The sequence below is a fragment of the Enhydra lutris genome, unplaced genomic scaffold (assembly GCF_002288905.1).
Source record: "Enhydra lutris kenyoni isolate GAN:26980312 unplaced genomic scaffold, ASM228890v2 scaffoldscaffold92, whole genome shotgun sequence".
Lineage (NCBI taxonomy): Eukaryota > Metazoa > Chordata > Mammalia > Carnivora > Mustelidae > Enhydra > Enhydra lutris.
The window spans coordinates 426,731-496,039 of NW_019154176.1; the positions used below are offsets into that span (position 1 = coordinate 426,731).

The 69,309-nt window shown below is 51.9% G+C and overlaps 4 protein-coding genes across 5 annotated transcripts; 3 read left to right on the forward strand and 1 right to left on the reverse strand.

Moving 5' to 3' along the window:
* The first annotated feature begins 16,736 nt into the window (after positions 1–16,736).
* Positions 16,737–21,371, forward strand: LOC111162542 (NADH:ubiquinone oxidoreductase subunit B7). The gene is made up of 3 exons (XM_022527032.1): positions 16,737–16,956; positions 20,630–20,798; positions 21,176–21,371. Exons 1-3 carry the CDS (start codon positions 16,845–16,847, stop codon positions 21,306–21,308), a joined length of 414 nt encoding a protein of 137 aa, XP_022382740.1. The 5' UTR covers positions 16,737–16,844; the 3' UTR covers positions 21,309–21,371.
* Positions 18,351–20,622, forward strand: LOC111162541. Its single transcript, XM_022527030.1, has one exon. The coding sequence runs from the start codon at positions 18,795–18,797 to the stop codon at positions 19,695–19,697; it is 903 nt and encodes a 300-aa protein (XP_022382738.1). The 5' UTR covers positions 18,351–18,794; the 3' UTR covers positions 19,698–20,622.
* An 84-nt stretch (positions 21,372–21,455) lies between the features above and the next one.
* LOC111162454 (trans-2,3-enoyl-CoA reductase) lies at positions 21,456–46,256 on the reverse strand. The gene is made up of 13 exons (XM_022526885.1): positions 46,131–46,256; positions 24,461–24,511; positions 23,766–23,817; positions 23,385–23,429; positions 23,189–23,292; positions 22,996–23,111; positions 22,803–22,908; positions 22,628–22,700; positions 22,478–22,521; positions 22,347–22,404; positions 22,174–22,262; positions 21,772–21,817; positions 21,456–21,687 (listed from the first exon to the last, which is right to left on the reverse strand). Exons 1-13 carry the CDS (start codon positions 46,143–46,145, stop codon positions 21,560–21,562), a joined length of 927 nt encoding a protein of 308 aa, XP_022382593.1. The 5' UTR covers positions 46,146–46,256; the 3' UTR covers positions 21,456–21,559.
* A 6,431-nt stretch (positions 46,257–52,687) lies between these two features.
* On the forward strand, positions 52,688–56,489 carry LOC111162437 (DnaJ heat shock protein family (Hsp40) member B1). 2 transcript variants are annotated; one of them, XM_022526853.1, is made up of 3 exons: positions 52,688–53,011; positions 54,180–54,760; positions 55,039–56,489. In XM_022526853.1, the coding sequence occupies exons 1-3, from the start codon at positions 52,801–52,803 to the stop codon at positions 55,267–55,269; spliced, it is 1,023 nt and encodes a 340-aa protein (XP_022382561.1). In that variant the 5' UTR covers positions 52,688–52,800; the 3' UTR covers positions 55,270–56,489. The 2 variants fall into 2 exon arrangements, with proteins under 2 accessions (XP_022382561.1, XP_022382562.1); XM_022526854.1 differs by lacking the exon at positions 52,688–53,011 and adding an exon at positions 53,156–53,167 and having other exon boundaries at positions 54,323–54,760; positions 55,039–55,433.
* The last annotated feature ends 12,820 nt before the right edge of the window (positions 56,490–69,309 follow it).

The following is a 69,309-nucleotide window of genomic DNA, read 5'->3' on the forward strand; positions in this document are numbered from 1 at the left end:
GGACGCCTTCCTCCGCGTTTTGGGTTGATAGGGGAAGGAGCTATGGGAACCTCCTAGTCCAAATTCGACTCAAAAACTCCCTTGGGCTGTCTCCTGGCTAATCTCCGAACCTTGGGGTTAGACCAGGGCTTACAGAGGCGACGTCTTATCTACTATTGTACCGTTGCTTGGCCTAAGTATCAATTGGACAACCAATCGAAATGGCCTCCTGAGGGCACCTTCGACTATCAGGTGCTCATGGGCCTTGACAATCTCTGTAGGCGCCAAGGCAGATGGTCCGAAGCACCTTACATCCAGGCCTTTTGAACTCTAGCTCTAGACCCTCACTTTGTTCCGGTTGCTCAACTTCTCAAGTACTCCTTGCCCGCACCCCCCTTTCGGCCCCTCCGCCGTCCACTCCCAAGAATCTTGATTCCCCTTCCCTCTCCCCTCTCTCCGAACCCCCTGAAAACCTCTCCAGGCCCCCTGTAAGGTCCCCCCAACTGTCCCCCCCCCCTCCCTATGAGCCTACCATCCCCAGTCAACCAGCGCTCCCAGACCTCCCCCCCAAAGCTCTGAGCCGGAAACTCCCCCCCCCCCCCCCCCCCCCCCCCCTCCGCCCCCCGCCCGCCCCCCCCCCCCCCCCACCCCGCGCATATTCTGGCAGCTCCTGAGACTCCTACCTCAGAGCCAGAGCCTTCCCCGCCTTCTAACCCTCCTCCCTCTCCCCCCATCTCCGCTCGGACACGGTCCAGAAATCAGTCTCCAGACCTGGTCTGTCCCCCTGAGGGAGGTTGCAGGGGCTGAAGGGGTTGTTGGAGTCCATGCACCCTTCTCTTTGCAGGATCTCTCCCAAATAGAGAAGCGCTTGGGGTCCTTTTCGGCCAATCCTGATAACTATATCAAAGAATTCCAGTATCTAGCCCAAGCCTATGACCTCGCCTGGCATGATTTACATGTGGTCCAGACCACCACCCTCACCACAGAGGAGAGGGAACGCATCCAGGCTGCTGCCCGGGAGCACGCAGATCAGGTCCATCTCACGGATGCTGCCATGCCAGTTGGAGCCCAGGCGGTCCCAGCTGTAGAACCAGGTTGGGATTATCAGGATGGCCAAGATGGCCTCCCGCACCACGACCACATGGTCCAACGTCTCATAGCTGGCATGCGGGCAGCCTCTAATAAGGCCGTTAATTACGACAAGATTAGGAAGATTGTCCAGGCACCTGACGAAAACCCCGCCATGTTTCTTAACCGATTGTCGGAGGCTTGAACCCAGTACACTCGCTTGGACCCCGCCTCTCCTGCAGGGGCCACAGTACAGACTACTCATTTTATCTCTCAATCAGCACCGGATATATAGAGAAAGTTAAAAAAGGCTGAGGAGGGCCCTCAGACCCCCATTTCTGACTTGGTGAAAATGGCATTTAAGGTCTTTAATTCCCGTGAGGAGGTGGCTGAGCTTAAACGACAAGCCAGACTCCAGAAAAAGGTTCAGTTGCAGACCCAAGCCTTGGTAGCAGCCCTGCGGCCAGCGGGCTCCGGGAGCCAGCAGAGAGGGGCAACCAATCGCACCCCCCCACACCCGGGGCCTGTTTCAAATGGGGGGCCGAGGGACATTGGGCTCACCAGTGCCCCAATCCAAAGCCGCCAACTCGGCCTTGCCCTCAATGCCATTTGATGGGCTACTGGAAATCCGACTGCCCTAACCTTGGGGTATCTTCGGCGCCTCAATGTGGGGGAGCCCCCAAGACAGTAAGTCCAGCCTTTCAGCTGCTCGGATTGGAGGACGACTGACGAAGCCCAGACTAGGCCACCCCTCTCACCCAGGCTGAGCCCAGGGTCATGCTCCAGGTAGCGGGTAAGTCCATCTCCTTTCTGCTGGACACGGGGGCTACCTACTCTGTTCTGCCTTCCTATTAGGGACTTACTCGAACCTCACCAATTACTGTTATGGGGATCGATGGGACCTCCTCCAATCCTAGGGTGACCCTTCCCCTTACCTGTAGCCTGGATGGGTTCCCCTTCTTCCACTCGTTCCTAGTGATTCCTTCCCGCCTGGTCCCTCTACTGGGGAGGGACATTCTCCAGAAACTGAGGGCAACTATCTGCCTCTCCCCTTCCTCCCCTCCCTCCACCTCAAACCGTCTCATCCTACACCCCTCCACTCCCTCGACCCCTGCTCCAGATGACCTACCCACTGTAGATCCTCGGGTGTGGGACACCTCGGAGCCCATCATCGCTTCCCGCCTTACTCCGGTTAAAGTACGGCTTAAGGATAACTCCAGGTTTCCCTCTCGAGCTCAGTTTCCTATTTCCTTAGCCCACTGCTGGGGCCTGAAACCTATCATAGAACGGCTTAAACGTCAGGGACTCCTGATCCCCATCAGTTCCCCCTGTAACACCCCTATCCTCCCAGTACGCAAGCCCTCAGGGGCTTATCGACTGGTACAAGACCTTAGGCTTATCAATCAACGAGGCCGTGGTCCCCCTCCACCCAGTCGTTCCTAACCCCTACACCCTATTGTCTTGCGTTCCCCCAAACAGTACTGGACCTAAAGGATGCCTTTTTCACCGTCCCCTTGCACCCTGATTCCTATTTTCTTTTTGCCTTCACCTGGGAGGATCCTGACACGCACGCTTCTGGACAACTAACTTGGACTTTCCTACCCCAGGGGTTCAGGGACAGCCCCCACATTTTTGGCCAGGCCTTGACTATAGACTTACAGCAGTGCGTCCTTAAGGCCAGTACTCTACTACAATATGTGGATGACCTCCTCCTCTGTAGCCCCTCCCTCTTGGTCTCCCAAGACAACACCTCTGCCCTACTTAACTTCCTGGGGGCCAAGGGATATCGAGTCACCCCTTCTAAGGCCCAATTGTGTGCCCCTTCGGTTACCTATCTGAGCATACTTCTGACTCCCACTTCTAAGTCTCTTACCAGGGACCACATACGACTCCTCCAAGAACTCCAACCTCCCCAAACGGCAGATGAAATACTCTCTTTTCTTGGATTGGTTGGGTTCTTCAGACATTGGGTTCCAAATTTCTCTATCCTGGCCCGTCCTCTGTACCAGGTGACTAAAGAGACCCCCCAGGGTCCCCTAACTGATCCCACTTCGATCTGCCACTCATTCTCTAAACTAAGGGTCCGCCTAACCACCGGGCCAGTCTTAGCCCTACCCGATCTCTCTAAACCACTCCATCTCTACACTGATGAGCGCTCCGGCTCAGCCACTGGCCTCCTAACACAACTGGTGGGGCCTACGCATAAGGCTATAGCCTACCTGTCCAAGCAACTGGATGTCACCGCCCAGGGATGGCAGCCCTGCCTCAGGGCCCTAGCGGCAGCCGCTTCTCTTACAAAGGAGGCCCTCAAACTTACCTTAGGGCAGCCCATCGCGGTCTACTCTCCCCACCGACTCACGGGCCTCCTTAGCCACCGATCCCTGGCCCATCTGACTCCTTCTCGTCTCCAGCTATTCCATCTGCTATTCCTAGAAAACCCACATATCTCTCTCTCTACCTCCCCCCGCTTAAACCCCACAACTTTACTGCCTATACCCTCGCCCACCCCGGAACCCGTTCATTCCTGCCTACAACTTATAGAGGACCTCACTCCTCTCCATCCCGGTCTCTCTGATCAACCACTATCCAACCCTGACCACGTACTCTTCGTGGACGGCAGTTCCCTCCTGGCCTCAGATGGCCAAAGACACGCTGCTTACGCTGTGGTCACCACGGATGCGTTATTAGAGACGGCTCCCCTCCCCATCGGAACCACCTCCCAGAAGGCTGAACTTGTAGCTCTCACCAGGGCATTACACTTGTCGAAGGGACAACGAGTCACCATTTACACTGACTCAAAATATGCCTACCTCATAACTCACACACACTCTACTCTTTGGCAAGAACGGGGGTTCCTAACGACCAAGGGCACCCCTATAGCTAATGGACCCCTCATTGCCAAGTTGCTTGAGGCCCTTAGTCTGCCCGCTGATGAGGGCACCAAATGGCCAAGGATCTGGTCTCCCAAGGTAACAACAGGGCAGACTCAGTGGCCAGACAAATGGCCCTAAATACCCCTGCGTCTCCTATCCTCTTTCTTAACACCCCTCACCAGCCTTCCTACTCTACAAAGGAAACACAAGCCCTCCAGGCGCGGGGAGGAAAGATTGGAGATAAGGGGTGGATCTACATTCAGGACAGGATTGCCCTGCCAGGCAATCTAGTGTGGCACACCTTAATTACTGACATCCACCGATCCCTCCATTTTGGCCCTAAGGCTCTTCATCAATTTCTTCAGCCATTGTTCTATCATCCTTCCTTATCTAAGGTAATCGAAGTTGTCCATAGGGCTTGTAAAACCTGTTCAGCCGTGAATTCACAAGAAGGAATCCGCAGACCAGGGCCTAACCATCAGCTCTGAGGTCATTAGCCAGGGGAAGACTGGCAACTGGACTTCACTCACACGCCTCGCCATAAAACCTTTTGCTACCTATTAACCTTGGTTGATACATTCACAGGCTGGATCGAGGCATACCCCACGGCCGGGGAGACAGCGGACGTGGTGGCTACAATACTCATCGAGCACATCATCCCGAGGTTCAGATTGCCCCGGACCCTCCAGTCAGACAACGGACCCGCCTTCATCTCCAGTGTAACCCAACAGGTAGCTGAGAGCCTCACATAACCTGGAAACTTCACATCCCATACCACCCACAGTCATCGGGTAAGGTAGAAAAGGCCAACGGGCTGCTCAAAGCCCAACTCACCAAACTTACCCTAGAGACCCGCCTTTCCTGGCCCACACTTCTGCCCCTGGCTCTCACCAGACTCCAGGCTACACCCCGAGGGCCTTCGTGCTTAAGCCCATTGGAATTACTCTACAGCCAGCCCTTTCTTATAAATCATAGCCTTCCGGCCATTTCCCCGCCTCTTTTATCCTAGCTACCTTACCTCACTCTCCTCCGAGCTCTCTTAAGGGCCCACCCCGACACTGTCATCCCAGCCCCAAGCGACCATGCTTCCAAAGGGGGTATATGAGATCTATCTCCTGGAGACCAGGTCCTCCTCAAAAGCTTGCGGCCAGGCTCCTTACAAACCCAGCGGACCGGGCCTCATACAGTCGTCCTTACCACCCCAACTGCTGCGAAACTGTTGGGGCACTCTGCATGGGTACATATCAACAATCTCAAACGGGCACCCACAGATACTGATTGGACTTCCCAGATGGCAGGCCCCACCAAACTCCGCTTGGTTAGGGCCCCTTCTCATATTCCTTCTAATCCAGACAAACCAGGCGGACCCATGTGAGTCTAGGTGCATGAGGGGTTCAGATACCTCTCGCTATTTCTCAGCCTTTACTTATATGCCTGCAACCTGCTACTGGGGAAAGAAACCCACAACCTGTATGTATGACCAGAAAACCTATTGGGACTCTGACCTCGTGACAGCCAAACGCGGTATTGCCCCCTGCAACATCTACCCCAGGTCTGGAAAAGTTTGCTGGACCTATCTGGGTCATGTCGGTCTCTCTGACGGGGGTGGGTCCAGGACCAGGCTAGCCGCGAACGCATTAAAACAGCGGTCACGGACCTGACTAAACGACTCCAAAGCCCCAGCGACCCGGTCTATAAGGGCATCAATCTTGGTAGCATCCAAAAAATTCCCTACCACCAAACAACTGACAGTGGCCCTCCTGAACTCTAGTTACAACCTATGGCGAAATGTGTCGAAGAACGGTGACAGTGACTGCTGGATCTGTTTCCCTTTTCCAACACATTCCAACATTGTAGGGTTTACCCCTCCCTATTGACTGGCCACTCCCCAACTCTGCGACCGCAAATAATACGGTCCATATCGGCCCCATCGGGGTAAACATACCTATTATCAATGTGTCCTCCCCCCTTACCACTGCAGCTGCCAACATCACCTACAACCTCCTGTACTGTACTCCCTCGGGAATATATCTCTCGTGCCCTCAGAGAACCTATCGCTGCCTGACCGCTAATGACTCCCTAGGCTGCATATTCATTCTACTATCTCCTTCTACTGAAAGGGTCCAGAGACAAAAGGATGAGACTGATACAAGGCGAAGGTCAAGCAAAGCTTTATTTCGCGCCAAGCATCGAGAATCAAACTGAGCAGCCAGGGCCGTCTCTTGCAAAGAGGTGACCCCTCCCAGTCTCACAGACGAACTTTTATAGAGTAAAGGCCATGTGGTTGAGCCTGGCCACACACAGGTGGCCAATTGAATTACAATTCACCCTATAGTAGTTATTTGAACTAGCCTATCACTCTGGTCAGAATTGGCGCCCAAAAGGCAGGACCCACATTTTTGGGTGGTTAGGGAGGTGCTTTCCTGATTGGATGTCTCCACCTGGCCGAACATGTCCTTGGCAGGTAGGGAGGTAATACGTGCGCTTTCACTGATTGGACATTTCCACCTGGCCGTACACGTCCTTATATCTGGGCTCCGTTATTTTTGCCCAGACTGACATGTCCTGGTATCTGTGCTCCATTATTGGGGCTATTTGGCAGTATTTCACCAATTCTGTTTTTAAGCGCTTTCCTCTTGGGGGGAAGGGGCAGGTTCAATCTAAGTTTACTGCATAAACAACAAAATGGCTCGCTCTGGCTAAGTAGGCCCTTACACTACCACCATCTACTCTGAATCCCAGCTGCAATCTATCCTATTCCCCCAACACCGTGTAGGAAGGGCTGCCTTCCTTCCATTCATAATAGGGGTTAGGAATAGCCACAGGGGTGCCAACCGGAACAGTGAGGATAGGAACTTCCGTAGACTTTTATTACAAACTCTCCCAAGCCCTGAATGATGACATGGAATGGATTGCTGACTCCCTCACAGCACTACAGACGCAAGTTACTAGCCTGGCAGCCTTAGCTCTGCAGAACCGACAGGCCTTAGACCTTCTGACCACCAAAAAAGGGGGGACCTGCCTATACTTAAATGAAGAATGTTGTTACTTTGTTAACCAATCAGGTATAGTTACCTCCAGGATCAAAGAACTCAGGGATCGGATTCAAGCACGGTGGCAAGACACGTCTTTCTGGGGCCTGGACCCCTATACCTGGGTAACCTGGCTGCTCCCTTTGGTGGGACATGTATACATAATCCTCCTTCTAATCTCAGTTGCTCCCTGTCTTTTCTGATGCTTGCAGGGTCGCCTACAAGAACTTGCCCGAGTGTCCATCAATCAACTCCTCCTCCAGCCCTACTCTCGTCTGCCCACTTCCAACTACCCCTATGATGACGCCCGCCCCCCGTCAGCAGGAAGTAGCCAGAACTGAGTCAACGCCCCTGGCACCATTATATAATGCAAAAGGTCAGAATGTTGGGCTGGCAGAAAGAAAGAGCTACTTAAGATGGCGAAAGTTCCCACCACAAAACCTGAGCTTGGACAGGAGAACAAAGACCCAAGCAGGAATCTGAGACCCCCACTCCGGGCTCCAGTGGACCAATTGATGAAGTTCTTGAACCTAGGTGAGGTTCGGTGGGGTGAGGTTCGGAGCCGATGGCTAAGAAAGAATTCTTAAGACGTCTTTGGTGCAAAAATGTGGTTTATTAGAGCACGGGGACAGGACCCGTGGGCAGACGGAGATGCTGCCCCGGGGATGTGAGGAGTGGCTGGTTATATACACAGGAGTCGGGTAGGTGAGGACAAAGGGGTGTTCAGAAGGGCTATTGGGGTAAAGAAGACTGTCAGGATATTGAAGGCCTGGTTACTATCAAGCCAAGGCCGCTTTCCCTCTAATGAGGCACTAACATAAAGACAATTGGGAGTCTCCTGGTGGAATGTCACATTCCTGCTATCAAGCGTCCTTGTTAGTGAGATTTAGGTTTAGAAGAAATTTAACTTTATTTACTTTTCCTTCTACCTCAGCCTCCTTCAGTTTTGTTTATGGTGGGGAGGGTGACATTAAGGCTTGAGGAACTGAGTTATGTGCCTCTGGAAATTGGGCTATTGATAAGGTAACTTCTTTGTTGTAAATCTCTAGGACATTTGTAAACCAAGGGAGACTCTGTCTTGCAGGATTGTGATCTCTGCAAGTTAACTATTTGTTTGTCGTTTATGGCAGTCAGGGGTGCCTGAGGAATGTGACACATATTACCGAGGGGAGCGGGTGGAGAGGGGGTGCAAGGTGCCAGCTTTTGCTTTGTCCTCAGCCAGCCTCCTGCTCCCTCATCATTCCCCCCTGAACAATTTTGACCCTTAAATCTTTAAGGTAGTTGAAGGTGGAAGGTGTCATCTTCTGTAACTTCTTCCTGCTGAATAGGGGCGTAGAGCTGTCCCTACCTACTCAGGTCAGTATTGATCAGTTGAGGAACGTATAGGGGAGTTACGAAAGGCAGAGGCAGCTGAATCCAGTGCTGACAGTGAAGGAGTATCTGCACGTGGTAAGGATCATCTGTCGTGGTGAAGTCATTGCAGCAATGGAGTCTCGGCACCAAGTAGAGAAACACTGAACAAAGCAACATATTAAGATTAATAAGGCAATAAAAATGAGAAGCCTGAAAAGAAGATTTTTAATTGTTGGCCATAGTCCTCCCTCAAACCAGGAAGCTAACCAATCACTGAGTGAGAGAGAAGGATCTTATAGAGCCTTAATCTGGGTATTCATATCTTTTATTAGTCCTGTGACATTTTTGTGATAGTCTGGGATGTACACGCAACATTCTGTTTTGATAATTGCACATGTGTCACCCTGTGCTGTTGTCAGGACATCTAAGGCCATCCTATTTTGTAGGACTGCCTTGTGTATTTGTGAGACTTCGGTATTAAGTAGGGAGATGGTATTTAGTGAATCATTGAGTGCCTTTGTAGTATATTTATTAAGGGCTTCTACATGCCACATGACATCCTCTAGTCCTACAGATGGAACAAAAATGGATGTTAAGTGATCATACCATTTAAAAACAGATCGTGTCCATCTTTGCTTTAAATTGGGGAGATTAGCTGGAGTGGTGATGATTTTAGTAATGCACCCATGAATCCAGGCAAATCCTAAAGTACAGCAACCTATCCACCCTAGAGGAAGGCAGGGCCACAGGTTAAGTTCCATATATCCAGTAGGTTCCATTTGGAGCTGACCATCTAATGCCAGGTCACCTTGCCCAATCAGTAGCAAATCAGTCAGTAGCCTGGAGTACTATTATATGGGAACACATTTCTAATGATAGCCATCCTAGATGTCATGTGTTATTTGCCCAAGTATCATATGTATGATTTCTTTGTTCCCAGCAGAAAACTGCCTTTTGACTGAGCTGTCCAATGGTGGGTGTGAGCCACAAATATGTATCCCAGATTTGATATATGCCATCCTCAGCATAGCGATAAGGAGGGTTTTGTAACTTAGGCCCATATTTGATTGAGGAGTTATGGCTTGACAGCAATGCCCTTTTCTTCCAAATAGCTCCATGGGCATGTAGTACCAGGAAGGCATTTTTGGAGTCAGTGTTAATGTTTATTTTTAAGCTTTGGCAATTGCACAGTGCTAGTGAGCACTATGGCATCCCTAGCTTTTCTTATTCTTTTTATGAAAACTATTGTCATCAGTAAACCAACAGCCATTCGTATTTTTAACAGGGGCATCTTAAATCTGGCCAACTAGAGTAAGCAAGATCAATAACCTCTGAACAGTTTTGCTCTATAGAGAAAGAAGTACAGTGGTCAGGTTCAGGCATACGGGTAACTAGGTTTAAAGTTTGACAAGTTTTAAGTATTATTTCTGGCATATCTGTAAGTATAGCCCAGTATTTAATAAGTCAGCCTCCACCATCCATTGGTGGCCTTTGGCTTCTAAGACAAATCTGGACCTGATGTGAAGTCATTACAGTCAGGGACTGTTCCACAGTGAGTTTTGAGGCTCTTTTTATGAGGAGGGCTGTTCTATGCTTAGCTAAAGCATCCGTTTGCAATTGCACCTCAACAGAGGTGGCTTCTAGCATAAACATGACTAAGGGATGAAACCATTAAGTAGCCCTTTGAGTGGTCCAGCCTTAACAATATCCTGAATACAAAGTATCACTGGCAAGTGGGAGAAAACTTGTCAAGAGGTAAGGGGAGTCCCCCATGCATCATCCAATCCACTCATAAAGAAAGTGGGGTCATCCATTATCTCCACAAGTCCATAGTTAATCCTATGGAGTGCGGTATGCTGGCTTTTAGGCAATTTCATTATCCCAGCAACACACAAGGTGTTAATTAAGTTACACAATTGTAGGGGAATCAATCCCATTTTCCAGTTGTTTAATCATGTGCCATGGGGTCTTGTTATTATCCCCTCAGAATAAAAAGACACGAAGATCGTCTAAATGAGCTATTGTGCAACTTTTTTGAAGTTTATCTCAAATTTTCTAGCTTAGGTAAACAAATATTTAAAGACAATCAAATCTAGAATTTAACATCCATAAAGGTGTTACTGAACATAATTTTTCTGTCTAAAATAACCCTCATTTCCAGAGATAGCCAAATCAGGACTAACTCATTTGAAAAACAAGTCCAGTTTTAACAAACTTGGCCTAATTATTTACATAAGCTCAGCAAGAATAGTGAGTGTGATCATATAGATCTTTTAGAATCTGCTTTGCTGGAACTTTTTATAAGGAATCTCTAGGTTGAACTTTTAGTAGCCTCTCTGGGCCAGAAGCCAAGCCACGTACTTGCCCTCAGACATGCCTGCAGTACCTGTCGACTTGGGCGAATTCTTCTTTCTGAGGCTCTGCACCTACCAAGGAGTGACATTCTACTCACCTGGTGAGGTTGCTGGGAACTCTGTAAGCATGGTATCAGGCCAACTGTTCCAAAGGGCTTTATGGCTCCAGGTTTCATAAAGTCAACCTTAGTTCCTTTAAACTGTCTGGTCATATCTGAGTCTTTTCAAATATGACATCCCAGTCAAAGCCTTAGTAAAATAACCCATGTTTCCAATGCTGTCCTGTTACAAGGAGAACAGATTCTTATTGAACTTATGCAAATGACTGATTGCCATGGAAGAAAGAATGCTGACTGAGACCTTTGGTTTCAGAGGGTTCAGATAGAGAGAAAAGTTGAATGCCTTGATTCGTTTGCAAATAAATATTTTTCCATTTCTGTAAGTCACAGATATCTTAAGAAAAAAGTTTTCTTGGTCTGAAGGAGCAAACATTAAAGAACCAGTAATATTTAAAATAAGATGAAACATTAAGAGACACAACACTATAATCTTTCAGTTCATTTAGTCCCATGTTACTAATTCTGGTTTAGTTTGAATGCAGCTTTTACTTCTGGAAATTCTTACCCATTTCCGTTCCAGGATTTTAATATATCAAAGACCTGTATTTGTCCTGAAAGTCTCTTATGTCTCATATGAAGTTCTTTTAAACAATTAAAACAATTACAAATGACAAAAACTCACAATAGATATGGTTAAATTACCAGGTGATGACCTTATCAAAACATTAAAACTTTAGGAAATGCATAGAATCTTTAGAGTAGTTATAGCATTTTCCCAAATGTAAACCAAGGTTTATCATTGGTTTAAATCTTGTCAACAATTGCTAAAACCTTAGAAAGTTTTAAAACATATGCTTAAATATAATTAGGGATGTTAAACACCTGATAAAACAAAACATAGGAACTGAATTTTCTGGGCAGGCAAAGAGAAAACCATTTACACTTTTTTTTTTAATAAAGATTTTATTTATTTATTTGTTAGAGAGAGAGAGAGAGCATGAGCACAGGCAGACAGAGTGGCAGGCAGAGGCAGAGGGAGAAGCAGGCTCCCCGCCGAGCAAGGAGACCCATGTGGGACTCGATCCCAGGACGCTGGGATCATGACCTGAGCTGAAGGCGGCAGCCGCTTAACCAACTGAGCCACCCAGGTGTCCCCCATTTACACTTTTTAACAGATCAATTAACCTAAGAAAACTTTGCCCTTTTAAACAGAGAGAAAACCAGCTTTTTTATACCAGTGTCTTTTCCTTTTTTTTTTTTTTTAATTCTTAAGTATGCAGTCTTAAAATATGAGTTTTCTGGGTTTCCCTCCCATCGTGAATGATGTCGCAGACAAAGGGAGGGGGATCTTTCAGATCCTGTCCTGCTCACGTCCCTCACGGGACCTTAGGAGAGTCTTAGCTAAGGTCTGTCCGTATAAACCCTGGACCAGGCTACTCCGTGGAGTAGATGACCGTTATGCCATATGACGCCCCGCGAGACTCAGGGTGCAGCCCACTCAGACTCCGTAGCCAAAGCGGTGGAGCCATACAGACACATTCACACAGTCAGGCACTCTTCAGATTCAAACAGGTTGGACACCCTCCCCTTTTTGGGTATCCCTGGCTAATGGGAGGTGATCAGTCTCCCCTTTCACTCTTTACAAATAAGAGTGAGTTTCTGTGGTTACAGGCAATGGAGGATGGTAACAGGGTGTTTCCGCAGTCCCTCAAGGTTGGGCTGCTTTCTTAATCTCTCAAAGCCAAATGGCCCTTGGAAGTATAATCTATGTGGAAGCAGGTCAGAAGAGTGCTAAATCACGTTGGGGGCTGTTTTTCTTTCTTTCTTAGTCCGTCCTGACCATATCTAAAATTACTTTTCTGAAGATTTCCCTTCACAAACCTTCTACAACTTTCCTTTGCATTCAGGTTTTCTCCCAAGCCATTTCCTTTCAAACAACTATTTCATTTAGGACAAAATTACCTTCTCTTACCTTCAACAAAATGTACTCCCATTCCTTAAATCTTTATTACATATCTTTTACTTTTTTTACATACAGAGTTGTTTCCCTTATTTCTATCAGTCTTAGTTACACTTAGCAGAATTTTGTACTCTTAGAAACACCTTAACCTCTAGTCAGTTATTAACCAATTGTGAACTGTTACAACAGAATTCTTTAGATGGCAAATTTATGAATCAGTTAAGCACAAAACATGTTTACCAACAGATTTCAAAAGCACAAACCTAGTTCCAGCAACCAGCCCTCTAGCATTTTATCCTGTTTGGTTTAAAGTTTCAGGTTAGCGAAGACTTGGAAAGCTACTTCAGTAATTACCCATTAAAACTTTGAGACAGACAATTAACCATCAGTTTAGTCATTTCTTTGCTAACAAATTTTAACAAATAACACGAGCTTATTTGACCTTCAGTAAACTTTGATAGAATAAAAGCTTTACATTTACTGCTGTAACTTCAAAGACACGTCTATCTTAATTAAGCCAACAAACTTAACTTAGTTCCAATACTGACTTACATTCCACCTGGGCCCACTCCACTTTGAATGTTTACCTGAGACACGGGTGGGAGGATCTGGAGTGGGGGGTGTTAGGTCCAGGGGCTGCTCTTCTTGCTCCTTGACAGGGAAGAGAGAATGAGCCGTGGTGCATGGTCTAGAGGCCGGTCATGCAGGCTGCACGCATGTTGGTGCAGAAACAGGAGAAGGGGGAGACAGAAGAAACAAAGTGCCACCAGGAGGCAGAGAAAGGATTCCTGGTTTTAGAGCTCATCAGCCCCAACAGAGGAGCAGATGCCATGCTTCCCCACCGGCAAGGGGGGAGGGGTTAAGCAGTCCACGTTGGGCCAGAGAAGACAGGGAAACTTCCCCGAAACAAAGAGAGTTTCGGCAGCTGCCTGGGAATATTCCTTGGGGTCTCTGTCTCGAGTTAGACTAGCCCCAGTTGGCTCCAGTTATATCCATTAACACGGGAAGTGAGTGAGGGAGAAGCCCCACATCTATCAGGAGGAACAGAGAGACATAAGGTCAGCGTCCCCTTTGCTAGGGATGGTCCAGCAACCTGGGTTTACTAGAAGAAGACTTATTTATGTAATTATCATCCAGTATGTCAGGAGGAAGTTTACTATCTGACTCATTCAGGCAAACACATTCTGCAAAGCCCCTTAGTTTGGGGTCCTGGTGTAGAGCAATGAAGGCCTAGGTATGAGCAATGAAGGTATCCTAGGTCCATTCGCCCTGTTTCCTGCAGAGGAGATCTAACTGATGGATCCCACTAAGGCCATGCAGTGTTACAGAACCTCAGTCCTTTCCTAAGTTTTGCAATCCAAATTATTTCCAGTGGGTTAAAAGACACCCCAAGGTAGAGTCCTTGGGAACTGAAGAAGCCTACTGAGGCCATGCTCCCAGAAAAGTAAAGAAGGTCCATTACCAAATCCCCCCCCCCGACTCCTGGGTGGCATCCCACGCAGGATATGTCAGAGGTTCCTGTGTGTCAAAAGTGACCGGAGGCGTCCCTCACACAAGCCATCGCTATTGATCACCATCCTGCCTTCCCCGAGAAGGCATTCCTGCCATAAAAGGCCCTGGAGGGGTGCCAGTGTCCCTCCCCTTCCCCATCGCATCCTAGGCTGCTGATGGGTGCCTGGTGAATGGACCAAAACACTGTGCCATGCCATGCCATCTTCTTTCCTGAAGACTGCATACTGTTTTGCCATTTTAACCCATGGAAATATTAGAAAAGTTTGGCAAGGGGAAATTACCCAATTTCGTACCTTTAAGTAGTCTGTAGAAGACACTGACAAGAAACAGTAAAGACTGAAATCCATCATGGTCTAAGTGACATTCCAACACATGTGGTCCTTGTAGCCAACTTCCCTAGGAAACATTCCCCGGCTGTGTTTTAATTCAATCGGATACTGGTTTCGGCCGGCTCCCAGTGGAGGTCTCTCGGCCAAAAGTGGCTAGACCAGGGATGTGGAGGGGATCACACTAGATCAATCAGGAGGAAACCTCACACGGGAGTCTTAAGATTGGCAGCTGTCCTGGTGACTCAGGTGGCTGTCCCGTGCCCAAGACAGACAACTTTATATAAGAACAGGAATACAGAGAGGGCATCAAGTTTCTGGGTCTTATTGCCATTCCGGCCAGGGTACTAACTTACAGCCAAAAGGCAGATGCTCTCCTCCCCGTAGAGTAGCCACGGGCTAGAGGATTACAGCCTGAGCAATTGACATGCAAGTGTTCCAATAAGACCATACTCCTTGAAAATCCTCTGAAATGAGACTAAAGGAAAAGGAGAAAGTACTCACCAATTTTGCACTGAAGCTCAGAGTCCAAATGTAAAGACTCACAGTCCCTTCGTGGTCGCCAAATGATGAAATTCTTGAACCTAGGTGAGGTTCGGTGGGGTGAGGTTCGGAGCCGACGGCTAAGAAAGAATTCTTAAGACGTCTTTGGTGCAAAAATGTGGTTTATTAGAGCACGGGGACAGGACCCGTGAGCAGACAGAGATGCTGCCCCGGGGATGTGAGGAGTGGCTGGTTATATACACAGGAGTCGGGTAGGTGAGGACAAAGGGGTGTTCAGAAGGGCTATTGGGGTAAAGAAGACTGTCAGGATATTGAAGGCCTGGTTACTATCAAGCCAAGGCCGCTTTCCCTCTAATGAGGCATTAACATAAAGACAATTGGGAGTCTCCTGGTGGAATGTCACATTCCTGCTACCAAGCGTCCTTGTTAGTGAGATTTAGGTTTAGAAGAAATTTAACTTTATTTACTTTTCCTTCTACCTCAGCCTCCTTCAGTTTTGTTTATGGTGGGGAGGGTGACATTAAGGCTTGAGGAGCTGAGTTATGTGCCTCTGGAAATTGGGCTATTGATAAGGTAACTTCTTTGTTGTAAATCTCTAGGACATTTGTAAACCAAGGGAGACTCTGTCTTGCAGGATTGTGATCTCTGCAAGTTAACTATTTGTTTGTCGTTTATGGCAGTCAGGGGTGCCTGAGGAATGTGACACATATTACCGAGGGGAGCGGGTGGAGAGGGGGTGCAAGGTGCCAGCTTTTGCTTTGTCCTCAGCCAGCCTCCTGCTCCCTCATCACAATGGGACCCCGAACAGCAGGCGAAATATCCAAATAAGGGAAACTTGCCAAAAGACCCCTGAACTCCCCTCGAGACCCCTTAAAAGCCCCCTTCTCCCTGCCTCAGGCGCGACTTCCCCCACTCTGCTTTCCAGAGTTGTGAAAACTCGCCCCAGGGTGCCCTCCTCCCATCGCAGTTTTCCTGGCTCCCCTTCTCCTGAGCTCTGAAACTGCGCGGGAGAGTGCCTTTAATAAATCTTGCCTTGTGCCACCTCGCCTGGTGTGTTTATCTCTCCGGAAAAACTTTACAAATTGCATTTAAAATTTTGATGTTTGCTAATTATATCATCAGTACTGCGCAGGAGTTTTTTTTTTAAGACAAATTCGAATGTTTTTTTGTTGTTGTTGTTATTATGTTCAATTACCCAACATATAGTACATCAGTAATTTTTGATGTAGTGTTCAATGATTCATTAATTGAAATTTGAATGTTTTAAAAGAAAAACGGGTTTTTGGAAACACGCTATGAAAACTAATTTTCAGGCCACCTGGGTGGCTCACTTGTTAGACGTCTGCCTTCCGCTAGGGTCATGATCCCACGGTGCTGGGATCAAGCACCGTGTTGGGCTCCCTGCTCCACGGGGAACCTGCTTCTCCCTCTCCCACTCCCCAGGCTTGTGTTTTTTCGCTGTCTCTCAGCCAAATAAATAAATAAAATCTTTCAAAAAATAATAATAATTTTCGTTTGTGCCTAGGGAGGGTGGGAAAAGGCCCCTGGTCGACGTCTTCCTCATCGCCCGCCCAGATTGTCTCCAGAAGCCGGAAGACCCTTTCTGGAGTCCACCTGATTTCTCGAGGCCACTGCTGCGCCTGTGCGGTCTCCGCCTGACCGCCAGGTGGCGCGAGAGAGAACGGAAGTCCTCCTCAGCCGCTCGTCTCCCTGATCCCGGCAGCAGCCTGTGCAACCCGGAAGCTGTGGCTGGCAAAGGGGTAGTGCTTCCGGGTAGGAGCGAGGTGACCCCGGCTGCTGCGGGAATCTGCGGCGACTGCAGCCATGGGGGCGCATCTGGTCCGGCGTTATGTGACCGATCCATCGGGGGAGCCCGATCCCCAACGGATGCCCACCTTCCCCCCTGACTACGGCTTCCCGGGGCGCAAGGAGCGCGGTGAGGCCCAGTGCGCAGGCGCGGCCGGCTGGAGTGGGACGCGGACGCCCGGAACTCCCGAATCGCGGGGTACCCAGGGTTGGGCTCGGGTTCCCGGCGCTGTGTCTGGGCTCAGCCCCGCAGCGTGGCCCGGAAGAGTCTAGAGGACTCCCGTGAGCCTGGCTGAGTATGGAGGCATCCCAAACAGAAGTCACAGTTGGAGCAAAAAGCCTGGGGGCGAGAGTGGCAGTCTGGGGCCGAGAGGCGGTCGGAGCCGGGCTTGGTCCTCGAGGCAGTGGGGAGGCAGGGCAGGGTGTATCACGGAAGGGACGTGTCCGCTGTATCTCTGTCCAGATGGTACTGCTGTTCAGGTCATACACAAAACACAAGAGGGGCCCCCTCAGGCCGCACATGTCCTGCTCGTTGCTCTTTTTATGTAGCATTATCACAAGCATATCGAGGGCCAGCCTGGCCAGGTCTCAAGTTGGGCACCGTCCATACAGCAGACACTGACTAGAGGGAACGCCAGCCCTGTGGGAAAGACAGCGGAATCGGGCATATCTCGGGGGGCGGCACCTGGGGTATCAAGGCAGGCTTCCAGGAGGCGGTGGCTGGAAGCGACATCTGAGAGGGATACGTAGGAGTTGGCCAGATAAAATACAAGGAGAGGGGAGAGTCCGTGCTTCTAAGCAGAGGGACATGACCAGACTTGCTTAGTCAAAAGATGCTGGCTGCTGCGTGGGGAGCGACAGAGAGACCTCTAAGCCAGTGGTGTGCAGAGAGAACGTTAGGAGGTGGTGGACTCCTCCAGTGTCCCAAATCCTGATGGTCTGTCAGTCCCACGTGAACCCGCATCCGGTCAGTCCCCCACTTCCTTATCATGTGAATCCTTTGCCCATAATGACACAGGCCCCTGCTCCTCTTTCTTGCTTGGCTAAACCAAAACTGGACTCAGACTGGGCTTTCCTTGGCATCTATCCCTGTGCAGCCGAACATTACAGGAGAAAAACACCTAACCTGGCTGACTGCTCTCCCCATGTCTCCCCTTGCTGACCCTCACGCTGCTGGTTTTCCTACTACCTTCTCTGGCACTTGGCTCATTCTCGTGCCTTCCTAAACCCCATACCTTCTCTCTCAGAATTCAAGTACCTCCCTCCAGCTAGTCACTTATATCTCTTATTAAGAAAATACAAGAGGGATGCCTGGGTGGCTCAGTTGGTTAAGCAGCTGCCTTCGGCTCGGGTCATGATCCCAGTGTCCTGGGATCGAGTCCCACATCGGGCTCCTTGCTCGTCAGGGAGCCTGCTTCTCCCTCTGCCTCTGCCTGCCATTCTGTCTGCCTGTGCTCGCTCTCTCTCCCTCTCTCTCTCTGACAAATAAATAAATAAAATCTTTAAAAAATAAAAAAAAAAAAAAAAAAGAAAATACAAGCAACCAAAAGAGCTCAGCTTCCCTGCATCTCTATGATGGCCTTCTCTCTTGTTCCACCAGATGATCTGCTCATGCACTAGCCAGGCATGCGCCCCCCCGCCACTCCAGACGAACGCTTTGTGCCACCTGTCACATCCCCTTGCCTGTTGTCTGCCCCAACCCTTCTTGTGTAACACTGGTTTTCCCATCATCATGCAAACACACTTATTTCTACCATTTGAAAATCCCTCCAGCTGAATCCCCACCACTTCACAGAAGGGGATCCTATCCAACTTCCCACTCACCCTCCACTCTGTCTGTATCCCTGAACCGGTTGTCATTTCTCTGTTCTAACCCACTGCAGCTGGCATCCAAGTTGATCGCTACCACTTCCTGGAAACCCCTCTTCACCTGGTGCCCAGGTGCCCGCATGCCCACACACCTCACTGATGGGCCCTCAGGATTCCTCCCCATGTCCCTGCCTTATAAATGGTGAGGTACCTTGCTGCTTGGGCCTTCCATCTCCACTCACTCCCACCCAGCCCTGGGGGTCTCTGCCAGTCCCCTGGTTTCACGTGCCTTGTGATGCTCCCAGTTTTTTATCTCCAGCTGGGCCTGGACCCTCAACTCCAGATTCGTGGGCATCTCCCACTCAGCAGGTCCAGAACAGAATTCCTGACTTCCCCACCAAGCTTGCCCCTGGCTCTAGCTCCGGCCACATGCTTGTGTTGGGGGGCCGAGAGCCCTGGTGCATCCTGAACCTCTTATCACCTCAGGGCCTTTCAACCTGCTGTCCCACCACTGGGAATGCTCTCCGCCCAGGTAGGACTCACTTCCTCACCTTCAGATGCCTTTCTAGGGGACGCCTGCATCTGAGGGGTGACCCATACCCCAACACTGCCCCTCTCTCCGTTGCTTTACTTTGCTCCCTAATACTGAGCATTGGCAGACATTCTGTGATAAGCTGGTTCCACGTGACTGTTGTGTCTGCCTCCGAGGGCAGGCACCCTTGTCTGGCATGTTCCCTGCTGTATCTCCAACACCTAGCACACAGTAGGTGCTGTGTGACTCCTGGCTCACGCCAGAGACCCCACTACTGCTGGTGCCACACTGCTGTGCAAGCCAGCAGGGGGCTGCAGGTGGATACCCAGGCCTGGGGCTCAGATGAGGTTGGTGGGACCAAGTTAGGGCTCATCCACCTGTGGAGTGGGATCGAGCCACGGATGAGAATGAGCAGAGAGCTCCTAGCAAGAACCACTGGAAGCCATCATTTAATGTTTGGGCAGCCAGAGAGTGGTCCCAGGGAGCAGTGGGGAAAAGAGCATTCGAGAAAGAAGCAGGCAGGAAGTTGAGGAAGCATGGAGTCCTGGCATCTCGGGAGGCCCTGGTGAAAGCCGTGTGTGGGCAGCGTGAGGGCTGGAAGAGCATGGGGGCAGGGGCAGGAGATGAGGTCCGGCTGGGAGACAGAAAAATGGGACTGGAAAGCAGAGGGGAAGGAAGCCAGCCAGGGGAAGGTACAAGATCGCCGTGGACACCTTTTGGGGCTGATGGGGTGGCCCCTGGACCAAGAAGACGTCGAGGGGAGTGGGGCTGGCCCTGAGGTTGCAGGACGCCTGGGTCCAGGGCCCCATGTTGGGCTGAGGAGAGTGGGTGGTCATAGGCTGGGGTAGGTGTCCAGTCCTACCAGCCCCAGTCAGCCTCGTAAGGGTGATTTCACCCCGTCAGATGTGCCCGGCGGCCACGGCACCAGGACCAGGAGCCAGTTCAGCTCCTCTGAGGCATGGGCCCAAGTGCTTCACATGTATTCGCACACTGTTGACTCTGGAGCTGGGGACATGACTCCACTTCTTAGCAGAGGAGGTGGAGGCTGCCGGCAGGGCAGGGCCGGGCCAGGATGCATGTGCCCCAGGCAGCGCTGGGGTGTGGCCCTCCGGGGGACAACACACTGAGAGAAGGTGGTTTCCTGGGAGAAGGTAGTTTCCGAGCATGGGCTCTGCAGGGTGGAGCTGTCTGGAGAGTGAGCCTGGGGGAGGGAGCCCCAGGGAAGGGGACGTAAGGATCCAGTACAGATGCGGAGGCACCCTGGGGTGATGGGGAGAGGGACCCTTTCCGTGTCTGGGCCTCAGCGTCCAGAGTGGTCTTTGCGCATATTAGAAAGGACACTGCCGGAGGGTGGCCGTACTGCAGGCGCCACATGCCATTGGGGGCTCCCGGGAGTCTGGTGTGAGGGTGGGAGACGGGTCTCGGGCAGTTCGAGCCCAGCAAGCCTGCCCGCTCCTTGCAGAGATGGTGGCCACCCAGCAGCAGATGAACGACGCGCAGCTGGTGCTGCAGCAGCGGGACTACTGCGCCCACTACCTCATCCGGCTGCTCAAGTGCAAGCGCGACAGCTTCCCCAACTTCCTGGCCTGCAAGCACGAGCAGCACGACTGGGAATACTGCGAGCACCTCGAGTGAGCCCCAGACCCACCCCCAGCAGGACACTGCCCCACAGACAAGACAGCCAGCCGGCTCTGAGGTTCCGACCAGGCCCCAACTTGGTTCGGAGGAATCTCAAGGGGCCTGCAGGAGGGCTGGATGGCTCTGAGGCCCTGGAGGAATGGCCAGGCCGGGTTCCAGGTTGGAGGCCCAGCTTCAGCCCTGGGCTCACTGGTGTCAGCCAGGCAGCTCTGGCCCAGGCACACCCCACGCTTAAGCCAGGCACACAGGTCTTTCCCACTCAGAGGCTTCCCAGAAAGCTGTGGGGCACCTACTCCTGTCCCTTCAGCTCCCCGGGGCGTGGGAGGGCCTGGCTGGGAAGCCTGACCGCTGTTCACTGCTCTGCTTACAGCTACGTGATGCGCATGAAGGAGTACGAGCGGGAACGGCGGCTGCTCCAGCGGAAGAAGCGGCGAGAGCAGAGGGAGGCAGATGTAGCCCGAGGCCAGGGTTCCGGTGAGGTGGCCCCTGAGGTCGCCCTGTAGTGGGTCCGCCCCCACCCTGTGGACAGGTTGATAAATAAAAGCCTCCAGGCCCCTCAGCTGGAACCGGGCTTCTTTCTGTGGTATGGTCCCAAAACCACCCCCCGACCGCCACCACCGCCCCAAAGAAAGCCTGAGTCCAAGTTTGTCAGGGAGAGGCAGGTTTTATTCCAAGTGCTGGAGAGCATAGTCCCTACTCCTCCTCCAGAATGACGTCGGAGCAGAGGGATGAGAGCCCGGGACGCAGGAGCAGCTCAGAGCAGGAAGGGGATGATGGGCATGCGCAGGGGCGGGTAGTCCCGGAACTCTTTCAGGTAGCTGCGGTGCTTGCCCTTGGCCCAGATGGTCATCTGAGTGAAGCCCACCAGGGAGAAGAGGGCCACTGTGGGGCAGAGCAGGGGCGTCAGGGAGGGGCTGCACAGCCCTAGTGGGCTGGGCCCCAAGGAGCAAGGGACAGTGGGCTCACCTGGGAGACACTGTGTCATGATGGCAAAGCCAATCCAGGACCCCACCTGTGGGGAGAGCGGTCAGGGGTGAGGGTGAGCAATGCCTGCTGTTCTGCAGAGGCCTCGTCACCCCTCCGGGGCCAACTCTTCCCCCCAACCCTTTCAGAGCGAGGAGATGGAGACCAAACTCCAGTGCCAGAGAGGCCTTGAGCAAACAGGAACCTTATGAAGCCGCCCCCAGCCCCCTAGAGATGCCTCAACCACGCCCCAACACCCAGAAAGGCCAGCTTTTCCATCCCCATATGCTCCAAATGGCTAAAGCAGTTACGGAGCCAGGCACCTCTATTAGGGGCTGGCCCCTCCATGTGGATGGGACCCCAGCCCCTAGAGGGAGAGGAGAGGAGAGCAGGGCAGACCCTCACCTCGTAGGTATAGTTGGGACAGGACACCAGCAGGAAGAGCCAGGTGAAGGGGTTCTTGGTAGGGTAGGGGATCTTCCTGGTTTTGGACCCTGGCAGGCAGGACAGGAGGGTCAAGTGAGACCCTCTCGAGCAGCCCGCTCACCACCACCCTTTGCCTGGGACAGGCCACTCACCAGCCGGCCGCAGGTCCCGCAAAGCCATGTGGATGGAGAAGTTGCCGAGCTGGCAGATCTGTTGGAGCGGCAGGGTCAGCCCGGAGCCCCCCAGACTCCCCACCCCATTCCCCTCCTCCCGGCCTGCTTACCACAAAGATGGCGAGCGCCAGTTTCACCTGCTGAGCTCCGTAGGCTGAAGGGGAAGCGGAGAAGGGAGTCATATGAGGGGAGAGCCCGGGGGGGGGGGGGGGGGGGGGGCACAGGGGGGGGCGGGGCAGGGCAGGTCCAAGGCCACTTACTGGGGGGGGTGTAGAGAGGGTGGTTGATGTAATAGGCCATCCAGGCAGCGAAGCCCCAGTAGTAGGTGCAGTTCTGAAAGCAAGCAGGGCTGGGATGAGGCCTGGCCCAGCGAGGGTGGGACAGGACACGTCCCACAGCAGGGAGTGGGGGTGGGGAGTACCCCAGGGCACTCACCTTGAAGATGTTGCGCAAGGGCATGGTGCCGTGGGAGAAGCGGTGCACAAAGAGCGTCTCCAGCAGACGCTTGATGTAGTGGAATGAGTGGCAGATGCAGGCGAGGCTGGGGTTGGGGGCACTGGCTCAGCTGGGGCAGGTCCAGCAGGCCTTTCCCCTCCCCCACTCCCCCCTTCCACCTGACCCCACTCACTGCACCACTGTGTGCCGGCTGGATGTGAAGTCGTATTTGTGGCCATAGATGAAGGGCACCCGGAAGTAGAAGAGCAGGTAGATGAAGAGGGGCCCTGCGTACTCGGTCAGGAAGACCTGAGGGTATGGGGAGCAGGTGAGTCACCCCAACGTGGCTGACAGGAGAGGAGGCCATGAATAGGTCTGGGACTCACCGTCACCCAGCTGATCTGGGCCCCTAGGTCCCGGAAGTAGAGTGTGGCCGTGGTGCCCACGGGCAGCTTCTGCAGAACATCCTCATCCTTCAGGGACTTGCCTTCTGCAGTGACAGGCCAGGGCTCAGAGCTGCCCAGACCTTTGCCCACCGCCACCCTGGAGCCTAGGGGCAGCCGAGCAGACAGCTGTACTCACTGGGGTCCAAGCGGAGGGACTGGCGGGCAGGGTACCACTGTGGATCTGTGGGGATAGCAGGGCATCATAGCACACAGCATAGCAGAGCCCAGGGACCCCACGTCTCCAGTCCTGGAACAAGGGCTCTGAGGCCTGTGCCTCCGGGACACAGCTGGAAACAGCCCAGGCAGAGGCAGGATGTTGTCCTTCCGAAAGCCAGCAAGGGCGTTCCTGCCAATGGCCACGCAGGGACACCTACCCCAGGCAAGCCAAAGAAACCTGGGCCACACTGGGGGGCATCTCTGCAGAACCCTGGGGGAGAGGAGTGCAGAATCGGGTCCCACCCAGAGGCGCCTGCCCAGAGGGGTCATGGAGGGCAGCGCAAATGGGCCCTGGACTTACGGGTCTTGGTGAAAAGGTTCTTGATCTCGGCAATGGTGGCATGGGGTTCCACCTGGGGGAAGCAGAGGCCGCAAAGAAGTTGGGGCAGGGTGGGGTATGATCAAGGACCCTTCCTGATAAGGGGACTGGACCGGGGGCCTAGCTGCTGCTAGGGGAGGGGGACGGGTGGAGTCCAAGCCCCCCCTCCCCCACATGGCCGAAAGGAGCAGCAAGGGCCCTACCAGAGTGGGGTAACTATAGGCCTGAGGCTTGGTTTTACCAAAGGCGGCCAGGATACCCCTGCTTCACCGGGCCTGCTTCTCTGCTTCTCCTCCTCACCCCACCCACAGCTCCCCTCAGAAAGAAGGCCTCTAGGGACCAGAACTCCTTGCGGCAGGTCTCAGAACTCCCGACTTCTTCCCAGGCCCCAAAGCCCTACAGGGTCCACCAAGGCTGCTTCGCCTCCTCCCACCAGGAGCCAGCTCCTGGCCACACCCAAGGGCCATCGCTGCCCACTCCACCCCAAGCTGGCAGCAACAGACCTGGGGACAGTGTCCCTTGTATGCCTGAGGAGCAGGTGGGGAGTCAAAACACAGGTTGGAGGGGCACAAAGGGTCCAGCTGGACAGCTCCCATCTCAGAACGAGAAGCCCCAGGAAGGAATAGGGACCCGGGCCCAGTGCCCTTGGCCCAGTACAGCCGGCACCAGGGTCCTACCTTGTCCAGGAAGCAGAGCTTCTCCCGCGTCTTTGCATCCAAAATCTCCACCTCGAAGAAGAGAACGGCCTTTTTAGGTTTTTTGGTCACTTTGGTGGGTGCGATCCGGGGGAGGCCATTGAGGCCGAGGCTGGGGCCCGGGCCGAGGCCCTGGCTGGCCTCCCGGGCCACCATGCTCATGTTCAGGTCCATGCTGCCCTGTTCTGCCCACCACAGCCAGCGGCCCCAGCTGCCGGCCGTCAGCCCCCACCGCGGACCTCCCCACGCCAAGCGCTCTGGGCTGGGCTGGCGTGATCAAATTCTGCCGCGGTGCTGGAAGGGAGCCCGCGCCTGCCCTGGCACCGCTGCCTTCTGTGCCGCTGTAACCCGAGTGCCCCGCAGCCATGGCCCAGCTAAATATATAACTGCCCCAGACTCAGCCCCCCAGGAGCCGGGCCACACACCACCTGGGGGCAACCCCCGGGTGCTGGGACCCCTGAAAGTGAGGCTCTCCAGTGGACACAGCTCCAAGGGGGCAGGGAGACCCCGAGGCAGGCACGGAGGCACCTCCCAACTGGGGCCAGTACAGGGTGGATTCAGGCACGGGAAGAGGGTGAACGGCCCGCAGGCAGCCCGAGCCCCGGTGCCCAGCTCCGGCCCACAGAGTTCACTTGGCTTGGAGAAATCCCAGCTATTTTGAGAATCCGAGAGATAGATCATCCATTTCCCCTTCTGAGCTGTAAGAGACGCTGCGGATTATTTTCCTTGTGCACTTATGTTCCCAGGGAGGTGACAGATTCCGCAGTTATTGGTGCAGAGAGCCTCTCCCTAAGTATGGAAAGGGTCAGGAAACCAGGAGGTTTCCAGCTAGCATCCTGAGCCTGGACTGATGAGCCCTCGGCCCCTGCCTCCCTGACCTCCCTCTCCACTCATTTCTCACTAGGTCCACCCAGGCCTTGTTCAAGGCTTTGGGGCAGCCTTCCCACTGTATCAACCCAACACAGCACCCCTAACTAGGCCCTAACCCCCACAAAGCCCAGAGCACAGAGCCTGGCCACCCCCCACCCCACTGCTCTGCTTGAGCCCCCAGAGAGTGACCGGTCTATAGCAGAGCAGTGGGGCAGAGCTGGGCAGGGAGAGAGCCCTCAGGGGAATCTGACCCACCCGTCCCTAGCAGGTCAGAGAAGGCACCAGAAGGACCAAGAGGAGCAGTGAACACGTGAACTGCTGGAGCTGGGGGGAGGCCCAGCAATGGCCAGCTGATCCCAAAAGGCCCAAGTGCTCCCGTGGAGGGCTTGGCACAGATGCTATTAGACATGGGGCCATGGTAGACAGGGCTGGGTCTGACCTCAAGTCAGCCACTGGCCAGCAGGTGCTGAGAATCCTTCCCACGCCTGGTAGAGCCTCAGTCAAAGGCAGCATGGGAAAAGGAGCAGGACCAGAAACCCAGGGCAGGGCCCCAGCCAGGGCTCTCTGAGGGCACAGCCCCCATCCACAGCCCAGGCAGAGGGGCCCACTGCAGCCAGCACCCCAGAAGGAAAGGGCTCCCCTTATCCATCCCCCAATGACAGGAGGTGTGGTGGGCAGTGGACAGGACTGAGTCTGGCCCTGCTGTGCAGTTCCTGGGTGACTAGACCCTCCCTTCTCTCTGAGCCTCAGCAGGGGGCAGGTAGGAAGGCATGTACCTCCAGGAGCTGTCTCATGAGACAATTCGAGTGAAGCACCAGCATGGTGCCTGACAGGGCCCCAAAACCTGGGGCCCTAAAACTGGGCATGAGGAGACCCGGTGGGAAGGGCACAGGCCTGGGTGCAGATCCCAGCCCCCCTAGTGGCTGGCAGCGTGTCGGCCTATTGGCCCACATACACTATGCCTGCCCCCCACCATGGACAGGAGAGGGCCCAACACCCACCCCTGGCCTATGCCGCCTACTGGTGCCGCACCAGATGGAGGGAGCCCACTGCCGAATGCAGGCTCTGCCCGGCTGTGTGGGCTTGGGGGGCATGGTACTGAGCCCCTCTGAGCCACACAGATAACAAAACCAAACAGAAGGGCCAGAAAATCGGTCCTACTGCCCAGAGTGCCAGGCCCCACCGAGGGGACTTATGGGAAAGGGAAGGGGCACATGCAGAATGTGCCAGAAAGGGCTAGAATAGCAGGGCCTTGGGCAGGCATAGGGCCTGCCCCGTGGCTGCAAGTATATTAATAGTTCCTGGGTCCCAGGGGGGCAGTGCCCACATGCCTTTGGAGCCCGTGTGGGGCGGGAAGGCAGCACTGCGCCTCCTGGGAGAGGAGGCCTCCGAGTTCCTGCTGAACCACTCAATAGCTTAAAATACAACCAGCCCCTCTCCCTGCTGGCCAGCTGCTGGGGGAGGGCTGAAATCCTACCCTCTCCCCCAACCTGGGCACCAGACCAGGGTCCCAGGGAGAGTCGGGGGCCCCCGACTGGCTGCCGGGAGAGGAAGCTGGGTGGCGGGAGGGGTGGCCGGGAGAGGGGCACACTCCCGCAGCCGCAGCCACAGATGCACCCAGGCCAGTCCCAGGCTGGAGGAGAGGAGACTGCGCCCTCCCAGAGGTAAGTCTGGCCCCTGGGGCGGCACCCAGGGGCCCAACCCACCAGGGTGAGGACTGCCTCTGCTCAGGGCCACTTTCCTGCCCCCAAATCCCAGGACCCAGCAGCCTTCGCCCTGGAGGAGGTCTGAAAGGCCCTGAGGGGTGAGGGGAAGTGCGACACAGTACCTCGCTGTACAATTTCTGCAATTCCCCATACATCTATAATTATTCCAAAATAAAAAGTGAAATAAGTTATGCTAGGTGGCCAAAAAAAAAAAAAAAAGAAAAGAAAAGAAAAAGAAAAAAGTTATGCTAAGTAAAAGAAGGCAGACACAGAGTCACACATTTATGTAAAGTGTCCAGAATTGGCAGACACAAGGAGACAGGAAGACTGCGTTGTCAGGGGCTAGGAAGAGGGCCATGAGGAACGTTGCCTAACGAGAACCTGGTATCTTTTAGGGATGACAGAAATATTCTGCAACTAAATCGAGATGGTGGCTGCAGCAGGGCAACGGAGAGTGTGAATATAGTAGATGCTGCTGAACTATTTTCACTTTTAACTGGTTAATTTTATGTGAATTTCACCTCAATCATTTTTAAGAGGAGGGCTAACAAACAGGCCCCAATTACCCATCTAAAAACAGGTCCCAGGGCAGGGAGCAGCAAGGGTTCCTCACCCACATCCACCCACCCCTACACTGAGGGCCAAAACATAGGGGACCTGGTCCTGTGCTTCCCAGGCTCCAGTCCCAGAGCTTACCCGCGCACCACACCCCTCTCCACCCCACTGCCAACCCACCCCCTGCCCTGTGCTGAGCATACCTCCCATGTCCTATGCTTCTCTCTCTCCCTCCCCCGGCTCCCTCGCTCTCTCTCACACACACACATACTCGCCTGCCAGGCCTGACGCCAGCCTGGGATGGGAACCCAGGGTAGGCCTAGCCCAGGTCAGAGTGTACAGGCAACTGCCGAGCACAGCCCCTAGGCAGAGTTCCTGAGCACAAAAGGGAAGGTAGCAGGCCCAGACCTCATCCCTGGGGAGAAGACAGGCCAGGGGAAAGGAGGAGAGATCTGCCCTCCTAAGAGAGCTAGACGCAGGGCTAGCTGGGAGGGGTGTTACATTTGATAGATGGGTGAGGAGGGTCACTGGCCCAAGGTCCCAGCACTGACCACAAGCAAGAGGTGTGGCACCGAAGCCTCAGGCACAATGGACACAGAGGACAAGGACAGGGCAAACGTGCTGGCCTGAAACACGGGAGCGTGGCTCTGCGATGACAGTTCCACTAGCCTGGGAGGAATTCTCACCCAGGCGCCTGAGATTCCAGGGTCCAGCCAAGAGCAACTCGTGGCATGCCACGAGGTCAGGGCATGGGAGGGTGAGGAGAAGGAGCAGGACAAAGGGTAGGGACACAGCCCACCCTGAAAGAGCCGTGGGGACCAGGCTGCAACCTTCCCCAGCCTGGAGAGGAGCACTCAGAGCCACTGCTGAGCAGCAGGGCCCATGGCCTTCACTGTCTTCATGGAAATAAAAGATGTTACAGATCAGCACAGCACCAGCAGAAATGGGGGTGACATTTTCTTAGCCCTGTTCTGAGCCAGTACTGATGCCCAGGGCAAGACTCAGGGATGAACCCCATCTAACTGATGAGAAACTCAGAGCAGTAGGAAAGCAGAGCAGTTATGCAACTACAGGAGAGGCGCAGGGCCTTTGCACATGCTGTTCCCACTACCTGGACTCCTTGCCCCCCAGACCCTACAGGCCTTCTTCCTTCACATCCTCTGGCCTTCAGACAAATTCCCAAGTGAGGTCCTTCCTCAGAATAGCAACTCCCACATACCAGCTCCTAAGGGCAAGGATTCTTCTCGATCATTTCCCAGCAACCAGAACAGCCCAGCAAGGAGCTAGGCTCAGTAAACACCTGCATGAGGCAACTGGGCTTGCCCAAGGTCACACACACCAGGACCTAAAGCTCCCTCCCCACTGTGGCCTCTGAGCCAAGGCCCTTCCCTGCTCTGCCTTTACCACAAGCCAAGGAGCCATGCCCACCTTGCCAAACCCCAGAGCGGAAGGGTGGAAGCTACTGCCTGGATCTCTCCCTATCCTAGGCCAGGACCTAGCTCCAGAGAAGCCTCTGTGAGGCCCACAGACATGCCCCTCCAGCTCCAGTGACCCTGGGGGACCCCACATTCTACAGCTGGACCCTCCTCCCAGGCTCTGGGGCACTGCTCACCAAGGGAAAGGGTCAGTGACCAAGCCAACTCTAGCTCCTGGGGAACCCTGCTGTCTTTCTTCACCATCAATCCCAGAACAGAAGGGGATCCACGCTGACAAGCTCTACATGGCCTGGGCCCTTAGAGGCACTACCACAGGCCCAATAGCCCCCTCACAAGGAAGGCTCAAGGGTCTTCTTGGCCATTAGCACATTCCCCAGGCTCTGAGGTCAAAAAGACACACCTATTTCCTAGCTGTGTGGCCTTGGACAAGTTATTCAACCTCTCTGAGCCTCCATTTTCTCATTTATAAAGTGGGCTGCCCCCACCTGCCATCTCACAGGATTACTGTAAGATTTACAAAGCTACTAACAACCAAAAAAAAAGTACATAAACTCGCCCAGCCTAAAAGTCATCCTGTAAAGAATAAATACTACTAGACCAATACTGGCAAATAGTACAGGCAAATAATCCTGACCAGGCCATGAAGGGGCCCAACCACAGGACTCCAAGGTCAGAGAGGTGGTGTGATAACGCTCCATCCAGCTGGTGACAGTATCTGGGAACCCTAACTACAGCAAGACCCCAGGGCGGGAGAGGGGTGGGGTTGCAGTGCTGTCCCTACTATGGTTCCCAAGCTGAGCTGTGGAGGCGGCCCTGCTCTCCACTGCCCCCTTGTGGCCATGGACTCCACTCCCACCTGCCGGAAGACAGCCCCGCCTTGGCAACTCCAGGGCAGAATGGGGGCAGGATGGGACCAGGACGGGACCAAGAGAGGGAGCACTAGTTAGGGCTCTGCCACCTACTAGCTAAGAGGGTCTTGGCAGCCACTGTCCCACATCCATTCATTCCTTCCTTCATCCATTCCTGTCTCCCTTCCTCCCACATCTCAGGCACTGCAGTGAACAAAACCAAGCCCATGCCTTCACAGGACGGCCCCCCAAACTGTGCATGCTGTGGGAGAGGGGGGACAGACAACAGTGACATGTTCTGTCACCAACAGTTGTGGAGAAAAGCAGAATGGAGCAGGGGATCCAGGGTGGGGGGAAGAAGACCAATTTCCACAGTGGTCAGGGAAAGCTTCCCTGAGGAAAGGGCATCTGAGCAAAGGCCAGTGGACGTGAGGGAACAAACTGTGCACACCAGGCAGAGGGAACACCAAGTACAAAGGCCCTGTGGCTGGGCCGTGCTTAGCACGTCTAGGAGCAGGAAGGCCCAGGTGGCCAGAACTGAGTGAGCAAGAGACAGTAGAACATGAAGCCACGGAAGGGATGGGGCAGGTCACAAAGGGCCTTGTGGGCCACAGGGAGGGCTCTGGCTTTTACCCAGAGTGAGGTGGGTGCCAGGGAGGGTTTGTGAACAGAGGAAGGAGGGGATCGGGTGCTCGCAGGCACCCCCTGGGAATTGGCAATAATGTGGACGGGAGCAGGGAAGTGGCAATGGAGGAGTGAAAAGTGCTGGAGTCTGGACAGACTGTAAAGGCAGAAGCACAGGGTCTGCTGATGATCTGAAGGGGGACAGGGGGGAGGCTGAGTTTCTGACCTGAGCCCCAGAAGGAGGGGCGGCGGGAGGAATAGGCAGCACCTGAGCCCATGTGTGAAGAGCCAAGTTTTGCAAATCCTGCTCCTGCAGGAGCTGGGGAGCCCAGGCACACAGGGCCCAGGCACCACTGCCCACATGGCCTGCAGCCCAGGAGGAGATCAATGTCCCTCAGTCAAGCCTCAGTGTCCCCATCCCTACCAACACAGCCAGGCCCACTGCTCCCCAGTCCCCTCCCATCTGCGAACAACACTCAGAGGCCTCAGGGCAGAGTCCACATCCCAGGGCCCCTTGGAACAAGGGGCAGGCACAGGCCTGAGAGTCGCCTTGGCTTCCAGATCGCCCTCATCTCACCTCATGGAACTTCTGTGCCTCCTAGGATGGGACTTGCCCAACAGGTCTGTGTCAAGAACAGCAGGCCTGGAGCTGCAGCAGCCTCGTAGGCCCCTCCCCTCATCCTCCCCTTCCAACTGCACAGCGGCTGAGGGAGCAGGGGCTGTGAGTGCCACTTCTTAGACGAGGAAGCTGAGTTCCAAAGGGTGAGGGGCACACCCACCTCAGCCCAGATGCACACTCCTGTGTATTCAAGGAAGGCCTGTGCCTGCCACAAACAGGCCTCTAGGGCCACACCCCCACCCGGCATACACTCTGCAGGGGCCCCGCGGAGAGATGGCACGAGGCAGCACACCCTGCCTCCAGCAGGCTCTCTGGGACCCCACAGGGGTCTGCCTGCCAGGAAAGGGCCATGCATCTGGGCCATCTTGTGCGGGGAGGCCAGGGCTGTGAGGGAGTGTGAGCCCTGGTGGGTGACATCTCCTGGGCCCAGGGCACAAGAGGGCTGCTGTGGGTGCAGGCCCTGCTCAGTGCAACTTAGGACTCTAGGCAAAGATGCAAAGGTCCTGACAGGTCCTTCAGCTGACTGGCCCAGGCACTCGTGGCCCCCGCAGACCCCCACTCAGGGTCCAAGGGCTGCTGCACCCAGAGGACGGAGGTCCAGCCTCAAGCGGCAGGGCACCCACCCCGCTCACCCATTTCACAGATGCTGAGGCTTGGACACATTTGCCTGGACTCAGCGACTCGAGACTTGCAGCTCATTTTCCCTTCCACTTTCCAGAAATATCAAAGTCACACTGCTCATGCCAGAGTAGCTAAGACCCTGGGCTCAGGTGCCAAGAAGCCAGCACAGGCCACACCTGCTCCGCCAGAAATACCTCCTTCCCCAGTGGCCTCAGCTCATGACCCCATTTCTGAGGTGCACAGGGCGGCTGCACCAGCCTCCCCAATGTGCCCCGGTAGGAAGAGAGCATCACCAAGGCTGGGAAAGGCTGGGAGACCCTGACCCACTCCCAGGCCCTCAACCAGCCAGTTTCCATCTCCCACCCTCACTGGCCAGACAAGAGGAGTCAGTGTGTGACTGCCAACGTCCCTAGGCTCTGGGATGGGGGCCAAGAGAAGCTGGCAGAGCCCCATGCAGCCCAGCAGCATCCTGGAGAGCATTCTCTGGGTGCTTGTGTGACCCCAGGTTGGTTGCTGAGACCACACAAAGCCCCACCTGAAGGGGACACTGAACCAACATGGCAGGGACTCGATCTCAGGCCTGTTGACCAGCTGCTCACTGGCACCCACAGCCCACGCAGCTCCCTGAGCTGGCACGGGCCGCATCTCTCCGGCCTCCAGGGAGTGCTGTCCCACCCAGAGCAGAGCTGCTGGGGCCTGTGCCATCTGGAAGTGCCTCTGGAGTAATGTCTATCAGATGCCTACTTGTGCCAAGGACTACACAAAGACCTTCACGTGCATAGCACACCTAGCCTCACACGGTCTGAAAGCTAAGGACAGTGACCCCCGTTAGGCAGCTCAGAAACAAGTGGGCCCTCCCCCAAGGCACAGAGCCAGTAAGTGCCAGAGCCAGTGCCAACCCGCCTGCTTGGGCCCAGAGCCCCCACTCACCACCACGATGTAATACCACGGCCACGCTGAAGAGCAGGGTTAACTGCTAACAGGGGAAAGGGGGAGAGGGGCCCCTGGATCTGATTATCTGAAAGGCACCCCCCTCCCTGCTGACACTCCAACTCCAGCACACTAGTCTTGGAAGGTCCAGACCCTACTGAACATGCCACCTCCACCAGGAGTGCCCCCACAGGGACCCCAAGGGCTGAGACTGCTCCTCCCCAGGCCTCAGCCTCCCGTGGCCCCAGCACACTCAGGGTACCAAGGCAAAAGGCCTGTCACCTTCTGACATCTCAGGGAAGGGCCCAGGCAGGCTCAGCAGCTGTCTTAGTGCTTCCCGCACGGTTTCCTGTCGTGGGTGGAGGCCGTCAGGGGTGGAAAAGCAGAGCCTAGGAGGGAGCAGTTCCCAACACTGAGCAAGACATAGTTCTGCAGAGGCCCAAGGCAGCCCAGCCTTCCCTGACTGAGCCTTGGCTTCTCCATCTGGTCAATGGGAATGTGAGAAAGAGGACCTCACACAGATGAGTGTCGTGGCACATGTGGCAGAAGTTCTACCCCGCGGTCCAGAACCCTGCCCGCTCATGTGACTCGGCTGAGGAGCCCTGGCCGGGGCAACCTAGGAGCAGCACAGGGTCTCCGATGGGGGAGCCGGCGCCCACAGCTTCAAAAGCTCCCAGGTGACTGACGGGGACAGCCACCTCGAGCAGGCCTGCCTTCCTCAAACAGGCCCTGCCCCCTGGAAGAAGCCCAACATCAATCCCTTGAGGGACTCAGCAGGCCCGGCCCCTTCCAGTAGGGCCCCAGCCTTTTCCCATAGTGGCTCCCCAACCCCTCCTTGCCCCGCCCCCTGGGGCTGGGAACACCAAGCCCCCAGCCATCACCAGCTCACACTGACCCTGTCAGACTGCCATTGTTACTCCCATCTCATACACAGGGAGGATGAGGCTCGGGAGCACAAGTCGCCAGCCCAGTGAGCCCCGACTACGAGCTCCAGCGGCAGGACCCTGTCTGTTTTTGCGCCCTAGAACTGAACGCTCTTCCTCCAGGGCTGTCCCTGGCCCCAGACCCTCGGGGGGATGGCCCAGGTCTGCACCCCTGCACCGCCTGGCCAGTTGAGGTTGGTGACCATGTCTGGTCTCCGCATCTCTTGAGCAGGAAGGTGCCATCAGGCCTAGAGGCCGGACGAGGCAGGAGACACAGCCCTGCAGACACAAGCTGTTGGGAGCGGCAGGAGGAGTTCATCCAGGCCGACCCCCGACCTGCGTCCAGCACTTCTGGCCCAGTGGGGCAGGCAGGTTAGTCCACCCCGGAAGCTCTTCTGGAAAAGCCCACTCTAGGATCCCCAGGGCCAGCCTTACACACACAGCCAACAGCTAATGCCTCCTGCGGGCTCACCATGTGCCAGCCATATTCTCAATACAAATTATCTCTTTTACTATTAATCTCCTTTTGGGGAAACTGAGGCTCATTCATTCAGTGCATAAATACTGGCTGAACAATGGCTACATGTCAGGCACTGTTAAAGGTTCTGGGGATTCAGCTATGGAAAGAGATCTAAATCCTTGCCCACGTGCAAGGAACATTTTTGGGGGGGGGACAAAGATAAATAAAGTTACACATAATATTAGAAGATGCCACTGCCCCAGGGAAAGCAGCACAGGAAAAGGGGACAGGCAGTGAGAGGGGAAGGGGGAGTGTGCAGTTTTATATCAAGTGATCACGAAAGGCCTACAGAGGAGACGTTGAGACAATTCCTGAACGCATTGGAGGAAAGAGCTCCTGAGAAATCTGAGGACAGCATCAGGCAGAGAAAGCGCCTGTGCAAAGGCCCTGAGGTACAGCATTCTTGGTGTGTTCAAGCAACAGTGCAGAGGCCTGTGTGGCTGGAGGGAGTGAGCAAGAAGGGGAATGGGGCAAGGTGACAGGTTGTGCAGGGTCTCAGAGGCCACATTAAGACCTTGGCTTCGGGCGCCTGGGTGGCTCAGTGGGTTAAGCCGCTGCCTTCGGCTCAGGTCATGATCCCAGGTCCTGGGTTCGAGCCCCACATCGGGCTTTCTGCTCAACAGGGAGCCTGCTTCCTCCTCTCTCTCTGCCTGCCTCTCTGCCTATTTGTGATTTCTCTCTGCAAAAAAAAAAAAAAAAAAAATTAAAAAAAAAAAAAAAAAAAAAAAAAAAAAAGACCTTGGCTTCTATTTCAAGTGAGATGGGAACCCTGGAGGGCTCTGGGCAGAGCAGGGATATGACCTGACTTATAGAATCCTTCTGGACTATAGGTGAATAGGGTGGAAGCAGGGAGCCCAACAATATCAAACTAAAATAAAAGATGGCTTATACCAAGGGGTCGGCAAACTATGGCCCACTGGCCAATTCTGGCCCACCGCCTGTTTTTGTACAAGCTAAGAGATCTTGACATGTGGAAATTACATGAAATTCAAACTCCAGTATCCACAAAGTTGTATCGAACATGGCCACACTCATTGTTTAATGTATCATCTAGAGCTGCTTTTCTCAAAATGACTGAGTTGAGAAGATGTCACAGGGGTTGAATGGCCCACACAGGCCAAAAAAATATTTACCATCTGACCCTTCATGGATAAAGTTTGCCGACCCCAGACGTGGGCCGGGGGCGGGGGGCGCTGCATTCCAGAAGTACTCTGAAGGCTGAGCTACAGATTTGCTGACTTCAGGACGCCAGGCATGAGAGAACAAGCAGAGTCAAACAGCCTAGGAGTAGGGTGATCAGAAGGCTGGAAGTGCCATTAACAGGAAGGGGGAAAAGCAGGTTTGAGGGGGAATCTGGAGCTCAGGTTTGGATATTTAGTCTGAAATACCCATTAACAGCCCCCACGGAGCACTCCAGCTCACTGAGAAAGCACATAAGGCAGAAGTTTGGGGGTGGGGTTCCTCTGGAAGTTCTACAAGGCTTTTCTGTTGACTGAGAAGTTCCCATTCATGCTCTCAGGAAATGCTTACTGAGCCCCTCGATGTGCTGGGCCAGTGCTAGGTGCTGAGCTTGATGAATGGAAAGACCTATGTGTGACTCCAGGGTGCTGGGATAGAATGGTGGGCACAGCTAAGTGGCCATGCTCCCCCACCAGACCTGCTCATGCTCAGGGGAACAGGGGCAAATCATCTATCACCTAACTCAAGGTCAGGATACACCAGGTGCTGTGAAGAAAAGTAAGCAGGGCAGTGGGCCCAGAGCACCACAGGAGGTGGTCACAGAAAGCCTCTCTAAGGAAGTATAATTTGAGCCACACCTAGAATGAAGCCAAAGGGAGGACCAGCAAGAGGTTCCCTGTGGGAAGTGCAAAGGCCCTGAGGCAGCACAGTTTGGGAGGACTATGGAACATGAAAGGGCTGCAGCAGAATGGACTTGAGGGTGAGCAACTGAGGAGAAGGCTGGAGTGGAGGGAGGCCCAGACAAGCACTCTGGGAAGTCGCTGGAGTGCCACAACCTGCTTTGGTTTTGAGAAAGATCCCTCTTGCTGCCAGGGGCAAGTGTGGAAGCAGACACAGCAGTGAGTCTCAGAAACAACCCAGGCCAGAGACCTCAGTGGAGCCTAGACTAGGGCACAGAAGTGCCAAGTGGGGAAAAAGACACTCTGATTCCTGGATCCTGAGACACCACTGACTCAAACCAAGTCGCCAATTGGGGTTGGGGGCGCGAGGGAGGACTACATAGGTAAATATGAGATGTATACATACACCTCAATCAAAAGATGCAGCCCAACTTAAGGAACAGGAAAACACCAAGAGGGGAAACTGTGCACCATGGGATGGAGGGAGGAGAGGAGTAACAAGAGGATGTCAGCAGAGAAGTACAGGGTTTTTGGAATGTTTAACAGGCCTACCTGCATCTTTAAATGGAATGGTGAATTAAGAAGAAAAGCTTGGCTCTGGCAGTTGACAGAGGGGTGTGGGAAGATCCCCCTGGCTGTCTTCCCACCTGCAGCATTACCTGTGAGCACCACCTTGAGCCCTACAGGCCTCTGCTGGCTCCATTCACCCCTCGGGGCAGCAGTAAAATGAAGCAAGGGAGAATGAACCCAGGAGTTCTGTATGCACGTCCCCACCTGTGCCTTCTCTCTCCAGGGTGCATGTTCCCAGGCCTAGTCAGGGAGACTGGCAATGAGTGCACTTCTGTGTGCCATCCACTGACTCCCCAGGTGAGCCAGAATGTGGCAGACAGTACAGTCCCTACGCCCACTCCTCAGACCGTGCCTGGGTCTGTTGGTCTGTGGCTTAGCACTATCCATGGGATCCCCACCTTATCCTTACATGAAAACTCAGAATTCAGGTAACTCTGGGCCAAAAGGGGGTGGGGGGGAAGGGTCAAACTCCAGAGTGCCAAAAGATGAGCAGTGACCAGCTTCATGACCCCAGGCCAGGAGCCCACTGGAACTGCCAGTCCCGAGGAGCAGCCACACACCCAAGCGTGCAAGGGTGTTTGCTCATCATCAGACTGCGGTGCTGTGGGGGGTGGGGGTGGGGGCCAGTGCATCAGGGATGTGGCAAACTGCTTGAGCCTGCCCTGTGCCTTGCTCTGTAGGCCAGGGTCTCTAACAGACATGCACATCATCACTCATTCCAAGGTATGCGCTGAAGCCCCCGCCAGGGGCCCAGGCTTACAGAGATCGAGGGGCTCCCACACACAAACTGTCAGTAGGTGCTAAGTGCTACGTGCAGAGAACTGAAACAGGAAAGGCCCCAGGGTGGTGAGCGTGGCCTGGATGGGTCAGGGGGAACCTCTTAGAGGTGACATTCAAGCTGAGCCCCGAATGACCGGGATTCCCAGATGGGAAGGGCAAAGCCACCTCTCCTGAAACACTGGTATTCAGGACAGGGATTGCACAGCTCAACCCAGCCCTGCCCTGCGGTAGACGGAGGGCGGATCCCCATCCCCAGCCAGGAGATTAGTTAGACTTTAGTCTCTGCAGTAAATAGTATTCAACAACATACTGTTTCAGACTACATGTATCTCCTCAAGAATTCTGATTGATACACCCCCACTCCCCACGAAGAGATATGTTTCCCCAACCTCCCCCCCCCCCCACGGGAGTCAGACTCCTGAGGGGTCCTGGGAAACAGCTGCTCCCCACAAGAAGAGTGGAGGCTCCAGCTCTGTGAGCCCCTCAAGCTCCAACCTGCTTCCTGATGCTCACACTGAGTGCCAGTGCTCAACCACCCTCCCCCAAACTCAGCCGACCCACTCCCACCCCAAGGACAGGCACCATTCCCATGGGCCCCATCACAAACTGGCATGGCCCCAGCCAGTGTTCCCTGGTCCCTTTAAGAAGGAAAAACAAAGTTAAGAAGGACCCAGATAATGACACAAGCCCTGTAGTCTACAGGGCCCACATAATGGCCTGGGGACACTGCTTACATAAGAGCCTGGTTCAAGCAGGGACAGTGACAGGGCTGTGCCAGCATGCCAGTCACTGTGACCTACTGAGAGGCCCTTTATCCCTCAGAGGGCTGGGAAAGGCTCGCCTCCCATCTCTAACGAACCACGGGACTAGAGGAGGCGGGTGGGGGAGCCCCAAACACCATCCACCACCCATTAGTCAGTAATAAGGAAAAACTACCCTGTGCATTTATGTAACAAAAACCTAACACAAGGGCCCCTCAAGGACTTAAAAATAAACCGCCCTCTGAAAATTTTAACTCTTAGGCAAAATCAACAGAAAAGGGACTTCATCACCATCAGGATAAAGTCCACAGGTCTCTGCCCTGTTGACCTCACCCCTTAACGTGGGACACCCACAAAGTCTGGCCTCCAGGCCTCGGCACCTGCTGCCCTTCATCCCTTCCCTAAAAACCTTCTCCTTCGGGCCTCAGCTTAGATGGAAAGACCTTGAGGGCAGAGGCTGTGGCTAGTTCAGCCCAGTATTCCTGGTGCAGGACAGGAGAGAGAAATACGCCGGAACAAATGAATAAGTAAATGACAGACGGAAGCAGACAAGTGGAACCCCACAACAGGAGAACGCTCGGACCAGGACAACCTACCAGCACCCTGTGTGGCCAGGGGCAGGCCGCCGGCAGATGCAGTGCCAGCAACTCACGGTGAGAGCGAGTGTGAAGAGGAGCAGGATGACGTGGCTGGGCTGGACCTGTGGCTCGAGGCCAACGGGCCATAAGAAGCCAGCTTCCCCTGATCCAGGACCACTAAGGACTGGCTCAGCTCAACCCATGAAACACAATCTTCAGCCACATCCCAGCAGCAGCCCCACACTCACCCTCTGGCCCTCCAGGAGCCTGACCACAAGGAGAAGATGCATTCATTCATCCAATCATTCATTCAACAAGGACGCACTGGCCAGATGCTGGGGAAGCTGCAGGAATGAGACACAAGGAGTCCCTGCCCTCATGGAGCTCACAGCCTGACCGTGAAGTACCCAGATGAAAACGCAACCATGGCCAGAAGGAGAGGAACAGGGTGCTAGGAAAGGGGGAGGAGGTAGGATGGTCCAGGGAGGATGGTCCAGGGAGGCCTCTCTGCATGACTTTGAAGCTGAGCTCTCAACAGTAAGGAGTGACCAGGGAAAAACAGAGGAAGAGCATTTCTGGCTGAGGAACAGGCATGTGCTCAGGGCAGGAATGTGGCTGCGGGTGTTTGAGGAGATGAAAAACAGAGGTGTAGTGATGAATGAGGACAGCAGGGGACAGAAGACGCCAAGAAGTCTCTGAGGGATGGTTTTGAGCCACAAGTGCTAAGATCCTCCTACTTACATGGGGGATGCCGCAGGGGGAGGGGAGCGGGGGGAACGGGGCATGGCCAGGCGGGGCAAGAACAGAAGCTGCCCACTTCTGAGTGAGGAGGCTATGACTGACATCAGATGACCAGGCCCACCTGAAGCACCCACTTCTTGGGATGGTTCTTGGTCACAATAAGGCAAAAAGTGGGTTCTGACTGTGATTCCATTCGGCCAGGGATCTTCCCATAGCGAAAGAGTAGATCGTCCCAAAACGGGACTTCAAGTGTGTGTGACAGCGTGTCGAGACTGATCACGGGCTTCTTCCTCCATCTTCTGGGCACGTTATTTAGCAGGAACCCGTCTCCAGCAGCATGTTCAATGAACCAAGCCTCATGGCCTGTTCACAGGCAAGTTTGAAGTCATTCGAAAGAGGTCACATGCAGAAAGCATTTCAGATAATTTGAATGACCATCTGTCCGATGATTTGTCCTTAACCACCTAATGCTCTGTATCTTGACTGCGGACCACAAAGTGTGCTGGGCACTTTACCCCCCACAGGTAGCCCTCCGAGATAGGGGTCTTTATTCTGCCTTCTTGGGTGAGAACACTGAAGCTCAATCAGGTAAAGTGTCTGTCCCAAGGGCAGACGTGGTGGCCGCCAAAGACCACATGTCCTTCCCAACCACACACTTCATTCTTCCTCAGTGCACAGGCACCGGGGCCCACCCACAGAGAAGCCCACTTTGGTCCAGCAGAAACCCTGGCTCTGCCACTCACTGTGGGACCAAGGGCGCTTCGCTTCACTTTTTTGTCATAGTTTCCCCATCTGTCAAACAAGATGAGTCCCTATCTCATATATTTACTATGAGGATTAAGTGAGTTAAATAAAAAGCACGAAGAGTAAGTATTACATTAGTAGTGGCTTGACGACAACGATGATGCTCTGGCTGTCCCTGGGTATTAAAACCTCCTCAGCCGTCACTGGCAACATCAGCTAGAAGGTGTTAAGACAGAGGCTGAACTCAACCAACCAGCCCCAGGTCTCTGGCCAAACCTGTCAGTGAAAGCACAGGGATTCCCAACCAAACCCAACCGTGCTGTTGAGTCCCCTCTAGCACAGTCCCCACTCAGGGCTGTCAACTCTCCACTTAACCTCTCCTCAGGAACCTGCTATTCAAGAGGCTCAAGGGAGTCCCACCACCCAGCTCGCACCCACACCCACCACTCCCACCACTCAGATCTTCCCACTCACCTCCCCACCTCAGCCGCGCCTCCACCCCGCCTCCTCTGCCTAGGCCCCGCCCACCCGCCCTCCACCCCACCTCCCTAGCTAAGCGCCCCCGCCTGCGCTCCCCCCCCCTCCCCACCCCTCCCAACCCCAGGCTCTTGGCCTGAAGCACACCGACACAAGGAAAGTCTTTAAACTTCTCCGTGGTTTTCCGGGCTTGACAGTACTGATCGAACTCTCACCTCTAGAATTCCGAGGGGCAAATCCATCCAATTTTAGGGCCAAGGCAGACCCGTGGTCAGCATCCCACAGTGTCCGCTCCCATTCTCCCTCCAGGGATGTTCTGTTCTTAGAACAATGGAATAGCCCAGCCCAGCCCTGCCACCAGCAGCCTCTGGAAGCATCAGCAGGGCCAGAAACAAAACAGCCAAACTCAGGGCTAAAGCCCAGCTACATTGCAAATTAATTTGTTTCTCTTACGTGTAAAGTAGAAGTAATACTCTTGCCCACCTGATTCCTCTTCTATGGATGAGGAATCAGACAGACCTGGGTCCGGATCCCGTCTCTACCACGACGTGATCTTGGGGCAAGTTCCCTCACCCTTCTGGGCCTCGGGTCCTTTATCCACAAATGAGGGGACAAAGAGTACCCAACCTCTTAAGTTTCTGGATGGAAACAATAAATGTGACCTGTCCCTGCTATTAATCCAGCAGAATTATCCAGCCCAAGAAGAGGGGATCACAACCAGCATCGCAGCCTATCTGCAAATGCAAAATCAATCCCAAAGGCATTTTTGGAAGGCCTGGTCTTTCGCTGCAGCAGGCAGAAAGGTGTTGAGAGGGAAGTGACCAAGCAGTCCCTGTGTCAGAACACAACACCTTTCTGCAGACAGGCACCAAACTGAAAGTACAAAAGTCAAAGAGACGCACACATTAAAATGGGTTCAATGGCCAGAAAAACCCTAATTACCCCTCACCTATTCCAAAAGTACACAAGAATTCATAAGAAAAAAAAGTATAAAAAATAGCAGACACCCAAGATCCCATCTCCCAGATTTAATAGATATTTACATTAGATTCCTTTTTTCCCCCCAATAAAACAGACATAGCTGAAGCCTTCCCCAACCTCTCTCTCCCCAATCCCTCCTTCCCCAAGCAATGGTTCCTCTGTGTAATGCCCACATATTTCTGACCTCTAACTGCAATTTATCCTTTTATTATGTACATATTCATGAACATTACATATAAAGCTCATTTGGTACTTTTTTAAACGTATAGAATCTTTTGCAACTTGCTTTTTTCCACTCAACAGGATGTCTGGAGATCTATTAAAGGACTGGGTAATCAAACAAGATTTTCTTTCATATAATGGAATTGTGCATTTTACGCATACCCTTTCATGACAGATTCCCTGCAATTTCGTAATGTTTTTTAATACTGGCCTTTGCTTTCCCAACTACATAGGTTTCACTTGCCCTCAAGGAGCAGTCACAGAAAGGCTCAAAGAGGATAATCAAGCTGTCCTGGTCATATAATCATTTGCTAAGAGGCAGAGCCAGGATTCCACCCCAAGCCTGTCCAGAGGCCACACATCTATGATACAATGACAGGTCAGTCTACTTTCTCCTTAATTTTTCCTCTCCTGCCCAGTTTTCTGACTCTAAATAGAGTTCTGGACCAGAACTCTACTTTCAGAACTTTCACATACTTATACCTGCAGAGAAAGCTGAAACAAAACTTGCCTCAGGCAGGGTACATGTTGGTCTGGAATTATTTGCAAAATAAGCACCAACAGAATTACCCTTTTTGTGGGGGTGGAAGATCCTAAATGAGGGCAGCAGGGACTCCAAGGGGATGAGGCTTCATCTCCATGTACCCAGCTAAAGGGAATGGGCAGTGATCTAGGCTCAAGGAGACTGCGAGGCACTGATCCTCCCAGGAATTAACAGGCTCATTTACAAGATGCAGCAGCTGTTTCTCCAGTTACTACTGGGATCATGACTTTGACCTCCCATCTGCAATGACAAAAACAGCCATAAAAAAAATATATCCTGTAGCCTGGGATAAGCAGGATAAGCAGTTCTCCTATCAACCCTGCTCTGAACCCAAGACAATCCCAAGGCCTGCTCTGGCCTTCCAAGGAAACGACTTCAGCCAGGTCCCAAGGGTGACCTGTTCTATCTGCTTCATCTCAGGCTGAAGGGATACTTTTTCCTCCCGGATCACAGAGGGGAGACTGGCAATGATGCTAAACTATAAATGAAACAGCAACAAATCTCCCCTCCAGCTGGAACCCTACCTGCCATAACATCAGACATGAGCCCTCATCAATTCACTGCATGACACCTGACACACCTCATGTGGTTCAAGCATCACTTCTATCCTTTGTAAACTGCACTTCATAATCTCGAGGTCTCTCTCAAAGCCACAAAGGTCTTTCGAGGGAGGCTATGCCCTCAGTAGACAGGGGGGTCACTTGGGGTGGATGGGGTGGAAGGATGCATAAGATCCAGAATAGAAATATATTCTTTGATGTAGATCACTGAAACTTTTACTCAAACTGTTAAATGTGAGTGAAAGCATCCCTGCTACTTTTATTGATCTGCAACAAACACCTGGAATGACACTAATCTGCTTGCTGTGAAACTGGGCCAGGAGACAAGGGCTCCTCCCACCCAGAAACTGTAGCTATCACCTCAGACACTACTTGGCAAATATTAGCCAAGTAGTAGCCAAAAAAAAGAATAATTGAGAACACAGCTAAATACCTAACTTTTTTTTTCTCCAAGGTCACTTTGGGGATTTTGTTTGTCTGCTTGTTTAATGTTGTTTTTAAATATTTTATTTATTTATTTGACAGACACAGATCACAAGTAGGCAGAGAGGCAGGCAAAGAGAAAGGGGGGGAAGCAGGCTCCCCGCTGAGCAGAGAGCCTGATGCGGAACTGGATTCCAGGACCTCGAGATCACAACCCAAGCCGAAGGAAGAGGCTTAACCCACTGACCTACCCAGGCACCCTGTTTAATATTTTTTTTAAAGATTTTATCCATTTGTTTATTTATGAGAGAGTGAGTGCGCACATGCAGGAAGGGGGTGCAGAGCAGAGGGAGAAGGACAAGCAGACTCCATGCTGAGCATGAAGCCAGATGCAGGCAGCCTATCCCACAACCCCGAGATCACCATCTGAGCCAAAACCAAGAATCAGACACCCAACCGAATGAATCACCCAGGTGCCCCTCCAAGGTCACTTTGAACAGTGGGTTTGAAGCTCCACATTCCTTTTGGGAGGGAAAAGATTTCAGTAAAGTAGAACATGTTCTCCAGTCCAAACCATGGGCCTCAGGCTGTTCTCAGCTTCTGGAACAAAAGTGATGATGTCAAGGGTCCTCAGAGGCTTACTTTATCTGACTGCTAAGTAAGAAAGCTAAAACTACATTTTGCAAAATGTCACATGGATGTTCCATCCTGCATCTTTTGAACTGTGGCTTTTTCTCTAGGATTATAAGAGAGTTTGAGAGGAAAAACTAGATTACAACTTTATTCTATAATCATAGAGTTGAATGGGACATCAGAGACTATTGAATTCTACCTCCTCATTCTTGGTATTATGTCAAAAATGAGTGAGAACTTCTGAGATAAATGTTTCAAAGATTCTGGGTAAATTACCAAAAATAATAATTATAAAAGGGACAAACCAGGTAGTGGTATTCAACTTGTAAATAAAAACAGGGAATCTCTTTCACTTATATGTGAGACTATTAATGTGGTCAACTTCACAGAGACAGAAAGCAATATGGTGTGGGTGCCTGAATGGCTCAGTCCGTTAAGCGTCCAACTCCTGATCTCAGCTCAGGTATTGATCTCAGGGTCACAAGTTCAAGTCCAGTACTGGGCTCCATGCTGGGTGTGGAACCTACCCAAAAAAAAAAAAAAAAAAAAAGAAGGGGGGGAGGGGAAAAAAAAAAAAAAAAAAAAAAAAAAAAAGGAAGGAGGGAAGGGGAAAAAAAAAAAAGAAAAAGAAAGCAGTATGGTGGTTGCAGAGGTTGTGCAGAATGGGGAATAAGGAATTACTGTTTAAATGGGACAAAGTTTCAGTTTTGCAAAATCAAAAGGAAAGAATTCTGAAACTGTATAGATGGTGAGGGTTGCACAACAATGTGAAGGTACTTAATGCCACTGAACAGGACACTTACAATGAATGATTAGATGGTAAATTTGGTATTATGTGTATTTTGCCACAGTATTTTAAATTGAGGAGAGAAAAAAGATTATCTCTACCTGCTAACTTTCATTTGAGAACCAGCATGGCCTAGGAGCTGGCAACTAAGACTCTGGAGTCCTGGGGCGCCTGGGTGGCTCAGTGGGTTAGGCCGCTGCCTTCGGCTCAGGTCACGATCCCAGAGTCCTGGGATCGAGCCCCGCATCGGGCTCTCTGCTCGGCAGGGAGCCTGCTTCCTCCTTTCTCTCTGCCTGCCTCTCTGCCTGCTTGTGATCTCTGTCTGTCAAATAAATAAATAAAATCTTTTAAAAAAAAAAAAAAAAAAAAAAAGACTCTGGAGTCCTGAATTCATCTCTCTGTTCTGCATTTACCATCTGGGGGCCTTTGGGCAAATCGTTCGACATCTCTGAGACTATTTCTTCACCTATACAAATGGCAATAGTAACAGCCTCCAATTTCAGAGGCCTATGAGAATAACAAAATAAAGTAACAGAATCTCGTAGCACAAGAATAATCCCCAACTGAATTATTATTATGCGTTTAAATAACAGTTTATTACTTAATGTTACTTAAAAGTCAGTAATGATCAAATAATTAAGTTATTAATATTATATTATCAGCTAGGTCGCTATGCGCATCAGAAGACTTCGTTTTAAGGGGAAAAGAAGCCCAAGTTAGGAGTCAGAAGACCTGGGCTTCCAGGATGGCTGTGGCCGTGAGATTTCTCCCTGGTGCAGGGGTTGACTGAGATGATCTCTTAGATTACCAAAGAGCAAGATCAGCTTTGCTGCTCGGCGGGGGCCAGACCTGGAACTGCACCTCCCTCACCGCCTAAGCTTCTCGGGGACGTCCAGGTCGAAGGAAGGGGTCCAAAGTTCGTGCCGGAGAAGGGTGACTGCAAAGCCCCTTCCTAACTAAACCTGAGGAGGTGGCATGGTGCAAGCTTGTACAACACACCCACGAATCGGGAGCAAGCGTCGGTACTTTGTTCCTCCCCTGCCCAGTCTGTCCCACCCCGCTGGGGGAGCTGCAAGGAACCTGCCAGTCTCCGGGATCCTGCAGAGACCCCAAGAAAAAGAAACCCCAAAAGAGCCTGGGTTGCAGAATTATAAATACCCTTTTGCACATGCGCACTGCAATTTACGAGTGGTCCGGGGCACAACGCGCGCCCACTGCGCTTGCGCCGTCACGGTCGCCCTTTGGGGCACAGGAGCAGAAAGGGGGTCCCGCGGTCCCGCGAAGAAGAAAAAGGAATTAATCTGCGGCGGCCGCTCAGTGCGGGTTTCCTCGTTCCTTACCTCATAGTGCTTCATGGTTCCCTCACACGGCCCCTACTGCGCCTGCTGCCGCTGCTGACTACCTACGCGCAACAAGGAACACACTCCCTCACGAGCTCGCGACTGCCGCGCGACACTAACCTCGGTTCTGCGTCGGCCCCGCCCCTCCCTGCCGCGCGCGCCCCTACAGCCAATCAGCGCGCGGGGAGCTCACCTTCGACCCCGCCCCGTGAGGCTGGTCTTGAGCAAGAACTAGCCTCTCTCGCCATAAGGCTGGCCAACCAGCTTGCGGAACACACCGAGGGGGAGGAGCGCAGGCCCGACAGGGACAAGCAGAAAGGTGCTTGGCCACCCACCAATCAAAATGGAGCCCCGGAGCCGCGCGCCCCTTCCCCGCCCCTTGGTGGCGTCGCTGTGGAAACCAAGGGAAGCGACGGTTATCTTACAGCTGGGGGCGGGAGCAAAAAGTTGAGTGACAGGGAGGACAGCATCCGCATGGCGGGGGAAACGACTGTGTGAATTCCCAGGTGGGCAGCCCCCTAGGTTATGGGGAGCAACCTGAAAGGGCTAGGTGCTGGGGGCGTGTGCTGAGGCGCCTGGATGGAGAGGCCTCTCCGGCGAGGGGACCGCCATCTGTCATGAATGGGAGGGAAAGAAAGGGGACATGTATGACGAAAAGCCCCCGGGGGATCACCCAACTTACAAACTGAGTCCTCGCCCCATTCTGGGGGGTGCAAGCCCAGCCCCGTAGGCCAGGGGCCCACACCTGTCTACCTGTGCTACCCAGTATGGTCACCACCGGCCATGCGTCTAGTGAGCCCTAGAAACGTGGCTGGTACAAATCAAGATGTGCTGTAAAGGTAAAATACGCACCGATTTCAAAGACTTAGTATAAAAAGGAGAATGTAAAAAAAAAAAAAACCCTCATTAATAACCTTTTATGTTAATTAAAAGTTAAAATGATATTTTAGATATATTGGATTAACGTAGATTATTACAATTAAGTTCCTTTGTTTCTTTTTACTTCTTTAAAATGCCTATTAGAACATTTAAAATCAGGGTGTCTGGGTGGCTCAGTCAGTTAAACATCTTCCTTAGACTCATGTCACAATCTCAGGGTCCTAGGATCGAGCCCCATCTGTTTCTTCCTCTCCCTCTGTGTTCTCTCCCTCTGTCTCTCCAATAAATAAATAAAATCTGAAATTAATTAATTTAAAATTACAGACCTGGCTTGCATTTGTGGTTGTCTGAATTGCATCGCACTGGCTCTACTGGGCAGTGCTGGTCTGGGGTTATGCCATGCTTTTGCTCCTTTGATTATTTGTCATGAGCAGGCTGGGGAAGTTGGATGCCACCACACACACACACACACACACACACACTCACACACACGGCCTCCTGCACACACTCAAGATTTCAGGACAGAGTTAGTAGCACCTGGCACACTCCCTCACCTTCTCTACTTTCTCCTCATTCCAGACCCCGCCCCTGAGCCTTCATCAACTGTGGAACCCTCTGGAGCTTAGAGGCCTGACATCAGAGATGTGGTGAGAAGTCATCAAAGGTAAATCACTGATTCACAGGGGAGCAGGGTGGGGCAAGGTGAGTCAATGCTTAACACTTAGTCATCCAGGTTCAGTTCTGGAAACTTCTAAAGCTACAGCTTTTGGGGACTTGTGACTTCCAATAAAGGAATCCAAGGCTGTGGTCTTGAGAAACTCACTGTCTTTTTCGCTAGGCCTATCTGGGAAAAAGAGATGAAACCATAAAAGCGTTTTATAATTGTGCTGTCAAAAACACAGATCTTTTCTCTGTTGGCAGTTAGTGTTCACAGTATCTTGAGATCCTTTCTGTCCTGACAGGCTTCACTCCTCCCTGCCTTCATTGAGGGGGACAGGAGGAACAATCACTTAGAAACCAAAAGTTAAAATCTTACCAAGTTGACTTACTTGAGACATCTAATTGTGAAGTGCTGAGGGGCACAGTTGAACCCCTAAAATCCACCCAAGTTTTGCTACTTTGCCCTATCAATTTCCAGCTTCTGTAATGTGGGCTGGATCGGTCAGTGTGTCTTCTCTGTTGCTGTATTCCAGCTAGGTAAGGTGTGTGAGGTCCAAACTGATGTCATTCTAGACAGAGTCCATGTACATCCCTACAGACTCAGAACATTCTGGAATTTACCCTTCAATACTGTTTTCCTGAGCCCCACACTCACTCAATAGGCACGAAATCATTCTGTGAGCCTACTCTGCTGTGTGCCAACAAGGGCATACCAATAATTTCCACCCTCTCCTCACCCACAAGAAGCTCATAGAAGGGCAGGATCCAGCTCATAAAGGACAATACCCCCTTGTTTTTGATGGATACTGCAGGTGCAAGCACTCCTTATTGGCCTCATCTAGCTTCCAGTAACCACGTTGTCAGCAGAAATAATATCCATCTTCAGAATGAAGACTGGCCACTTTGTTCAAACCATTCATGAGTCTGGCTTCTTTCACTAACAGAACCCACTATGCCTGTCAGTTAGGGACAGCTAGACCCTGCTTCTGTCCTTATCACCCCCAACACAGTGGCGAATTCATAATAGTCACAGCTAGTTTGCTGAGCCAACTGTCATAAGCCCTTTATGGCAATTTCCAAAGGGGAAATTCCAGAAAGGTCTGGTGCTATGGCAGTACCGAAGGACGAGTGGGGGGCTCCTTGGATCTCAGATTTGGGGGAACCCATGGTCATTTGAATGTTGAAGTTCTGGTGTGTCTGTCTGTCTCACAAGCTCCTTTTGTATTTCCCATGTGCAGGTAAGGTAGGATCTTGATTTCTCTGGGAACCTGGCTTGGCTTGTTTTGGGGTATGTGATGGAGCTGGTTCGAGCTGTGTGAGAGAAGGTGAAGCCTAGACCAGACAAGCCAGGGCTGGTTAGCAACTTTCCACTGTGTCAGGAACCCCAGAGAGAGGCTTCCCAAGTTCTACCCAGTGTTGCCTTTTTTGTTTTTAAGTCCGTAGAATTTTTTTTTTTAATTGAGCTGTAATTTACATACAGTGAAATTTACCTTTTTTAGTGTACAGCTCTGAATATATACAGTTGTGTAACTAACATAACAGTCCAGATACAGAACATTTCCATCATCACCCCCCCCCCGCCAAATTCCCCTGTCTCCCTTTGTAGCACATCCCAGCCCCCTGCAACCAGTGATCTGCTTTCTGCCCTAACACTTTTACCTTTTCCAGAATGCCTTATAAAATGGAATCACAACAGTACGACTCAGACAGCCTTTTGAGTCTGGCTCCTTTCACTAACATAATGCATTTGAGGTTCGTCTGCATTGTTTTCTGTACCAGTAACTCGGTCCTTTCTTATGGCTGAATACTATTCCATCATGTGGCTAGGCCACAGTTTGATTATCCCCCACTGAAGCACATTTAGGTTTTAATGGCTGTTGATAATTACAAATCAAGCTTTGATAAACATCCGTTCATGGGCTTTTATGTAAACACAGGTTTTTATTTCACGTGGGTATTCCAACCAGGGGTGGAATTGTTGGTTTATATGGTTGTAGTGCTTTTGAAGGTCTTTTTGAAGAAGAGAAGCAGAGTTGAAAACAGTAGTGATCATTTATTTAAAATGAAGGCTTTATCATCATCTGAATCACATTGTACACAAGCTGAGTGCTTACCATAAATACTGAGTGTGCTAAACACTTTACATTTAGCATTTTGCTCACTGGGTGATCTCAGGCGGCAAGTCACATGACCTCTCAGAGCCTCAGTTTTCCCACCTGCAAAATGCAAGTAACATTAGGCCAACCCCACAGGATTATTGCAAGGACTGAATGAATTAATACATATGGAACACTTAGAGCCAGACTGGCACATAGTAGGCTGTGTCAGTGTCCGCAGTCATTATAATGTTCATTTCCTGGCCCCTCTTAATTTCATCCTCATAGCAACCCTGGGAGTTAAGATCTATTCTTATCTGCATTTAATAGAGGACACACCTAATGTTCCAAGAGATCAAGCACGTTACACAAGATCACACAGGCTGTAAATAAGTACATAGTGGGTCCCAGATTTCAGCTGAGGCTGACTGACTCCAGACTCACCTGCTTTGTTCCTACATCAGTCAGGGTTCTCCCAAAGAAACAGAACCAGGATATATGTGTTTGTGAGTATGCATGTGTGTGTGTGTGTGTGTGTGTGTGTGTGCGCGCGCGCGTGTGAATAAAAGGTGTATTTCAAGGCATTGGCTTACATGATTATGGGTGCTAGCTAGGCAACTCTGAAATCTGTAGGGCAAAACAGCAGGCTAGAAACTCTTGGCCAGGAGCTGACACTTCTTCCTCAGGGAAACCTCGGTATTATTTGCTTTTAAAACATTTCCACTGATTGAACAAGACCCATCCCCATTATTCAGGACCATCTACTGTACTTCAGTCAACTAATTATAGACATTAACTTAACCACATCTACAAAATACTTTCACAACACTTAGATTTGTGTTTAATTGAACATCTGGGTACCAAAGCCCAGCCAAACCGATGCATACAATTAAACCATCCCATCTTCTCTGAGTTGAGAGCTCAAGATCTGCTGAGGTTTCTGTGGAGGCCACTTTTCCATTAATGTTTTGAAGTATCCAGTGAATGTCCAGACAAAAAAAATCCTAAGGAGAGGTATTGGGGTTATACTGTGTAGTTTGGGTGGGCAGACAAAAATTCTTGAACATGACCCTGGCTTACCTAGGAAGGGGGAGTTCCCAACCCTAAGTTTGCCTCCAAATACAAAGATACCCAACACCATGTGAGGACCTTTGGAGTTCTTCACATCTGTAACTCTAGATTAAATTTATACCATAAAATACTAGCATGTAACCATGAGGAAGTTCACAAGTGCTGGGTTTTCCTTCGTGATGAGAACTCTTCTGCTATTTATTTATGTAACTTATTTTTTATTTATGAAACTTTTTAAAAATTGAATTATTTTCCCCTTATGATTGTTCAGGGCCCCTGCTGTACTATAGTTATGGATGCCCAGGCCAGACCCATCATCCTCCCAGGTTGGCCAGTGTGTGTACTAATCCAGTCCTTACTGACATGGTTACCGTTGGTGGGGTCAGTGAGTGGCCAAGGATCGCCAGCATCCCCCAACTGGAAAGCGGGGGGAAAGCCATGGTCTTCTTTCTCAGAAGTCTCAGCTTACACCAAGGCAGTAGTCACCAGCAACATTTTGCTGTGGTGCTGCCAGGAAGGGGGTGGCTCAGCAGCCCATCATTCACCGAGATGGTTAGTCACCCCTTCGATAGTACTTCCTCTGTGCCAGGTCTGTCCTGCACACCTTACAAATGTCGACTTCATGAGGCAAGTACAACTACTATCCTTATTGTACAGATGAGGGAACTGAGGCCCCAGATGGTTCAGTAACCAGCCCAAGGTCATACAGCCAGGAAGTGCTAAAACTGGGAATGAAACCTACTGTCTGGCTCCAGAGCCAGTATCACACCACCCTCACCTCCCAAGCAGCTCTTCCAGGAACCTTCCACCCCAACCACCACCACTGCCTACCCCTTCTTCCCTATGGCTTCCTCAGTTGGTACCCCTTTCTGAGCCTCCTTTCCCCATCAGCCCTGCCTTTGACCACAGGCACCCCAGACTCTCAGAGCCAGAGGGGATCATAGACCCTCAGAGGTGTATGACACACCCATGCCCCCCCAAATCATAAATGTAGTGGGGAGAAAAATGAAGCAGGTGCATTTAAAACAGGCAGGAATAGTTATGAAGTGTCCACTGCGACTGGATGCCAGATACTGTTCCAGTATCTGGATTCTGGCAACTGCAGGCTGGGAGGGAGATGGATTTGGCATGAAAACCAAAGAACAAGATAATTTCAGATTTCCGTGATAGGTGTTCTTGAGAAAAAGGTAAAGTGAAAGGCATAAGGAGCCTTTTTCCCCGGAGAGAAGATCACTCCGGGGAGGTGAGTTTTTGTCCCGGGGCCTCACCTTGCTTTATAGGAACCTGTATGGTGAGGACAGGGATAGTTCTGGGGCTCCTTATTGCATTCTCCCCACAGCCAAGAGAAGAGGGCGGGTGGGTATTTTTCTTCCCTTGTTACAGAAGTCGGGGTAGGGGGGAACCTAGGGCAAGGCAAGGTTAGCCAGCTTTCTCAGAATCACCTGGAGTGAGAACCCCCATTCTCGGAGCCCCGTGAGAAACCGGAGAGCAGTTCTACTGTCACCTGGGGAAGAGCGGGGCAGCCCTAAGGAGAGGGGCCACATCCGGCCCGCCCCTTCCCGAGAGGTGTGCCGTAACCTATTGACCCAGGCTGGGGATGACACACGAAGCCGACGGGGGTCCGCGAAGGCAGTGAAAAAAGGTCGCGATTGGCTCCCCGTCAAGTGGGCGGGGCCCTCGTCGCTCTGTGCGCGCGCCGCGGGGAGGCGTTGCCGAGGGCGGAGCGGGAAGGGGCGTGGCCGCGCGCGGGCAGCCGTTGGCGGCTAAGCCCCGCCCCGGACGTCGCGCGTCGCCGACTGGGAGGCGGCGATTGGTCGGAGCGGCGCGGGGGGCGGGGCAGAAGGTTCTGGAGGGGGCTGGCGGGCTCTGGAAGCTTCCGCCGGACGGGTATATAGAGTCCGGGACGGGGCGGCGGCGAAGCCGGGGTACGGCGACAGCTGGGCGGCGGGCCGCAGGCGGGGGCTATGGGCAAGGATTATTACCAGACGCTGGGCCTGGCCCGCGGCGCGTCGGACGAGGAAATCAAGCGGGCTTACCGCCGCCAGGCGCTACGCTACCACCCGGACAAGAACAAGGAGCCCGGCGCCGAGGAGAAGTTCAAGGAGATCGCCGAGGCCTACGACGTGCTTAGCGACCCGCGCAAGCGTGAGATCTTTGACCGCTACGGGGAAGAAGGTGCGTGCGCGCGCGGCTAGGGGCGCGGCCCCGCCGTTTGACAGGAGGGAAAACCGAGGCCCGGCGGCCGGGCTGTAGCGTCCCCGGGGGACGCCCCGGGCCCGGTGGGCGAGAGGCCCCCGCCCTCGGATTGGCGGCCGCCGGATGGGAGGAGGAGTCCTGGCAGCGCTGCTCGCCCAGAAGCTTCTAGCATGTCTGCGGTTGCCCCTCCCTAGGCGCCTCCACCCACGTCCCCAAGCGGTCCCAGGGGTGCGGGTGCGACGCAGTGGGGACTGAGGCCGAGCCGGGCCGATGGCATCGCGGCCCCGGTAGTCCGAAGCTCACCTGGGCCGAGGTGGCAGGCCTAGCGCCCAGGGGCGCAGGGTGGGGCTTGTGGCTGCGCGTAGGGCTTGACCTGCGATCGGCGAGCCTGCGGATGAGCACACTGATTAGCGCCGACCTCACTCTGTGGCCCCTGTGAGGGCGGAGTGAGATAATCCCTGTAAAGTGCTTACCTAACCTGCTGCCGGGCACGTAGATGGCAGCCAGCTCCCGAACGCAGTCCAGGTGCAGAGGAACCCGCCTCTGCCCGGCCGCAGCGGTGCAGGCCTCTGAGGCCCAGAGAAGGAAGCTGTCTTGTTGTCCATTTTCCCGTGGATGACTCAGACTGGTTTCTGGGCTGGGTCTTAAGAAATGAAGTGGCTTTTTATGTAAGGATGGTGGCAGTTAGTGCCAGGGTGTGAGAATTTGAAAAGCTGCGTTTATGGTTTTGCTTTCATTTCTGCTCCTCACGTATTCCTAGCTCTTGAGTATTTCTGAGAGTAAACACTTACTGAGCACTGATCCTGGAGCGTGCCTTTTTCAGCTGATCTCTTAATGAATTTTTTGTAAATCTTCATATATTTGTAGGGAGAATAGGTTAGTCAAGAAGTGGTGGGAATTCCGTGTCCTCTAGAGAGGGCGCTTGAGCCCCTTACCCCTGTCCTAGCACGCTGAAGCACCGGGAGGGGGGAGTCTAACTCTGGCTTAGGCTTCCTGACAGGAAGAGTAAAGAACCTCCCACCCCCCCACCCTTAATGGTACTCGAGCTTTTTTCCTTAGTGAAAGCACCTAGAAAGAAAGGGTGGGGGAGGCAGGGGGAGAGAAGCTCACCACCAACCATCTAATTTCTTCTGATTTTGCCTTTCAGGTCTAAAGGGTGGTGGCCCCAGTGGTGGGAGCAGTGGTGGTGCTAATGGTACCTCTTTCAGCTACACATTCCATGGAGATCCTCATGCCATGTTTGCAGAGTTCTTCGGTGGCCGAAATCCCTTTGACACCTTTTTTGGGCAGCGGAACGGGGAGGAAGGCATGGACATTGATGACCCGTTCTCTGGCTTCCCCATGGGCATGGGTGGTTTCACCAACATGAACTTTGGCCGTTCCCGTCCTGCCCAAGAGCCCACCCGAAAGAAGCAAGATCCCCCCGTCACCCACGACCTTAGGGTCTCGCTTGAAGAGATCTATAGTGGCTGTACCAAGAAGATGAAAATCTCCCATAAGCGGCTGAACCCCGATGGAAAGAGCATTCGCAATGAAGACAAGATCTTGACCATCGAAGTGAAGCGGGGGTGGAAAGAAGGGACCAAAATCACCTTCCCCAAGGAAGGCGACCAGACCTCCAACAACATTCCAGCTGACATTGTCTTTGTTTTAAAGGACAAGCCACACAATATCTTTAAGAGAGATGGCTCTGATGTCATTTACCCAGCCAAGATCAGCCTTCGGGAGGTAGGATACTAATAAGTATGGTAGTATGTATGGAGGGAGATTGTTGGATTTTGAAGTCGTTGGATATTTGCTTGACAGATATGTCTGAGCACTTTGGAGCCAGGCTTGGGGGTTACAGCAAAAACGAGACTGACCAGGGCTCTGTTGTTCCAGAGTTTTCCATATCTGGGGGCAAGGTCTTAGCTACAGGTGGTGCTTCTCCTACATTAAATGGCTTCTGGACAGGAGTTGAGCATCCTAAATACCTTCCATCTAACGTTCTGTCTTTGCTCTCTAAGGCTCTGTGTGGCTGCACAGTGAACGTACCCACTCTGGACGGCAGGACCATACCCGTTGTGTTCAAAGATGTCATCAGGCCTGGCATGCGGCGAAAAGTTCCTGGAGAAGGCCTCCCCCTCCCCAAAACGCCCGAGAAACGCGGGGACCTCATTATTGAGTTTGAAGTGATCTTCCCTGAAAGGATTCCCCAGACGTCAAGAACCGTACTTGAGCAGATTCTTCCAATATAGTCTCCTGTGTTTCCCAAGGACTGACCAGGGACCTTTCCAGAGCTCAAGGATTTCCGGACCGTTCCACCAGTTGTGGACCCGTGAGAGGGCGGGAGGGCCCAGGGAGGGCTTTCGTACTGCTGAATGTTTTCCAGAGAATATATTACAATCTTTCAAAGTCGTGCACTAGACTTAAGTGGTTTTTCGAGCGATAGGGCAGCAGGTGGTGGGGACAGCAGGAAAAGGCATTCCAGTCTGTCCCACTGGTTCCTGCAGCCCTCCTGGGATGGGCCCGCACCCTCCTCCAGGCCCCGCCCACGGTCAAGAGGCAGACCCACAGCTGGACTTGATGTGTCTATAGTCCCTTGACTTAATGGCCATTAGGTGGTGCCAACCTGCCATCTTGGTTACCAGACCCTGTACACTCCTCAGTTTCTGTTGTGTGATCAGTTTGTGTTTTATTCTGTATTTGTCTCCCCCGTCTTGCTCTTCCCCTGAAGAATCCTGTTTTCTCTTTTGCCATCTCAAATTGAGAACCAACTTCGATTATTTTTGCAAAACTGCCTGGCTGGCACCCACAAGCAATACCTCTTGTTCCAGCAGGACCAAGGGAGCCAGCCTCATGTGAATGAGTTGCACAGATGCTTCTCCCTAGAGGGTCAGGGGCCCTGGACAGAGTAGGGGACCTTCTCGACCCCGGACTCTGAAGCCTTCTTGACCCCCTACTCTGAAGCCACGTGCACTCACTTATGGGTCACACTCTTTTTTTGTTTTGTTTTGTTTTATCTATAAGGCAATCTTTTGGCACACCTGGGGCTTACAAGTGCCCAGGTAATTTTTCATTAATGGACTCTGGACTCTTTCAAAAGGATCTGATTCTTTTGAATTTTGCACAGCTCTAGATATAATCCCTTTTGATAAAAGGGTCTTTGCTTCTGATTACAGGAGCACTGTGGAACGTCTGTAAATATGTTTTTATAATTCTGTGTAATGTTGGTGTGCCCTCAAAGGAAACCAGCCCACGGCAGCTGCTGCTCTCTGTACAGGGCCACGATGGAATTCAAAAGGAACCTTGGGAGTTGGGGAGGGGGGCCGGGTTGGAACAAGTGTCTGTTCCTTGCAGGCCAGTCTGGTGCTCAGACCTTTAGACTCATTGTAAGTTGCCACTGCCAACATGAGACCAAAGCGTGTGACTTGTCAATGTGCAGCACGACAGCATTAAAGACTGATGCTAAACCTCAGGGGAGCAGTCCTGCGACTCTGTTTGAGGGTTTTGCTGATGGGCTGGGGCGGCAGCTGGGTGTCCCTCCAGATGCAGTCAGGGTGGAAGGGAAGGGCCAGGGAAGGCTGGGGGTGGGCACAGGCAGGAGAACTCTGCAGGGAGAGATAAGTCTCCCTTCCTGGGCTGCATGCAGAGTAGAGAATGTCAGCCCACCTGGACCTGACCCAGGCACCCAAAGAGCCCCGTGGATTTCAGAGCTGGTTTTAGGAAGGGTGGGCTGGAGTTAAGGAATTCCTTTTCCCGTCCTGCAGGGCCCAGTTTCTGGAGCCCAGGGGAGGTGCATGGTCTGCCCTTATGATCCCCCTCTACTCCTTTCTTGCTAGAACAGGCTGGGTGTCAGGCAGGCTCTGGCCAAACCAGACTGGAATTCCAGCCCAGGGCTGACCCCACCCTGGAGAAGACCCATTTCCTGCCCGGGCTCCATTGGCAGGCCACTGAGGCTGCTTTTCCTTTGTTACTTTTTTTAAGGAACTGGTTTTATTACAAGGTAAGTAATTACATAGGCTTAAAACAATGTATTGCTACTTTGCTACAAAATGTCTTGAAGTAAAAACTTAAATGCCAGTGTGTTTAAAATCAACCCAGGGGTGGCTTTCCCTTCCCACTGAAACAGTTTAGCCACTGAAAATGGTGTAGGAGCTGTGTTGTCAAAGAGAAGTTTCTGTAAGTGATAGTGTTTTCTGTCATCTTTAAATGGAAGTGCTTTAAGATTCAGTAAACTAAATTCAGTTTCTCAGTTGTTCAGTCACATTCCAAGTGCTCAACAGCAGTCACACACAGCTAGTAGCAGCTGTTGGATAGCACAAATCCAGAGGGCTTTTCCCTAGGTGTAGGATGTAGGTTTCTCCCTAGAAGAGCATATGCAGTGAGCCCAGAGGATGCCATCCAAGTTGGGAGGTGACCCCGCATATCAGAGCCAAAAGAGTTACGCTGACCTGCCTCAGGCACCAAGATGACATTTACTACAGAATTGGCCCTGGCCTCTGTTGGGGTCAATTGGTCAGTGCCACCCCTGTGCCCCAGTCTTCTTATGTAGCAGGTCCCTGTGACCTTCGTATCAAAGTCACCAACTCAGAAGTGGACAAAGCCTGTAAGCACACAGTTCTGGGAACTAGAAATTACCTACCTAGAGTGGTGTGTGGGGCAGTGGGTTTCTTTAGGCAAATGTTCATAGTGGAAAGGACAAAGAGGACTTGGGTGGGCAGAAAGCCGGCCCCTCAGACACGTGTTATTTTGCCATACTGGACCGAGTGTGTGTCCAGCGGTGTTTGGGGTACGTGCTGGCAGACTGCTTTGCGTCCTTGGCTTCAATTTAACGGATTTGCTTTACTTTCCCACGTGGACTCTCAGCACATTTCAGGGCCCCTCCCGTGTTGGTAAGTGTGGAGCTGCCTCTCTAACCCACCTCACCCGAATCCACCACACGAGCAGGGGGCACATTTTAACATGATTTAAACAGTACAAAACTCAAAATGTACATTTGGCCTGTGAAGAGCAGTTGAGTCCCCTCCCTCCTCTGGGCCTGCAGTTCCCTTTTCTGCCATAGCACTATAGACAAGGCATGGCGTCAGAGATTTTTTTCCTTTAGAAAAAGAAGAAAACAGACTTTGGTGCAGGAGTCTCTATAAGCATAAGCATAATTTCTAAATTTCCAGGGTTTTGGGCTGTGTAATCACAGTACTAAACTCTGGAGGGGACAGAATGAAAATCATCTCCCCCACCCTGCAATTCAAGTCTGCCCCCAACAAATGTCCCATCTCTCAGGTACCTTTCCTGAGATGCTGCACAAATCAGCTTTTCTATTTTTACACAAATGGGACGAACTGTATACTGCAATTTCCCCCCTCACATACGGGGGAAATAAAGAGCTTCCTCATTCCTGTTATTGTTCACCTTATTCTGCCAGGACTACTTACCTGGGAGTGAAGATCCAGATCAGTGTTTGGTGGCCCCTACCTCTCCCTTAGTCATTGTTCTTGCTTCCAGATTTGAATCCCATGGCAATCGCTTTCTAGCTGTGTGACCTTGGGCAAGTGACTTAGCCTCTCTGTGCTTCAGATTCTTCGGCTATAAAACAGGTATAATAATAGTACCTCTTCTAGAGTTGTAAGGTTTCCAGAGATGGAGATACACACACAAACACACACCAGGGCCCAGCACAGAATAAGTGCTGTGTGCCAGTCACCATGTGAAGACTTCTTTGTCCATAGCTGGCAGCCCTAAAGGCTGAGGCGAGTCCAAGGCCTTTGGGGGTGCTCTCAGCTGAGCTCCAGGAACCCAACTGCCAGATGATCTCCTGAGACACTCATTCCAATTCTGGCCCCGAATCAGCCTGAGGAAGCTTTACCTGAAGCAGGCTCACTTCCATGCTGTTGTGACAACCAGTTGACTGGAAAGACACAGCAGAGCACAGGGCTCCAGACCTGAGCAGCTCCCAGTTTGAATCCCGACTCTGTCACGTTGCTGACATGTGTCCTTGGGCGGGTGACTACACCACTCTGTGTCTCAGTGGCCTCCTTTAAAAAACGAGACAAATGAGGTGCAGATTTCACGGTGGTCTAAGTGAAGAGTGGGCAACGTAATGCAACCAGGAAGCAAGGAACAAGACGTCATGATCTTGGCTTCTGTGCGCCCTCAGGGGGTGCTGAGTTCAAATTTGCTCACTGCATTCCCCCAAGCAAATGACAAAACTTCTCAGGGCCTCAGGTCCCTCCTGTGTAAAACAGGACAATCACCACAACTTAGCCTTCTCACTGCCCCCAAGTTAGAGCTAACCCCTGAGAAGGCCTCTCTGCTACAGGCCTGGCCCAGAACAAGTGTGCAATCAACATGAGCAAATATTTCTGTTTCTAAAGCACTTAGCAGAAATCCTGTCTCAAGTCATCTTTTGAATTTTTTTAAAAAGATTTTATTTAGGGGCGCCTGTGTGGCTCAGTGGGTTAAAGCCTCTGCCTTCGGCTCAGGTCGTGATCCCGGGGTACTGGGATCGAGCCCCGCGTCGGGCTCTCTGCTCTGCGGGGAGCCTGCTTCCTCCTCTCTCTCTCTCTGCCTGCCTCTCTGCCTACTTGTGATCTCTGTCTGTCAAATAAATAAATGAAATCTTTAAAAAAAAAAGATTTTATTTATTTGGGGCACCTGGAGTGGCTCAGGTCATGATCCCAGGGTCCTGGAGTTGAGCCTCTCATTAGGCTCCCTGCTCAGTGGGAAGCCTGCTTCTCCCTCTCCCACTACCCCTGCTTGTGTTCCCTCTCTCGCTGTCTCTTTCTCTCTTTCAAATAAATAAAAATCTTTTTTTTTTTTCATTTTATTTATTTGAGAGAATGAGAGCACAAGTAGGGGTAGTGGCAGGCAGAGGGACAGGGAGAAGCAGACTCCGCGCTGAGCAGGGAACCCAATATGGGGCTCAATCCCAGGACCCGGGATCATGACCTGAGCAGAAGGCAGACACTTAACCAACTGAGCCACCCAGGCACCCTCAATTTTTTTAACTAAGCTCTACGCCCAACATGGAGCTTGAACTCCCAATCCAGACATCGAGGGTCGCACACTCTCCTGACTGAACCAGTCAGGCACCCCATGTCCCAGGTCTTCTTTAATATTATTCTTAGTAATTAATTATTGAAGTACACAACATAGCACCTGACATATAATAAGTATTTTTCCACTGAGTCAACATTGATTAAGTCCCTACTATGTGCCCTTCCCTGTGCTTGATGCTGGGGAACAAAAGTGGCAAAAATTCCTGCTCTTCTAGAGCTAAGGATTGACTCAGGGGAGAAAGAAAATAAATAAATAAAACATCTAATGTACTAGAGAGTGGGGAGAGTGATGCAGAAATATAAAAAATTGGGGGTTAGAGAGTTTGGGGTACTTTTTAAATAGCATGGTCAGGGAATGCCTCCCCAAGAAGATGACATATGAGTGAAGATTTGAAGGAGTTAACTTCTTCAGGTGGATACTGAGGGAGAGTGTTCCAGGCAGAGGGAGCAGCCTGTGCAAAGGCCCTGAGGTAAGAGTGTGCCTGAGTTGTTTGAGGACCAGCCAGCAGCCAACAAGGCTGGAGCAGAGTGAGCAAGGCATGAGTGGGAGGAAGTGAGGGCAGCGGGAGACAAAGCAGACGGTGCAGGATTTGGTGGACCCCTGGGAGAACTTCAGGTTTTCCTCGGAGTGAGGCAGGAGCTTGCAAGCACTTGGGTTTTGGTTTTTTCTTCATTTTCCTTTGCTGGGATGGGAGATGGGGAGTGTCATTTGATTGTATAACTTGAAGTCCCTGATTTATGTCATCAGTCTCTTGAAATTTCAATGCACCAAACTTTCATCTGAAAACAGCACAACACACACAAGTATCTATATTTTCTATTAAAATCTAGTCCCTAGGGTTGCCTGAGTGTCTCAGTTGGTTGGGCATCTGCCTTCGGCTCAGGTCATAATCCCAGGCCCCCAGGATCAAGCCCCACATCAGGATCCCTGCTCAGTGGGGAGCCTGCTTCTCCCTCTGCTGTTCCCCCTGCTTGGGCTCTCGCTCTGTGTGTCAAATAAATAAATCAAATCTTTAAAAATAAATAAATAAATAAATAAATAAATAAATAAATAAATAAATAAATAAAATCTAGTCCTTAAAGTACATGTACTCATGTTCCCTTCCACACACCTGAGAATGCTTTCCTGGTCTGCTGATTCCACGCCCACCTGGGGCATCTGAATTCTGAGTTCTCAAAATGTGATGATTCAGCCAGACATCTCCCTTCTTCGTCACGAAGGGAGGAGACAAACCTCGGGAATGATCCACAAGGTCTCCCTCCAGAACAACCCTAGCTTCCTCAAGGTCACCAGCCATGCCCTAATAATCTTTCATCACCAGCGCTGAGAGCAGTGCTTGGTCCAGAACTGCACTCTGAGTGTTTGGTGAATAGGTAATCGAGTGACCAACTGATTAGGGCAAGAGGACCTGCAATGTCTATCCTATGACCACTCATGTTAGAGCGTGTGCAGAGGAAGGACAACCCAGCCCCAGGGGGCTGCTGGTAGTTTTCCCTGGGAAGGATCCCCTTGGCCCACTTCCTCCAGTTCCCACCTGGTAGAAGTGGAAGTTCTCTGGCTCCAAGAAAGCCCCTCTTTCCTGGGGACCTGTCCTACTTCATGATTAATGGGTTAGTCATTAAGCACAGTTCCTGAGCGTCAGGTCAACGCTAGGCCCTGGGAGACCCTGGGACAAGGTGATGTGGGCAGTCCTCCAGAAGCTCATAGTCTTCTCTGAAACACAGATCTAACTAAAACAGAGATTTTAGGTTCTCGTGGCTTCCATAACAAGGTGCCACAAACAACGTGGCTTGGAGCAACAGGAAGTCACCCTTTCACACTTCGAAAGGCCGAAAGTCTGGAACCAAAGTATGAGCAGGGCTGGTTCCTTCTGGAGGCTCCAAGAAAGGATCTGTCCCATGCATCTCTGCTGGATCCTGGGTGTTCCATGCTCCCCACCCAACCCCCAACTTCACATGGCCCTCCGCCTGCACCCCTCTGTGTCTTCTCTTCTGTCTCTTCTAAGGACACTTGTTGGATTCAGGGCCCACCCTAATCCAGGCTGATCTCATCTCAAAATCCTTAACTTAATGACCTCTGCAAAGACCCTTACTCCAAATTAGGTCACACTGACAGCATCAGGGACACAGACATATCTTTGTTGGGGCGGGGGGCACCATTCAGCCCATTACACTGGGCAAGGCACTTCCCATGACCAGAGGGCTTGGAAGGAAGAGGTCTGGCACGCCTGAGGAAACAGGCCAGGAGACCGGCATATGTCAGGATGGGCCGTGGGAGCCAAAGCCCCACGGATGAGGCTGTTAGGCACCTGATGGGTGAAGGCTGACAAAGGCTGGGCTGAGGGGCATGAGACCCTGTAGCCTGGGGTGGCTGGAACAGACAGTAGGAGAAAGTCGGGTGGGGCCTGGCTGGGGTGAGGCAGGCCAGGTGCCAGGGCCCTGCGGAGGCAGGCCTACATGCCTGAGGCAGAAGGAAAGCCTGTTGGAAGAGTTTGAGTCAGGAAAGACATGGCCTGATTTGCCTTTTCGGGAAGTTGGAGCTGAGGCCTGGGTGTTTGTCTCAGTGGGGGGCCACCTTTCTTTGGGAAGGTATTGGTGGACAGCAACATAGCTTAAGCCTGTCTCCAGATGGAATACTACAGCAAAGGGTGTTTTGAGGGCAGATGGCCTCTTGTCAGGGAGAGGGGGTGCAGGGTCTTCAGCAACAGAGGGGCGGGACCTGACTCGGCTGCTCAGAGGCGCCCTCTGGCCGCTGTTAGGGTTGCAGACCTGGGAGTGGAAAGCAGATGGAGCTTGGAGCTGTGCAGGAAGTCAACTGCTGGGGACGATGGGGCTGGACCCGGGTGGGGGCCAAGGCGGTGGTGGGAAATTAGCAGTGGTGCATTTTAAAAAGAGGTCTTCCCATCGGCCCTCCAGAAAACAGCACTGCTTCTGGGTTCTATCATGACTTTCTGAAATCCAGCAGCAAAAGTCAGGTGACTGCCCTGGGTCTGAGGGACCTGGGGCCAAAGGACCCAGCCCAGTAAGGGCCACCTCCTTTGCTTCCCCTCCAGGTCTGTCCCACTAAGATCACTCCTACCAGGCTGACAGGGCAAGCCCAAACACAGGCCACAAACTCCGAGATCACTCTGCCAGGGTATTGTCCCTCAGCAATCTTCCTCCTTGGTCCTCTCTGTCCCCCAAGTCTCACCATCAGGCCCCATGCTGAGGCAAGTTTGACCCACCCACCCAGAGGGATGTCATGTGTCTTGGGGTTGAAGCTAAAGAACCATACCCATGAGTCACTGTTCAACTTTGAGTCAGTAGTTCCCCCACTCTGAGTCTCAGTCTCCCCTTCTATAGAATGGGGGGTGATATCCAGTGTGATTATTCACAAAAAGCAGGCAGCACAGGCCATGGCACAATAGTAAGAGCTTAATAAAGGCGTCTGTTTCCAGGGGCACCTGGGTGGCTCAGTCGTTAAGCGTCTGCCTTTGGATCAGGTCATGATCCTGGCGAGATCCTGGGATTTAGCCCTGCATTGGGCTTTCCTGCTCTGCGGGAAGCCTGCTTCTCCCTCTCCCACTCCCCCTGCTTGTGTTCCCTCTCTCGCTGTCTCTCCCTCTCTCTCAAATAAATAAATAAAATCTTTTTTTAAAAAAGGCATCTGTTTCTGTCCATTTCTATTATGATATAGTGTGTTTATTCATCTGTCTGACCTCAACACTGTTCATTAACAACAGCTGGTGTTCCCTGAGCATTTACAATCTATCCGGCACCACTGCAGGCATCTGACACAGAATAGTTCATTTCATTCTGCATAATCATAACAACTTTAGGAGGTGTGTTCTATTATTATTCCCATTTCACAGAGGAGGAGACTAAGGCACACAGGGCGAAGCCCAGGGTCACGCAGAGCAGCACAGGTGATGGAGAAAAAGCAGACTGTATCCTATCCCACAACCCGAGGTGGCCTAGAGATGGAATAAGAGACCCAGGGAAACTAAAACTGTAGAACAAATAGAAGAAAATATAGAAGAATAACTTTGTGTTTTAAGGGAAGAAGCTCTTTAATGAAATTTCATGGGTGTGAACCACAAGCAGGTAAGTCCTGTTATACCAACCACAGTTAGGAATTTTCTCCCAACAAAGGATATAACGGGTGAAGCAAATCATCACGTGGTGGAACTGGAGAATATGTTTGTGATGCCTAATACTTTACCTTACCTCACAGGGTCACTAGGAGAGTTAAATGGCTTAATAAGTGTAAAGTTCTTACAACAGTGTCTGGCACGTGGGAAGCTCTGTCTAAACAGTATTTACCATTACTGAAGCTGCCAAGTGCTCAATATCACTGCGCTACCTAGTAGAACTATGCAAACGCACGTGTAATTTTAAATCGTCTAGCAGCCACATTAAAATAATAAAAGAAATAAGTGAAAGGAATTTGAGTAACACATTTTATGTAGCTCAATATATCCACATTATTATTATAACATGTTATCGCATAAAAATGAATTAATGAGATATGATATTTTACAACTGCTCTTCTTTGTACTGTGTCTTAGAAATCTGGTGTGTATTTTCCACTGCCAGCATATCTCAATTTGTTGGGTTTTTTTTTTTCCTTAAGGTTTTATTTATTTATTAGCTAGAAAGAGAGAGAGAGCACAAGCAGGGGGGATGGCAGGCAGAGGGGAGAAGTAGGCTCCCCACTGAGCAAGTAGCCCCATGTGGGACTTGACCCCAGGACCCTGGTATCATGACCTGAGCTGAAGGCAAATGCTTAACCCACTGAGCCACCTAGGCATCCCAGGCACATCTCAGTCTGTATTAGACATATTTCAAATGCTCAAAACCACATGTGGAGATTTCACGGAGACAGAACAGAATGGACAGTGCAGGTCTTGCCTCCATGAGGAGCACATGCAAATCAACAAGTAAAAGATAGCAACCCAAGTGGAAACAGAGCCAAGAGTATGAACAGGCAATTTACAAAAGAGGAGAAACTGAAGGCCACTGAGTAAATAGGGAGAGGCTCAAAGTGACCAGAAATCAGAAAAATGGGAAAGATGGCAATGCTGTTGGCACTTGACAGTGAGTCTAAGTGGCAAAAATTAGAAGATGGAAAAAGCTAACAGCTGGGGGAGATGTGGGTACACAGGCCCTTCTGCACTGACAGAAGATGTGACTGGGGACAGCAAGTCCAAGAGGCCACATAGCAATTGATTGTGCCCTGTGACCCAGCACCTCTGCATCCAGGTCTCTCTCCTAGGGGGATTCCCACCAGGTCAGTAAGGGGACATGTCCAAGGCAGCAGTGTGGGGAGCTGGAGGCTGCCTTGTGTCCATCCCCAGGGGACACAGTAGTGAGATGTGAGGGATATATCCATGGAGGACCAAGTAGAAATTAGAAGAAAACAGATTTAAGAGATTGGCAACATGGATGGATCTTTAAGGCATACAGCAAAACAGGCAAACAAGCAAGCAAGCGCTACAGTGCTAACTGGAAAACAAAAGCAGGAAGCCCAAGTATAATAAAACACCCACATCAAACAATGCACATTTTCAGGGGCACCTGGGTGGTTCAGTCAGTTAAGCATCTCCCTTCAGCTAGTGTCATGATCCCAGGGTTCTGGGATGGAGTTCCCTTGTTGTCAGGTTCCTTGCTCAGCAGGGAGCCTGCTTCTCCCTCTCCATCTAGTCCTTAAAGTACATGTACTCATGTTCCCTTCCACACACCTGAGAATGCTTTCCTGGTCTGCTGATTCCACGCCCACCTGGGGCATCTGAATTCTGAGTTCTCAAAATGTGATGATTCAGCCAGACATCTCCCTTCTTCGTCACGAAGGGAGGAGACAAACCTCGGGAATGATCCACAAGGTCTCCCTCCAGAACAACCCTAGCTTCCTCAAGGTCACCAGCCATGCCCTAATAATCTTTCATCACCAGCGCTGAGAGCAGTGCTTGGTCCAGAACTGCACTCTGAGTGTTTGGTGAATAGGTAATCGAGTGACCAACTGATTAGGGCAAGAGGACCTGCAATGTCTATCCTATGACCACTCATGTTAGAGCGTGTGCAGAGGAAGGACAACCCAGCCCCAGGGGGCTGCTGGTAGTTTTCCCTGGGAAGGATCCCCTTGGCCCACTTCCTCCAGTTCCCACCTGGTAGAAGTGGAAGTTCTCTGGCTCCAAGAAAGCCCCTCTTTCCTGGGGACCTGTCCTACTTCATGATTAATGGGTTAGTCATTAAGCACAGTTCCTGAGCGTCAGGTCAACGCTAGGCCCTGGGAGACCCTGGGACAAGGTGATGTGGGCAGTCCTCCAGAAGCTCATAGTCTTCTCTGAAACACAGATCTAACTAAAACAGAGATTTTAGGTTCTCGTGGCTTCCATAACAAGGTGCCACAAACAACGTGGCTTGGAGCAACAGGAAGTCACCCTTTCACACTTCGAAAGGCCGAAAGTCTGGAACCAAAGTATGAGCAGGGCTGGTTCCTTCTGGAGGCTCCAAGAAAGGATCTGTCCCATGCATCTCTGCTGGATCCTGGGTGTTCCATGCTCCCCACCCAACCCCCAACTTCACATGGCCCTCCGCCTGCACCCCTCTGTGTCTTCTCTTCTGTCTCTTCTAAGGACACTTGTTGGATTCAGGGCCCACCCTAATCCAGGCTGATCTCATCTCAAAATCCTTAACTTAATGACCTCTGCAAAGACCCTTACTCCAAATTAGGTCACACTGACAGCATCAGGGACACAGACATATCTTTGTTGGGGCGGGGGGCACCATTCAGCCCATTACACTGGGCAAGGCACTTCCCATGACCAGAGGGCTTGGAAGGAAGAGGTCTGGCACGCCTGAGGAAACAGGCCAGGAGACCGGCATATGTCAGGATGGGCCGTGGGAGCCAAAGCCCCACGGATGAGGCTGTTAGGCACCTGATGGGTGAAGGCTGACAAAGGCTGGGCTGAGGGGCATGAGACCCTGTAGCCTGGGGTGGCTGGAACAGACAGTAGGAGAAAGTCGGGTGGGGCCTGGCTGGGGTGAGGCAGGCCAGGTGCCAGGGCCCTGCGGAGGCAGGCCTACATGCCTGAGGCAGAAGGAAAGCCTGTTGGAAGAGTTTGAGTCAGGAAAGACATGGCCTGATTTGCCTTTTCGGGAAGTTGGAGCTGAGGCCTGGGTGTTTGTCTCAGTGGGGGGCCACCTTTCTTTGGGAAGGTATTGGTGGACAGCAACATAGCTTAAGCCTGTCTCCAGATGGAATACTACAGCAAAGGGTGTTTTGAGGGCAGATGGCCTCTTGTCAGGGAGAGGGGGTGCAGGGTCTTCAGCAACAGAGGGGCGGGACCTGACTCGGCTGCTCAGAGGCGCCCTCTGGCCGCTGTTAGGGTTGCAGACCTGGGAGTGGAAAGCAGATGGAGCTTGGAGCTGTGCAGGAAGTCAACTGCTGGGGACGATGGGGCTGGACCCGGGTGGGGGCCAAGGCGGTGGTGGGAAATTAGCAGTGGTGCATTTTAAAAAGAGGTCTTCCCATCGGCCCTCCAGAAAACAGCACTGCTTCTGGGTTCTATCATGACTTTCTGAAATCCAGCAGCAAAAGTCAGGTGACTGCCCTGGGTCTGAGGGACCTGGGGCCAAAGGACCCAGCCCAGTAAGGGCCACCTCCTTTGCTTCCCCTCCAGGTCTGTCCCACTAAGATCACTCCTACCAGGCTGACAGGGCAAGCCCAAACACAGGCCACAAACTCCGAGATCACTCTGCCAGGGTATTGTCCCTCAGCAATCTTCCTCCTTGGTCCTCTCTGTCCCCCAAGTCTCACCATCAGGCCCCATGCTGAGGCAAGTTTGACCCACCCACCCAGAGGGATGTCATGTGTCTTGGGGTTGAAGCTAAAGAACCATACCCATGAGTCACTGTTCAACTTTGAGTCAGTAGTTCCCCCACTCTGAGTCTCAGTCTCCCCTTCTATAGAATGGGGGGTGATATCCAGTGTGATTATTCACAAAAAGCAGGCAGCACAGGCCATGGCACAATAGTAAGAGCTTAATAAAGGCGTCTGTTTCCAGGGGCACCTGGGTGGCTCAGTCGTTAAGCGTCTGCCTTTGGATCAGGTCATGATCCTGGCGAGATCCTGGGATTTAGCCCTGCATTGGGCTTTCCTGCTCTGCGGGAAGCCTGCTTCTCCCTCTCCCACTCCCCCTGCTTGTGTTCCCTCTCTCGCTGTCTCTCCCTCTCTCTCAAATAAATAAATAAAATCTTTTTTTAAAAAAGGCATCTGTTTCTGTCCATTTCTATTATGATATAGTGTGTTTATTCATCTGTCTGACCTCAACACTGTTCATTAACAACAGCTGGTGTTCCCTGAGCATTTACAATCTATCCGGCACCACTGCAGGCATCTGACACAGAATAGTTCATTTCATTCTGCATAATCATAACAACTTTAGGAGGTGTGTTCTATTATTATTCCCATTTCACAGAGGAGGAGACTAAGGCACACAGGGCGAAGCCCAGGGTCACGCAGAGCAGCACAGGTGATGGAGAAAAAGCAGACTGTATCCTATCCCACAACCCGAGGTGGCCTAGAGATGGAATAAGAGACCCAGGGAAACTAAAACTGTAGAACAAATAGAAGAAAATATAGAAGAATAACTTTGTGTTTTAAGGGAAGAAGCTCTTTAATGAAATTTCATGGGTGTGAACCACAAGCAGGTAAGTCCTGTTATACCAACCACAGTTAGGAATTTTCTCCCAACAAAGGATATAACGGGTGAAGCAAATCATCACGTGGTGGAACTGGAGAATATGTTTGTGATGCCTAATACTTTACCTTACCTCACAGGGTCACTAGGAGAGTTAAATGGCTTAATAAGTGTAAAGTTCTTACAACAGTGTCTGGCACGTGGGAAGCTCTGTCTAAACAGTATTTACCATTACTGAAGCTGCCAAGTGCTCAATATCACTGCGCTACCTAGTAGAACTATGCAAACGCACGTGTAATTTTAAATCGTCTAGCAGCCACATTAAAATAATAAAAGAAATAAGTGAAAGGAATTTGAGTAACACATTTTATGTAGCTCAATATATCCACATTATTATTATAACATGTTATCGCATAAAAATGAATTAATGAGATATGATATTTTACAACTGCTCTTCTTTGTACTGTGTCTTAGAAATCTGGTGTGTATTTTCCACTGCCAGCATATCTCAATTTGTTGGGTTTTTTTTTTTTCCTTAAGGTTTTATTTATTTATTAGC

What these genes read in the sequence shown, in the direction of transcription:
- LOC111162542 (XM_022527032.1), top strand. Translation starts at nt 16,845, where the DNA reads ATGGGGGCGCATCTGGTCCGGCGTTATGTGACCGATCCATCGGGGGAG. An exon ending in CCCGGGGCGCAAGGAGCGCG is followed by an intron (nt 16,957 to 20,629) that starts GTGAGGCCCAGT and finishes CGCTCCTTGCAG; the next exon opens with AGATGGTGGCCACCCAGCAG. An exon ending in GAATACTGCGAGCACCTCGA is followed by an intron (nt 20,799 to 21,175) that starts GTGAGCCCCAGA and finishes CTCTGCTTACAG; the next exon opens with CTACGTGATGCGCATGAAGG.
- LOC111162541 (XM_022527030.1), top strand. Translation starts at nt 18,795, where the DNA reads ATGGGCCCTCAGGATTCCTCCCCATGTCCCTGCCTTATAAATGGTGAG.
- LOC111162454 (XM_022526885.1), bottom strand. An exon ending in GAACCTTTTCACCAAGACCC is followed by an intron (nt 23,430 to 23,765) that starts GTAAGTCCAGGG and finishes CTATCCCCACAG; the next exon opens with ATCCACAGTGGTACCCTGCC. An exon ending in CATGACACAGTGTCTCCCAG is followed by an intron (nt 21,688 to 21,771) that starts GTGAGCCCACTG and finishes TCTGCCCCACAG; the next exon opens with TGGCCCTCTTCTCCCTGGTG.
- LOC111162437 (XM_022526853.1), top strand. Translation starts at nt 52,801, where the DNA reads ATGGGCAAGGATTATTACCAGACGCTGGGCCTGGCCCGCGGCGCGTCG. An exon ending in TGACCGCTACGGGGAAGAAG is followed by an intron (nt 53,012 to 54,179) that starts GTGCGTGCGCGC and finishes TTTGCCTTTCAG; the next exon opens with GTCTAAAGGGTGGTGGCCCC. An exon ending in CCAAGATCAGCCTTCGGGAG is followed by an intron (nt 54,761 to 55,038) that starts GTAGGATACTAA and finishes TTGCTCTCTAAG; the next exon opens with GCTCTGTGTGGCTGCACAGT.